The sequence below is a fragment of the Mustela nigripes genome, chromosome 7 (assembly GCF_022355385.1).
Source record: "Mustela nigripes isolate SB6536 chromosome 7, MUSNIG.SB6536, whole genome shotgun sequence".
NCBI lineage: Eukaryota > Metazoa > Chordata > Mammalia > Carnivora > Mustelidae > Mustela > Mustela nigripes.
The window spans coordinates 139,265,097-139,327,395 of NC_081563.1; the positions used below are offsets into that span (position 1 = coordinate 139,265,097).

The 62,299-nt window shown below is 64.6% G+C and overlaps 1 protein-coding gene and 1 long non-coding RNA gene across 3 annotated transcripts; both read right to left on the reverse strand.

Annotated features, from left to right (window-relative positions):
- Positions 1–4,796: 4,796 nt before the first annotated feature.
- Positions 4,797–15,743, reverse strand: GATA5 (GATA binding protein 5). Its single transcript, XM_059407362.1, has 7 exons — positions 15,490–15,743; positions 14,750–15,314; positions 13,371–13,546; positions 7,342–7,467; positions 6,854–6,941; positions 6,432–6,556; positions 4,797–6,100 (listed from the first exon to the last, which is right to left on the reverse strand). Exons 2-7 carry the CDS (start codon positions 15,291–15,293, stop codon positions 5,945–5,947), a joined length of 1,215 nt encoding a protein of 404 aa, XP_059263345.1. The 5' UTR covers positions 15,294–15,314; positions 15,490–15,743; the 3' UTR covers positions 4,797–5,944.
- Positions 15,744–37,064: 21,321 nt separating this feature from the next.
- LOC132022836 (uncharacterized) lies at positions 37,065–41,225 on the reverse strand. 2 transcript variants are annotated; one of them, XR_009405754.1, is made up of 4 exons: positions 40,585–41,225; positions 39,921–40,146; positions 37,724–37,796; positions 37,065–37,323 (listed from the first exon to the last, which is right to left on the reverse strand). It is a non-coding gene; the product is annotated as an uncharacterized LOC132022836 (long non-coding RNA). The 2 variants fall into 2 exon arrangements; XR_009405753.1 differs by having other exon boundaries at positions 37,065–37,796.
- Between the last annotated feature and the right edge of the window lie 21,074 nt (positions 41,226–62,299).

A 62,299-nucleotide genomic window follows, 5' to 3' on the forward strand; every position in this document is an offset into this window, starting at 1 on the left:
GCGGGCCCAGCTGTCGGAACTGGCCCTGGCCACGTGTGATTTCCCGCCCCGTGCGTGGAGTGTGCCCACCCGAGGACCCACGGACCCGGACTGGGGTTCCTGGAACCCCGTCCCCGCATGCACAGGGACGTCGTGAGGGCGGGCTGATGCTGGCGTCGACGCGGCCCTCGCTCGCCCTCAGTGCTGCTTTTCCCACTCCCTTCCCCGGGTCCACACGGATGCCCCTGGGAGCTTCTGGGGCTCTTGCCTCACCCAGGACCTCTCACCTCCCGTCTGCCTTCCTGGGGACCCCACCCCCTCTATCCCCGTCTTTGGCTGTCCTCAGCAGGACTGAGAGCTGCAGGGTGACCGAGGACAGACAGAGGCCCCCACCCCCACCCCCGCCATCCCCATGGTGGGTGGTCCTGGGAGGGGTTGGGCAGCCTGTCCCTCCCAAGCAGGCAGGGGCACCCAGTCCCTTCGCACATTGATTCTGCCATCACCAAGTGCTGTCCAGGCACAGGGCTCATCAGTTTGCTGCCTCCTTTCTGGTCATAACAGCCTAGGACAAGGCTTGGGACCCAGAGTTTAGAGTGAGCCGTAATGCGTCAGTGCCCTCAGGAGCTCGATCTCAAAGGCTCCGTCTACAGCATCTCCGTCACCTCCTGGCCCACCCCGCTTCTCGAGCACATGGGGTGTCTCCCTCGTGCAAGTGCAGCCCCGGCAGTGAGGACGGCTCTGCTTAGAGAGACCTCCTGGCACGGCCTGAGGAAGACTTCCTGGAGGAGGCAGCACAGAGTGTTTTGACCCCCATGTGCATGTCACCAGTTATGCCCACAGAGCACTGGGGTCTGAGGGAAGAGCACGTGCAAAGGCCCAGAGGCATGGTGGGTTTGGATGCTGGCAGGTGTTCCCTGTCCCTAAGAGTGGACATGAGTGTGGGGAAGGGAAGCCCTGAGGTCATGGGGCGGTCAGGGTTTTGGTCAGCTGGGCCGTTGCTGGGCTGCTACCTGGGCTGAGTGTTTGGAAACAAAGAAGAAACAGGCCCAGATTTGCATCATGGAAAATCTGAGCTTTGGGCCAAGCGGAGGGGTGGAGGATGGGCAGCTGGATGGGAGGGGCCGATGGCCAGGAGGACCTGGCTGGAGATTCTCCAGAGACCATGGGGTCGCAGGTCTTGTGGGGTGCGACTCCCAGACGCGGAGGCCCGGGGTAGCCCTGTGCAGGCGCTGAGCTCCTCTGTGGCCTGCTGGCTCCGGGGCAGTGGAGGAAAGCCTCTCGCCAGGAAGGGAAAAGCCCAGATTCCTCAGTGTGTCCTGCCCCAGAGTCCAGTGTGGAGGCCTGCTCTGGCCTCCTGTCCCCCCCCCCCCCACCCGGTTCCCTCCCCCAGGCCCCAGCGCGGCCAGACGCCGTCCACCAGCGGTGCCGAGAGCCCTTTATCAGATAATAAATAAGGCGGCTGGAGCCGTCCGTGTCAACATCTTGGCGGGCGTCGCAGGGCATGGGTGGGGGCTGCCTGCCATGGCCTCCGAGTGGTCGTCAGCCCGGCCACCCCCACCCCGGCTCCAGCACGACTGTGGGGCTCAGCCAGCCCCCTCCCCTTTGGGGCCAGTTCAGTGTCTGCCAAATGCACACAGGAGGAAAGATGGGGACCCCTGGCGCCATGTGGCCGGGGGGGGCACCTGGTCTCTGGGCCTCCGTTAGCCAAATGGGGGTTCACTTGGGGGCTAGGACCCTGAGGCCTGGTCGTCCTCTGTCTGAGCGCCTGACTGCATGCCCTGGAGGACGGCTGCCTAGGCCGCCACAAGCCGTCCTCGGTCTGCAGCAGAGGAAGGCAGCAAGAAGCTATAAAGCCATCGCCCCTTCCCCGGAGACGGCGGCCGGCTGTGTCTGGTGGCAGGATGGTCTGTGTTTGATGCTGGTGACAGCAGCAACTGTTCTCTTCTAAGAAATGTCCTTATTTGGTCAAATACAAAGTTGGTACCCTGTGTTGCTTACCCCAAAGGACCATTTTCCCTTCTCGAGAAGCATGTTCCACTTTTCAGACGAGCGCCCTAGAGAATTTGCACCCGTTGGTCAGTGAGCTGTCTCTGGTGGTAGCCCAGGCCCCCCCTGAGCCCCCAGAAGCCCTCGGGTCCCGCCCAGCTGCACACGGGGCCCCGGGCTCTGCTGCTGGGGTGACGCTGGGGCAGGTGACTGGAGGCTCCGGGTGAGGCAGCACCAGGGCCTGAGGGTACAAACATGCACCCTGGGGCGGGCACTGAATGCAGGGTGCTGCTGTCACCGAGCTGGCCGTGTCCCTGACGATCTGGGGGTGGGGTCCCCACGAGGCCCTGCCAGCTGTTGCTGGGGGCTTCGGCCCGAGGCTCTGTTCCTGCAGGGGAGTGTTAGGGCTCTGAGCGGGTGTGGGGAGGGAAACCAGCTGAAGGGACCCGGGGTGTCTCCCTTTCTTCTACACCCTGGATCTCAGCGTCTCAACCCTCTCTCCTCGGGGGTCCTCTCCTTGCCTCGAGGCACTCGGGAAGAACCCCACGGGGGCTCAGGGGACACCTTCTGTGGCCGGGACCGTGGCAAGATCAAGGGTCCCTGCTCCGCCTGGGCAGGTGCAGTCAGCCAGCACACGAGGGCCCCCGTTGGGTTCCTGTCCCTGCCAGAGTGGCCGCGCTGCCCACGCCGCCAGCCTCCCCCGCTCGTCCGGTTGTTTATGGCCCGCGGGCGGGGCTGGGGTAGGCTGGCGGGAGGAAGAGTCGCAGGAAGGGGGCGCCGGCAGCTATATTAAGGCTCTGGGTCCTGACAGCTTCCGGTGCTGAAGGGGCACTGGGGAAAAGGCTTAGATTAGCAGCAACACCCATGCCCAGAGGTGGGGCGCCCGGCCCACCTCATCCTGGGCACGACACATTTAAAAAATGACAAAAACAGGGAGGAAGTCACTGCTTCCTTCCCTCTTTGTCAACCCTCCCCTCCCTGTCCAGGACCCCTCTTCACAGGCTGGGCGCCTGGGGGCTGGGGCACCCAGCTGCTCCTGTGGAGACCCTACCTGTCCTACAGTGGACACCTCCAGGAAGCCTCCTTGGGTTGGGTAGTGGAGAACGCTGCTTCGGTACACCAGGGACTGCCAGGCCTGGACCCGTTGTGTGCCTGTGTGGATGCCAGACCTGGCCATAGGCACATGGCATCCTCCTCGACCTACAGATGAGGAAACCGAGGCTCCGCCAGAAGCACTGGGTCCTGAGTGGTGGCTCTGCGAAGGTGCTGTGTTGTCCCTTCTGCGCCGAGGCCCGGATGTGCTGCCACGTGGTCCTCGAGGTACTCGATGGCCTCCCCCCATCTCCTGCCTCTCATCTCCTTCACTCTGGGGCCCGTCACCCTCTCCTGGAGCCTGAGGAAGGGCCGGGCCTGGCGGGGCCGGAGGACAGTTGCGTCCCTCCCCACAGCTGCTTGGGGCCGGGTGGGCAGAGGAGGGCACTGCCAACTGGTTCTCTCAAATCCGGCTCTCGTACTCGGGGACCCAGTAACCTGGCAGGGTGGGAAGGGGCTCCGCAGACAGGTGGGAAGAGGGGCTGCCCTGCCCCTTGGGGTGGCTGCTTACCCCTCTGCCTCATCTGCTCCCTTCTGAGTGATCTCCCGGGAATGGCAGCCCAGGGCGTGTGGGCACAGAGACGAGATGGTAGCAAGCTCCCCACAGCCTGTGACAGAGGTGTGATGTCCAGGCTGAGCCCTGTCCCCCCAGCACGCCCACCCACAGGCAAAACCCTGCAGGTACAACTCTGTTCCCACCTCTCCTGCCCAGTCTGCTTTCTTTTTCTTTTTTTTTTTTTTTTAAAGATTTTATTTATTTATTTTACAGAGAGAGATCACAAGTAGGCAGAGAGGCAGGCAGAGAGAGAGGGAGGAGGAAGCAGGCTCCTGCTGAGCAGAGAGCCCGATGCGGGACTCGATCCCAGGACCCTGAGATCATGACCTGAGCCGAAGGCAGCGGCTTAACCCACTGAGCCACCCAGGCGCCCCCCAGTCTGCTTTCTGAAAGTGCTGGCTGTGACCCGTTAGACAGACTGCACCCCGGGGGTCTTCCTCCGCAGCCTGGCCTTGGCCACTCGGTTCCCAGTGTGGCTCTGCAGGCACCCTAGGTGCTGGCCACCATGCAGGCTCCCGGACCCCAAGAGTCTGCATTAAACGGGCCCATTGGTTCACCCAGATCTGGGCAGCCCCTGCTGAAGCCCTACATGTAGCAGGGTGGGGGTCCTGACTCACAGATGGGGCCAAGGCCCCGATGTTAGTGACTTTCTGTGGACATCCAGAAGTGAGAGGTGCCAGCGCCTGGCCTGCCTGGGGGCCCAACTCATGCCTCGTGTTCTCCGGGCTCACCCCGACACTGCCTGACTGCCCGATGACCCACCGTGAGGAGCCAGAGAGCTACATGGGGACACGGGCTCCCAGTGCCCCAAACCACATCTTGGTCCCTGTCCCCTCACCACCGGCCAGTGCAGCAGTACGAGGCAGGGCAGCGCCCCGAATGCCCGTACACCTGACCCGGGAGCGTGGACCTCTCCAAGTGTGGGCGCCCGCTGACCCCGGGTTCCTCTCCCATGCTGGCCGGTGGCCTCGAAGGCCCTGTGCCTAAGGGACTCCTGACCCACTCGGAGTGGCTAGTGAGGTCCAGCACACGTGGAGACGGCCCGACTGAGTGCCAGACGGGGGGCCGACCTGGCCTGCAGGGCCGAGGCTGGAAAGCCTCATAAGCATTTGGGAAAAGGCAATGAATGTAAAATCAATGTCTTTATTTTACATTTTTTCTCATGGCTTCATTTGTCTTTGATAAAAAAAAAAAAAAAAAAAAAAAAGACAAGATCACATGTGAATTGTGCAGCTCGAACTCCAGGTGCCTGCTCAGGACAGACAGACGGACGGACCCATTCTGGAAGCTGGCACTCGCAGCTTCTCCAGCCTGCACATGCTGCAGCCGCCGAGCGGAAGCGAGGATGCGGCCCCTTGGCCTGGCGAGCCCCACTCCCACCCCTCCCTATCGCCTCCCTGGCTCCCGTGGGCAGAGCGGTCTCCCGCCAGCACGGCCTGCTGATTTGTCACCCCGCTCCGGGAGGGGAGGGCTTCCGTAAGTAAATTGGTGTTATTAACAATTCCACTGGGGCAACAAATGAAGCTGGACTGACCCCAGGTGAGCCAGGATATGTGGTCACCCGGCCACCGGCCCTGACAGAGCCTGTGAGGTCAGCACGGGGACCCAGGTCCTGTACTCTGCCTGTCAGAAATGGTCACAACACACAGATTCAGTCAGCATGAGGACCCCTACTGCCCCCTTTGGGAAAACCATCCAAATAAATACACAAGTAGATGATGACTACAGCGTGAGTGGCTTTGCCCTTGGGGTGGCATCCTGGTACAGTGCACGACCTACACATCTGTCCCTGGCAGTCCTTCACTCATAGGAGGGGAAGTTCTCCGTGCCGTAGTTCTGTCCATCAGGCGAGAGAAAGGGACAGATCCCGAGGCTCCAGGAGGCGTCATGTCCAGCCGCTCCCGGCATTCACACTGTGGGCCTGACCTCGGCATTTCATCTGTGATTCTGGTTTCATAGTAGGAGATTGGGGTTTTTCCCAACTTCTGTAATGTGTAAACATGGTGATGGCAAATGTTGACAAGAGAACTCAAGTTGTCAATGGGCGTCCCGGGTCAGCCTTGGCTGGAGTGGCCGGGCCTGACCTGCCACAGCATTTAGGAGAGTCCCCGGCTGTCTGTGGTGTGGGCGCAGGTCCTTCTCTTCAGCCTTCTTCCTGCTCTGGGGCCTGACTGCCGTCTGTACAGAGGCCTCCCCCTCACCGTGGCGAGGGTTGCCCAGAGCCTCAAGGTCCCACTGGCTTGTCTCTTCTGGTGGGTGGACCTAGTGAGCTCTCTCCACTGTGCTGGACCCCAACGGGCAGTGAGATGGGTCTGTTGGGTGCCCGGGGACCTAGGCCAAGGCCAGCGCACACCAGGCCTCCTGGCGCAGGGCCCCACCGAGGCCAGCCTGGGGGCCCAGGGCTGTGGACGGGAAGGCAAAGTCCTCCGGCTCAAATTTGAACTCCAAGTGGCTGGGGGCCAGGGGGTCGTCTGCCTGGCTGGAGGCCTGGAGGGAGAGCAGGGGATTATGGGAGTGCAGGGACAGGAATGGCCAGCTGGCGTCGCTTGGGAAAGGAGCCCTCACGACCCGGCTATTTGCCTTAAGGGGCCTCCGCAGGGTTAGCGTCTGGGCCTCCTTGCGATGGGCGGGATGACGTGTGCGGCTCGAAGCCTGGCGTCTGCTGCTGGTACCAGGGACCACCTGCGTGCCCAGCCCTGCGCTCCTGGGAGAGGCCCTGAGGGCAGAGCTGGGGTCTGACCTGGTCAGGGAGTCGGGGTTCCTTGAGGAGTAGCTGGGAGCCAGCTCTGGACACCCCACTCCACCCCACCTGCCTTACCTGGGAGGCGACGCTGGACCCAGGACATGAAGGGGACGCCAGGCTGGGTTTGGGTTTCAAAGCAGCTGCTGGGTTTTCAGGGTCCGGGACGGAAGGCGGCGAGGCTGTGCTGTTTGCTGGGCATCCTGGAAGGTGGGGCGTTTACAGAAGCTGCCAGACCGAGCTGCACAGGCCAGTTAACGAGAGGGCCTGGCTGTGGCACCCTCAGCCTGCCTCCTGCCCCAGCTGGGTGGGCCCACACCACTGTCCCCAGGCCAGATGCCACCAGGGTAGAGTCGGCGCATCTGCACTTCGGAAGGACAGTGCTTGAGCCCAACACGTAACTGTCTAACGGGGGAGTCCGAGACGCTTGCAGGGACTCCACGGGGCTAGGCGGGGGGCTGGGCTCCCTCCCGCGTCCCCCCAGGCCCTGCCCCACGCACCCAAAGAGCTCTTGGTCTTCACAACGCCCTTGGGTTTCCGCTTCCGCGTCTGGATACTTTCCTTCTTCATCGCCAGGGGCCGTGGCACCTGGCAGGGGCGGGCAGGGGCCGCGGCTAGTCCTGTCCCTGCCCATCCCCAGGCCCCTCGCACGGCCACAGGCCCTCGTGTCGGCCTGCGGAGCCACTCAGGGAGCCGAGCAGGTCCTAGAGCCCCATCTGGGGCGCAGCTGGCCCTGGTGTGGCCCCTTCCTCCAGGCAGGGGGGGCAGGAGCCGGTCCAGGCCCGAACCCCCCAGAGCTGTAGGGGTGCACATACCACCCCAGGGGGCCTATCCCCCCACCCCCGTCCCAGGCTGAGCCGGGGATTGGGGGGGCAGGCGGGAACGGCAGAGGTGCGGGCAGTGGGTGGTGGCCACGTGGGAGGCATGCCCCGCCCCTCCCTGCCTCCCGCCCGGCGGCAGCAGCCGTGCCCCCCATGCGCCCGCTCACCCCGTGAAGCTTCATGTAGAGGCCGCAGGCGTTGCACACTGGCTCCCCGTCCGCGTTGCGCCGCCACAGCGTCGTCGTGGTCGTGCGGCAGTTGGTGCAGCAGAGGCCCGCGCGGCGGGATGAGGACTGCGGACGGTGGGAGGCCCGTGTGAGCGGGGGCGCTGGGCTCTACCAGCGGCACTCGGGACGGACCCGCAGCCAGTCCGGGACCACGTGGGGCCGGGCAAGGAGGCTTCGGGCACCAGGGTCGTCAGGTCGGCCCCCCAGGGGCCTGCATTCCTTGGAGCTTTGACTCCCTGCACCTCGAACTGTGGGACGGGTCACTTCACCACTCTGGGCCTCAGTTTCCCCCCCAGTAAAAAGGGATGAGAACAGACCCAGCCGTCCTGGGGTCAGGACCCATGAAGGACCCAACACAAAAAGGCAATTGCTTTCTGGTGCTCTTTTTCACGGCCAACGCAGCTTCACCCCAGGCTGCTGGGATGGAGCAGAACCCCCAACCCTGGGCCACAGGGTCCCCCCTGGAGCTCAGGCCCCAGGCTAAGCAGGCAGGGCAACCGCCTTCCAAGACGGATCTAGCACGCGTGCTCAGCGCAAGCTCTCTCCAGCGTCGGCAAGCTGAAGGCATCAGGCTGGGCCCCCACACCTCCCTCGTGCCCGTCCCCATCCAGAACTTTCCTGAGGCCCTGACATTCCAAAGGCCGCCCTCCTTCCCACGTATCCCTGTAGCACTGACCCCCAATTCCGTGGGTCTCACTGGGCCAGAGACCCCAAACCTCTCTGCACTTGGGGGCCTGGCAAGGCCCAGACGCCACCAGCTCCAGGGACTCTAAGAGAGTGGCTCATTCGGGGCTTTGAGTCTGGACCAGGCTTGGGACGGGGCTCTGCCAAGCTGGCCGGCTGGGGTGGGCCTGACACAGGGGCCTCCCACCTGCTCAGGATTCCGTGAGGGGCCAGAGCCCAGTCTGCCTGTGTCGGACGGGTGGGTTCACCTGCACTCTGGGACCTCCAGGCTGGGGTGCCGGCCACCTCCCCCCGCCCCGGCGGCGCCTCAGACCTCGGACTCAAGCCTGTACCCCTGTACCCCTCAGCACAGCCTGCTGGCGGCTCCAACCTGCCCAGACGCCAGGCTCCATCTTCGGGGAGCACCACTGTCTTGTCCTCAGCCCCCGTCCCGGCCCTCTGGTGTCTGAAGCTGCCCAACCGTCCCCCGACTTGCACCGAGGTCCCCGTCCAGGTCCTTGTCCCCCTCACCCGGACCACAGCGGTGGGACACGGGGTCTCTGACTGGTCTTCCCCACGGCACCGGGGTCAGACTGGGCCACATCTGACCCGATGTTTCAGTGGCACCGGGGGCACCAGCACAGAAGCCCATGAGGACCTTTTATCCAAATCGTCCCCATGATATATTTCCTCTTCTTGGGGTTCTCCAGGACGGAGCTGGGGGTCAATCGAAGGTAAGGGGGCCAAATGCAGCCACAGAAGGAACGTGCCCTGGGTTAGGGGTGGCGGACAGGGGCCAGGCTCAGCCTCCCCGTCTTCCCACAGTCTCTAAGAGCCTTCCTTCTGTAGCGGCGGAGTGCGGCCGGCCCCGCCAACCAGCTCCTGCCCACCCCCTTCCCCAGGCTGCGGTCCGCAGGTCGAGGGCACAGGCCTGCCCCCGGGAATGGCCAGGAGGGAGAGCAGGAGCCCGTCTCCAGGCCCCCGCCCAGCCATTACCAAGAAAACCCAAGACGTGAAAATGCCTCCCCTCCCCTCCCCTCCCAGCTGTGGGCAGGCGCCGTGGGCTCCGGAGAACTCGCCGCCGTTTAGCAGAAGGCTCGGCCTCCAGGTTCCAGCCAGGCTTCTGCCCCAGGCTCTGGGACAGTAGGGCCGAAAGGGAAGGAAGGGCCGAGGCCTTGGCGACTCGAGAGGAGCACTGGGCCAAGCCCGTGGCCCTGACGGGGAAAGCTCCCTGAGGTCTCGCCTCCCAGGGATCCCGGCCGTCTCCCCGGGAGCACCTAGGGCTGCGACTCACGCAGGCGCCGGCGTGGACAAGGCCGGCGCCTGGCTCAGGCCCCAGCGGGACCGGAAGGGAAATGGTCGCTGCGGCCTCCGCCAGACAGCGCACGTGCTCACAGGCAGGAGGGGGCTCCCGACCCGGAGTCGACCAGGGTCCCCAGCCTGACCTTGCCTAGAAAGCAGCTGCTTTCACTGGACGTGATCTGGGTGTTCTCTCCCTGCCCTGGCCCTCTCTCCCATCTGTCCCCAGGTGCCAGGAACCACGCACACAGCCAGTCCCCCGGCCCTCATGAGGCGGGTCCCTGCCGCCCACAGGCGGTCCTCCTTCCTCCAGTGGGAGAAGGCCCTGGCACCTGCCCCAGGCCCCGGCTGCCCGGCTCCATGTGGACTTCGGACAGCGGCAAGTCCAAGTCTGCCCCCATGCAGTATTTGGGACCTACTTCCGCTAAAATCCTAGTTGCGGCTTGTCTGAGACCCCCATACCCGAGCGTCGGGTATTTGAACCCGGCGGGTCCCCGCTTCTGCTGCGCCTCTGCTGTCCCCATCCCGCTGGGACCCTCAGGCCCTCTCACCAGGCCTGGCTCCCTGCCAGCCCGCCGTCCGGAGAAACCGCACCCCGCCAGCCCCTCGTCACCAAGTCCTTCCTACACACACACGCTGGCCGAGCTTTGAACACCGGGGCTACTTTCCAGGGGCGCTCGCGCGCACACACACTCGGGCTCGTGCGCCCCTCCCACAAACGTCCCACGTGTCTCAGAAGAAGGAGAGCCACAGGCGCCCCGAGACACAGGTGTGCAGGCGGCGGGTGTGCAGGCGGCGGCCTCAGCGGCTCGCGACGTCACTCTGCACCCTGGAGTGCGAGGGAGACGGCGGGAGCCCGGGTGAGGAGGGAATTATTTCCTAGTGAGCATAAATTAGAAGACAAGGGGAACAGATTTCAGAGTGTTTGCTCCTTTCTCTATCCTCTCCCGTCATCGGGTCGCGCGGTCCGCAAGGGACACAGAGGCGGGAGGCGCCGGGTGGACAGAAGCTCCTCCTCCCTAGAGCCCACGTCCCCACACGTCCCCGCCGCCGTCCCTCCTGTGTCCGCCCGTCCTCGCGCGCTGCCCGGACAAGCAGCCGGGCCTGGCCGCTCTCGGGGCCCCCTTGCTGCCAGAGAAGAACTGGGGGCGCTGGGCAGTGTGGAGCCAGGGGCGCGGCCTGCCGAGGGCAAGGAGCAGGGGGCTGGCTGTGCGGTTTGCAGGGGTGAGGGGAGCCTGAAGCGGGGTGGGGGTGGGGGTAGTGAGCACCTCGGCTCACAGAAAACAGCCCAATGTGGAGCGGGTCCTCCCACGCTCTTGGAAAAGAGCGCGTGGTGGACGCTTTACCTGGTAACGCGTGTCCCCTGCTGTTCAAGGGCGAACCGAGCCAGGGGCGAGAGCTGGGAGGCGGGCCACGCAGGAAGGAAAACCCAGGGTCCCCGTCAAGGCCTGGGTTCGCTGGGCGGAGGCTGCCGGGCCTCATGCGGCACGGGCCACTTCCCGGAGCTGGCGTCAGCCGTCCCCTGGCCTTGGCTGCAGGGCTCTGGCGTGCGGGGGGAGGGGTGCCAGGGGCCCTAGAGCACTTGGCCACGCAAGCGGGCACGCAGCGGTCTGCAGAGCCACCTCAACTACCCACGCGTCCACACCGACCGAAGCCTCGGCTCAAGGGTTTCCGCCTGCACTGAGGATACATGTGGGACCCAAAGTGCAGCAGGGATATGAGCTCCTGCTGGGAGGGGGACGCTCGCTTGCTGCTGACGGCCTTCTAGAACGGTTCTGGTCATTGAAAAGGAGGTGGGGACAAATGTCTCCCCGGGCATCAGTTCTGGCCACACGTGAGGGAGAGCGAGGCACTGGTGGGGGCAAGTCTGGGGCCACTGGCCAGTCCCCCGTGGAAGGGAGCCCCGTGGGCCGGGCTCTGGTCCCAGGACTCTCTGAGAACCTCCGAGTTTCCGCGTGAGCCTGGCCCTGCTGGGACCGGCCGCGGGGAAGCGGCGGGGCAGCCCTCCCTGCCTGCCAGGCAGGAACCCAGAAACAAACCAGAGGAAACCTGTTCGGGCAGCTCGAGGACAGACAGGAGTAGGATGGCTCCGTGAACACCCCCATGGCCCCCAGTCCCACTTGGCAAACACTTCCCAGGTATGTTCTGCACTTAGATCTGCCTGGACAGGGATACAGGGCCACCGGACTGTCCACTCTCCGAGGCCTGAGGTCTTGGGGAGATCGGCAGCACGAAGGGGCTCTTCCCCAGGAAGCATCTTAAAGCTACAACTCCTGGGAGCGGCCCAGGAGTTGCCTTTCCAATAAAGTCGGGCTCCTGAGGACCATGCAGACCCGGGGGGTCGGGGGGGCCAGCCCCCTCATTCCCACTGGTCCATGTCCCCAGACTAGCAGGCAGAGTCCTCACCAGGCCAGAGGCCGTGTCCTCAGCCGGTCCCCTGAACAGGCCAAGGCCCAAACGCCCTGCCTCATTTGATCTTTACGGCACGGGGACAGTGTGTGTGTGTGTGTGTGTGTCTGGAAGGGGCTGGGCCGGGAGACCCAGGACAGGGCCAAGCAGGCTCCTGGGGAGCGGACTGTGCATGGGAGCAGGAGGCAGGCAGTCCTGGCTGGAACCCGGGGCCCTCCAAGGGTCTCTGAGCCCCGAGGGTCATCACTCGGCAATTACAAAGGTAACTACCTCAAGGCCTAAGTGGCTATCTCACCCCCAGGCCAGGACCTTCCGCAGGGAGTGTGCCCTGTGAGGGGTAGGGGGCAAAGGCAGGTAGGCCCCACACCTTTTCCTGTTTACCAGTGTGTCCCCCTGGGAGACAGTGGAAGGAGCCGGGAGCGGCCGGGCTGGGGCTGCAGTCCCCCAGGACACTGCTGCTCTCAGCCTCAGTTTCCTTCTCAGCGAGGGCGACATCAGATGCCAAGCTGCTGGGTCGGGTCACGGGGCATGACCCCGGGGGCAGGGATAAAAGTGGGGGGGCGACATGCATTCTGAGTGACCCCAAAAGGCACAGTGCAGTGGAGGGTAGTTGGGGGAGCCCCAAATGCCAGGCTAGATCAGGACGGACTCAGGCTGTTTGGTTTCCCCCAAACAGCCTGAGTCAGTCCTGCTTCCCACCTGCCTGGTCAGGGGCCTGGAAGCGTGGAGGGCTCCCGTGGCCCAGGAGTTGCCTTTCCAATAAAGTCGGGCTCCTGAGGACCATGCAGACCCGGGGGGTCGGGGGGACCAGCCCCCTCATTCCCATTGGTCCCAGGCACCAGAACTGGCCAGAACCAGCCGACTTGCCCTGAAAGGGTTCATGGGTTCATACCAGCATGAGACCAGAAGGGGAGGAACCCCCAGAAACAGCCCTGCCCAGACCTCAGACCCCGGAGCAGCTCTCAACAGCTTGCAAACAAAGCAGGCCCTTGCTCTTAACAGAGTACGTGAACATCCGAGTTTGCCTGTGGGGCGGTGTGTGATACAGTGACTTTAAACCCTTACACAGCTTCCGGGGACTCTGCCCTGCTGGGGGCAAAAGTCAAGCTCCCAGTCCCCCACTCTGCACCCCGCCACACGCCAGAAGAAAACAAAAGTGAAAACAAGTTCTGCGCCTTGAACAACCCTAACCCGGTCTCAGCCCCAACCACCTGGTACAGGGTAGAAAGTGCTCCCCCAGAGGTAGGGCCCCAAAACGCCCCCTGCACAGGATTTCAGTTGCCTCCAGCAAAGCAGCACCTTCCCCACCAGCCTCCAGCCCCGTGCCTGGGCCCAGTCACCTAGTGCCCGTGCCACTGTGGGAGCCCCAGGGCAGAGCCCCGCAGGCCAGCTGGGACCCAGCTTGTGCCCCTCTGTCCCTGTCAGTGGACCCTCAGGGCAGGTCCTGCCGTGGGTCCTGGGCCTCCAGGCTCCCTAGCGCAGCCCCAGGGCCACCCGCCCACGCCCATGGGAAGCCAGGCTGCCCCCCCCCTTCCTGCACTTCCCAGCCCCACACCGGGTGTGGATTGCGGGACGCTCGGGCCTGGCTGCGCACTCACCAGGCGCTTCTGTGGGCGCACCAGCGGCCGGTTGACGCCATTCATCTTGTGGTAGAGGCCACAGGCATTGCACAAGTAGTGGCCGGTGCCATCGCGACGCCACAGCGGTGTGGACAGGGCCCCGCAGTTGACGCACTCGCGACCCTCGCCGGGGAGCTCTTCCAAGAAGTCCGACACTGCGGGGACGGGCAGCTCGTGGGCCGTGGCTCCGGCCGGGGCTCTGGCCTCCCGCGAGCCCGCGGGTCCACAGCTGCGTATCTTTGTCTGAGGTGCACCTCGAGTTTATTGTATTTCAAAATTGATTGTATCTGATTTTACCTCTTAACTTTACATACAATACAGTTTGTGCCAGATTAAAAAGAACTGCTGGGTTTGCCTTCCGAAGGGCAGGGCGGGGGTAGGGATGGGGGTGGGGGGTGGGGGGGGAAGGTTAATAAGTCAAACCTCAGGGTGCACAGCAGGGGGGGCCCCCACCGGAGCCGGGGAGTGATTTCCACCCCCAGAGGAGGCAGGAGCGGCCTTGTTCTCAGCAACATTCACAAGGGGCTGTGGTGGTGACGCGGACGGCAAGGGGACATCCCACGGGGGCTGGGGGCCCTTCACTGTCAGCTTCATGGTGGGGGCAACCCTGTCACCACCAGGGGCCCACGCGGGGGAAGGGGGACCGCAGGGGTACTGGGCCAGGCACTCTGTGGGGGTGGGGTGGGGATCAGTCATTGTGGGGACACCCTGGGCTCGGGGGAGGGGACCCTGCGTTCTGCGTGGGGAAGCCAGCGACGGCCAAAGGCCCACAAAGGAGAGCGGGCCAGTGAAGCCGCCTCCAGCCGCGAGGCAGGACCTGGTCCCTCGGGCAGCAAATGTGAGTCAGCGGGGCCCTCCGCGTTTGGCCGCAGGGGTGAGACAGGGTTCATAGGGTCGGAGACTCGAGGTGGGGCAAATCTCCGCTTTCCAGGCCCCGAATCCGAATCCGATTATCCAAATTTATACCCCAGGGGAGCAACTGAAACCCGGTCTCAAATTAGAATATGTAAGTAAGCACTCTAGAGCAGAGGTGGATGCGGCAGCTTACTTACAGAAGCCAGTCGTTTGAGTTTTATAAAAACCACTTCCAAAACTTTTCCTAAGAGCACCTAGGAGGTAAGCTCTAAATCCGCACGATCCAGAATGGGGAGCTCAGGTGAATGAAAGGTAGAAACACTTCGTTAGGAAGGTGTCAGAGCTCAGGACCCGGGTTTTTCAGCTCAAGGAGCGCTAGAGTGTGGCGGAGATCACCGTCTGCCTGGGTGTACGTGTCCCCGCAGTTCTGGGCCCCGCAGGGAAGGGTTCGGAGGGTGCGCACTCGCACCCCTGTGGGGCCAGTACCCCAGTCTCACACTCACCGAAGGAGGCTCTGCGGCTGGGGAGGCCAGCAGGGGGGCTCTGGAGGCCGTGCAGGACGCTGCCTTCGAAGGGTCCAGGGGTCCAGGACGGGGCCACCTCGGTGCTCACGTAGGCCGGGTAGGCAGTCGGGTAGGAGGCGCTCACTGGCCGCCTGAGCGGGGCGGGGTACTGCTCGCGGGCCAGCAGCGCGCCCTGGTAGGCGCCGCCGTCCCGGGTCGTTGCGCCGCCACCGCCGCTGGGCCCCGGGGGGCTGTGCGGGAAGGGGAAGGCGGTGGCTCCGGGCGGCTGAGCGGCCGGTGGGTGCGGGCTGCGGGAGCCAAAGGCTGAGGAGTCTGCGGCCGCCGCCTGCGCCCAGCCGGGGTGCCCGGCCAGCCCCGGGGCCTGCGGGCCCGGCTCACACGCCGGCAGGTAGGGCAGCATGGAGGGGACGCGCGCGGGCGGCACGAACACCGGGGAGCCGGCACCTGGCGCGTGCAGAAAGGCCCCGGAGTCGGCATAGGCGGCCTGGCCGGGGCTCGGGGCCAGCGCCAGGCTCTGGTACATCTTCCCCGCCGTGGCCTTGACCTGCAGGGAAGAGGGACGGGCGTCGAGTTCGCGGCCACTGTGCACCCCGGCCGGCGTCCGAGCTCGTGGCGCGCCGCCCCCTCCCCAGCCCGCCGCGGGGTCAGAACGGCGGAGCGCGGGTGGCCCCGAGCGGCCGGCGGGACAGCCCTGGCGCAGCCGCCCCCGCCGAGCTCACCTCCTCCACGGCCGGGCCTCGGAGCTTCCCGGGGTGGGCGCGGCGGGGGCCGAGAGGGAGCGGCGGCGCGTCCGCGGGGCCTGGGCGCGGGGGCCCCGCCGCGCTGGGAGCAGGCGCCGGGTGGGACCGGGGCTCTCCCGCGGAGGGCGCGGCGGACTCTGCGGGGCCGGCGACGAGCGGGCTGAGGACTGGGAACCCCGGGCCGCGCAGCTCCGCGGGGAATCCCGGGCGCCCCGCCGCGCCTCCGCGCCGCCCCGCCCGCCCCGGCGCCCCTCCCCTCCCTCCCCTCCCCTCCCGCGGGGTCAGCGCTGGGGCTGCGGCCGCGGCGCCACGTGACCCGAGCAGGCCCGGCTCGCGGGGCTCGGCGGGAAAGGGGTCGGGACTCGGGGCGCGGGGCGTCGGGCACCCAGCAGCCGGCTCCGGCTCCAGCGGGCGGGGGAGCCAGCCGGTGCTCCGTCGGGCCCCGGGCTAGCTGGGACGCGGAAACGTCCCTAAATTTGTTCGGGGGACTCGGGGTTACGCACGCCTCCCTCCTCGCCCGCGGGGCTCCCACCGAGGCTGGCCCGGTGTCGTGTCGGGTTCCCGCGGACGAGCCCGAGAGCGGTCCGCCGCGCTGCGGCACATGCGGTGGTGGCGCTCCGTCGTTGCGCCGCTGGATCCGGGGCCCAGCGCCAGGATCCGGCTCCCACGGGGACGCCCAGCTCGGTGTCCCTGGGCTCCACCCGGGTGCACGAGGGCCACCCCATGCGCGAAGTGCAGCGGGGTTCCCACGGTTCCTCCGTTTCTGACCAAGCAGGGCAACTTCCGGCGCGATCCCAGAGTGGGGGTGGGCGTGGGGGGTCGGGGGTCCGGGGCTCGGGGTTGGCAGGCGCGACCTGGATCCCTGGCTGCAGTCCCTTTGCCCCAGGCCCCAGCCGCGCTCCTCGCCTCTGCCTCTAGGTGGGACCTTTCGCTGGGCCCTGGCGGTGGCGAGCAGTGGGGCCGCAGGAAGACCTCCTCCAGGAGCCAGAAATGTGGGATGGGTGGGGGGACCCCCAAGGTTATGGAGGTGCCCCCTGGCATTCCTTGGGTGAACCCCGTGGTGGTAGCCCTGGGGCAGAGGGGACCTCTCTGGGGCCTCCACAGGCCCCCAGCCCTCTGAGGGGACAGCTACAGCGGATGTGGGGTGGCGCTGTCTGGGCAGGGCTTGGCTGGGTTGCTGGGGCTGTGAATGTTCTAAGGAATGGGCCCTTAGCCCCTCCCTGGTGGGTGAGACCCCAGGGGCTGTGGGCCTGGGGAGGGTGCGGGGGTCCCTGCGCCCCTCTTCTGCACTCTCCCAGCTGACAGCAGCCAGGAGTTTGGGGTGCGTGTGGAGGCATCCAGGGCGAACATGGCTGGGCTGCCCAGGAAGGACCGTTTTGGAAGCATGGCTGGAAGGCCCCCCGCGCCCACCCGGGTTGGAGACCCCACAGAAGTTTCCAGGGCAGGCCCTGGACTCGCCACAAGCCTTGCTGGGGTGCCAGGGGGAAGGGGAGCAGGCAACCTTCGATACTGCCCCCCACCACTGTTCCCAGCCCCTCCTCCACGCCCTCCTGCCTGGCCGCAGGACCCCCCATCCACCTGCCCTGCCGGGAGGGACTCCTGTGACGCCTGCTCTCCCCACGAAGGCTTCCGGGGTCTGAACCGAGGGGCCCCTCCTAACCCCACCCCTCTCCCTCTCTAGACTTCAAAGTGGACCCCCCAAGAAGTGTCCCCGTACTACTCCGGGTGCTAGAGACTGTGTACCAGGGGACCTTTGCAGCACTAGAGGACTCCTCCTGCCCTCAGAGCGGTTACTGAGATAGTGGGCCTGAAACAGAAGCTGCCCTCCCATCGCCACTGGGGTGAAGAGAGGCGAGGAGGGAGGCCTCACCCCATCCGCTGGATGGGGGGGGGGCGTGGGGGCGGGGCTTGTATAAATAGACTGCAGTTGGTCCTGAGTCCTGACGGTGAGTTCCAGCATCAACAGGGGAATCAGCTTTGTCCTCTGAGGTCTCCTCTTCATCCTCCCATTAGTCTTGGGATGTAGATGATGTTATTATCGCTCCCAAGTCCCAGAGAGGTTAGCTCACGTGCCCAGGTCACACAGCTAATAATTAAACCAGGTAATTAAAGCAAACGAAGCTTGCAAAATTTTGTACAGGAGGTGATCTCTGGTGGTTTTTTCTGTATTCCCAAATCTCCCCAATGGACGTGTATTAGTTTTACAATTAAAAGGCTGAGACTTTTCTCCCAGCAGAATATGGGGTGGGGGGAGGGCAGGAGCGGCCTCTGGACCCTGGTCTCCAAGGAGGACGTTTGCTCCGTGAGGCCTTGGCGCTGGCTGGACACCACACAGGGCAGTAAGCGTCTGGGGCTGAGCTGCGGGGTGCGCGGGACCACAGCCCCTCCACCCCCTCAGCTGGCGTGTGTGCTCACCTCCCAGAGCCGTGGAAGCAGGGGCTGCGCCCCCCACCCCACAAGGCTGCAAACCTTGCTAACCACCACCGCCCTGTGGGGGACGCAGGGTGGGAGGGGGCACTGGTTGTCTGTGGCAGCATCTGGACGTCTTCACGGAGCTCTTCTACTCGAGCCAAGCCTCGCTCCTTCTCCACCCCACCCCTGCCTTGCCCAGCCTCCCCCACCCCCACCCCCACAAATGACTTTCTGATACTAAGGGACCCCACCACCCTTCTGTGTAGCTGTCCCTCTTCCTGAGGGAGCCAGGTGCCCCAGTCTGCCAGGCCCTCGGTCCCCCTGCTCGTCTGTCCGGCCAGGAGCCGGCCTCCCCGCAGCCTTTGCCGGCGCGCAGCTCCCCAGCGCGGAAGGCCTTTCCTCTGCGCTCTTCTTTACTTGCCGAACTCCTGCACATCCCTCAAGACTCAGCTTGCAAATCCCTTTCTGTCTGCAACCTTCCCCGATAGATAGTTCTTTCCCCTCCCTTGTGCCTCATCACGTTCTGTGGTTGGGGGGCTGTGTTCCTGCTTCCCCTTCCTGGCAGACAATGGGCCTCGGAGGAGGCTTTGGGACCAGCAGGTCAGAGTGTGAACGGGGTGTGAACGGGCAGCAGTTAGATCTTCAGGGCTCTGCTCTGCCATCTCAAGTCTGTGTGACCTTGGGCGAATTACTTTCCTCTCTGTGCTCTGCTGCTCCGTAATGTGGGGTGACGGGCTTTGGAAGAGGTAGCGGGGGAGGTACAGCAGCCATCTGCCCCAGGAGGGTCCTCTGTGGGCAGCAGGCAAACGCGGAGGGAAACCCGGTGAGCGGAGCAGACGCTGGGGCCCGGGGTCGCAACTGCGGCCAGCTCGTGCTCCGGGGACCCTGAGAGCCAGGCTGGGGAGGCACAAGAAGGAATGTCAGCGGCAGAGGTCAGCTGTGACTGTCCCCTCCTGGCTGCTAGTCTTCCCTCTCTGGGGATGGCCGGGGTGGCTAGGGCTAGGGGGGACCCCACACTCGTGCAATAAGAGGTTTGGCCACCAAGCCCCTGGTGACCAGGCAGAATGGAGTTCCTTTTCCAGGGCTGTGAGGAGCTGTGCTCAGGGGCTTTGGGGGTGGTGGGTAGATTGCTGGAGCTGGGATGGCGGGAGGATCCCCGGCCTCCTAGGCTCCGGGTTTCACTGGCCCAGCAGCTGCTTTCTTCCAACCCCGGAGCTCAGGAATTACTAAATCAAACACGAACACATCTATTGACAGAAGAGAAAACAGTTTTCATTGTTTGGGGGGTGGGGGTGGAGAGAGGGAGGGTTAGGGCCTCTGAACCTGCTCCCCAGAGGGACCCAGGCTTTGCCTCACCCCAAGACGGAGGGGTACCAGCCCCTATCCAGGGACCCCAGGCGGGGTTCCCACTGTGCACAGACTGACTCGTGGCCCAGGCAGCTCTCTGTCTGGCGCAGGGGAGGGGGTGCAGTGCCTGGGAAGCAGGCCTGGGGGTTCCTGTGTGCATCACCCACAGGAGTGGGGCAGAGCCTAACCTTGCCTGAACCCCAACCTCCTGGGCCTTGCCCCTCCTGCAAGTGTTGTGGGGGGGCTCGGGGTTGGGAGGGGCTCGGGGCTCGGGGCTCGGAAGTCCTCCCCAGTCACTCAGGGAGGCCCCATGCTCCCCTCTCCCCACGGTGGTGAACAGCCAGTTCAAAACCCTTTCACAGAACTCTACCTCTGAAACTAATAATACATTATATATAAACTAATATATATATAATATATACTAATAATATACTGTATGTTAATTAACTGAATTTAAATTAGAAAATAAATGCACATGTTTACTAGGAAAGAAAACCCCCAAAACCCCGAAGCCCCTCCCCTGTCGTCTAGTAGGTCTCTCTTTGCTCAGGCTCCACCCTAGCAAGGCTGGGACCCGGCCTGTCCCCGGAGCCCCATGGCTGCCGCTTGGGGGAATGACGTAGAACCACATGGAAGGTTCCGGGCTTTCCCCAACGTGGACAACTCTGAAGCACACAACTCGCCCCTGGGGCCAGGGCTGGGAGGGGTGGGGGTGGCCTGGGGCGGATTCAGCGGGGACAGGTAAGGGCACGGCCCTGTCCTCTCCTGCATGTGCTGGAGCTCCAGAGCCCAGGGGGCCTCTGGCCTGCCCGCCCCCGTGGCCTGTGTCCTCTGCGCCTTGCTGGCCTCGCCACTACTGTCCTCAGCACCCGGTGCGGCCTGGGCCTCGAACGTCCTGTATTTTAACTCCCCCAAAGCTCACGGCCCCCTGATGCGCTGCGAGTTCGCACTAGCATTTCGCAGATGGGAGACCCAAGGCCTCCATGGAAGGGCTTGCCCAAGGACCAGGGCTGGGCAGGGGTGGAGGCGGGAGTGAGCCCACCGGGCCCACTTCGGGGCTCCTCCCCTTCCAGGACCGGCTTCCAGGACCCGTCCGCTCTCCGAGGGGCGCCATCGTCTCTCCTGCCCACCAGGCCCGGGGCCCCAGAGAAGGCCTGCACTGCGGACGACCCAGGGGGCCTCGAGTCGCTGCCGGGGGAAGGGGAGTGGGAGAGGAAGACAGCTCACGGGCCTCCGCATCATTCGTGTAACCTAATCTGGCTTCAGAGCCCCTTCCTGACGCCCCTTAGCATTAAGCCCGGCAGGCCAGGTCACCAGACAGCCCGCTCAGAGAGGGGCCCTCTGGGGAGGGACTTGAGGCAAGTTTGTTTGGGGGAGAGGTAATCACCCTCCAAGGGGCTTATCTCCCTGTTTGAGGGGAGCGGGCGGTGTGACTGTGGCTTTGGCAAATGTCCTGTCACGTGAGATATTTATGACCGGCTTCCAGGCCGCAGCGCTCCCCCGAGGGGCATGTCCACGAGCCAGGGCGGGAGCCACGGGGCGGGAGCACAGGGGGCCGGGCAGGGCCCAAGGGCACACCGGAGCTGGCCATCGGGCTGGGGTCTCTGGGTCCCCTGGGCCTGAGCCCAGGGAGCACGGGCAGGGGGACGGCTGGCCGGCGCGGCAGCCCCTCACATCTCGTTGGTGTCAATGACCTCAGCGTCTGACATCACCCGTGACGCCTGGACACCAGGCTGGGCCGCGGGTAATAACATAGCCCGACTCCCAGGCCGACCACGGGGGCGGATCAGCCGCCAGCCTGACCTTGAACAAGAGCTCGTGGTTCCTGGACCTTTGGGGCTCTGTGTCCCTGACTTTGCCAGAGGAGATGAAAACGAAACCATGTGTTACCCGTAGAACTAGAGCTCGGGGCTTGACAGTGACACTTCACAGCTCCCGGCCGGAGGGGCTTCCCCACGAGGCCATTGTAAGGGTCTGTGCCCGCTCTGTGCTCCTGGGGGAAAGGTCTGCATGAGGCCCCTGGGGGAGGGGTCCCTGCGGAGCTCCTGGCCTGCGCGCGGGGCTGGGAGCCCTTGATAAACCCACAAACGCAAAGACTTTGCACACGCACGCTTACATGCACAAGCACAGTGTGTCTGCACGTGTCCATTGGGACCGGGGGCACTCCCAGAGAGAGGCCAGCTCCAAGAAGTGGGATGGCTCAGAACCGGGGTCTTCCTGCGTTGCTCCCCACATTCTCCTCCCATTTCGAAACGATGTCCGTGGGGGGTCCTGGAAAACTCCAAATGTGCTCCTTTGGCCCCCACGGAGCGGGCCGGTGGGACTTTCTTGCCATTATTTGGCACCAAACTCGTGAATGGGAGTGACAGGTGTCCCGGGACCCAACTTGCCTGCTTGCTCGCGGGTGGAGGGACGCTCTGGGAGGGGCCGGGACGGCTCCCAGGGGAAAGGAAAGGGGGCCTCACTTTCCCAGAGGCAGGCGAGAGCATTCCTGGGTGTCACGCCGGGGGCGGAGCTCTCCCCACATCCTGTCCCACCTCACCTCGACCCTGCAAGAGCGGGATATGGGTGAGATACCAGAACTTTCCTCCCTGGAGGGGACTGTGTGTATCACGGCAGCCCAGGGGCGTTGAGGGGGAGGCCTCCATGGCCAGGAAGTAGACACAACCCTAGGACCCTCCCAAGGGGACACCCAGCTCTTCCTGCCTTTGCTCTGGGAGGTGACCCACTTGGGGGCCGGGAGGGGCTGCCCCCAGACCTTCGCCCTGGTCCCCTCCTGGTCCCCATGGAGTAAAGGGTCTGGCCCACGCCCACCCCTCCCTGTCCTGCCTCCTTGTCCACGCAAAGGCTCAGGAACTTCGGCTTGCCGGATCCCGAGCTGGCGGGTGGAGAGGAAGCAACAGGCCAGCCAGGTCCAGCCCCTCCCGTCACCCCCAACCCCGGCTGCTGGACCCAGGTAGGAGGCCTTGTGGGGGTTGCTGGAGAAGCCCCAAATGGGAAGCAGAGTGGAGGTGGTGAGAGTCAGCAGACGGAAGTGCAGGCCCCCAGGTAAACTTGAGTCTGGGCTGAGCAGGAGCCCGTGTTCCGGATTCAGACGTGTCCTGCAGCGTCCAGGACACCCTTACACGGAGAATGTACTGGTGGGTTCGCTGAAGCTCATACTGGACAGGAGGGCTCACGTTTATCTGGCAACCCTGAGAAAAGCATGGCCCCCCACACAGCCGGCTGAGGGGCTCAGGCAGGGGTGGCCCCTCCAAGAATGGTGCCTGGGGTCCCTCAGACCACCTGCTCCTCAGCCTACAGGGTGGAAATGTGGGGTCCCTCCCCGCTGGTCAGGCCTTGAGAGGTGGGGGTGGCGGTGCCAAGTCGGAGTCAGGCCTGAGCCCCATAATGTAACCCTCACAAGGCCAGAGCAGCTCAGGCTCTGTGGGGGGCCAGCACTTCCCTGACGCCCCTCAGAGACCAGTCCGTGGCTGACTACAGACGGTGCCTGGGTGGGCACGTGATAGATCCCTTCGCCCAGAGCTCAGCAGGGAGGGGCACTGTTGTGCTGGGCTGTCCCGCCTCAGCCAACTGCCCCTCCTTTGGGAGAGCAGGAGGGCAGGTTGGTGGACAGCCCTCCAGGCTGACCCCAGGGTGGCCGCCTGCTCCAGCCCTGAATCTAACCCGTTCCAGGCTGCGCCTGCCTCCGAGGCACCGCCCAGGGCTCACCAACCCCATTCCTCATGTGCAAAGAATTTCCCGAGCGGCCGCCACTGCGCAGCTGGAACGTTTCTGCAGACGGATCGTTGCGAAGAAACCCAGCGTCTCCCCGTCTCCTGAAGATGCCGACGTGGGCTGGCGCCCCGGGCCCCGGAAGCCCCCTGCCCTGGCTTGACTTCCTTTGCAGAGCAGATAAGGGGCTGCTGGCACGTTGTGGGGTGGAGGACGCACCCAGCACGCGGACAGGGAGGCGCCAGAGGCGGCCGCAGACTCGGGGGCAACTCCCTCCTCTTCTCCTCCCTCTGGGGCTGCAGAAAGAAGACGCCCCTCCACCCCCCAGCCGCCCAAAGACCACCTCTACACCTGGACACCCACTTCGCCCAGCCCCTCAGAGCAGTGCTCAGAGGGATGCCTGGAGCACAGCCGCACCCACTCCTGGGCAGCCCCATCTTCCGCTCTGTGGGCTGGGGCTGGGCCCGGCCGAGAGGAGCCGCTGTGCTCTCCATGACTCCTGAGCCACGTACGTGGTAGGCCAGGCCCGGGGACACGCGGGCGACCCAGCAGGCCTGGCCCACTCCCATGAGCCCGCGGTGTGGGGCCGACACGGAGAGACGCGGAGGAAGTGTCGGGGTGAGCCACACGGTCCGGCCCGGGAGCCCTGACGGAGGCTGGGGCTTGGGGCACTGCTGCGCGCCCCGCGCACGGTTCCTTCCTCTCTGACACTGAGATCAGGGCCACAGACAGGCAGCTGGGTGGGCTTGCCTCATTGTGTTTTAAAAGTGGGAAAAAAATTATGTGAAAATCCAGATTTATTTTGTCTTGGAAAAACAAACAAAACGCAGGGCACCCTTTGTCCCAGGTGAGGGGCTCCCCCTCGAACAGGCAGGGGCACGTCTCGTTGCCACAGGCCCGCCTCTCTCTACTGTCTCGTCACTTCCTTGCACAGTCCCTTTGTGGCTGCCTCCTGGTTCAGATATTTCAGAGAGAGACCAGACCCCCCACAGGGAGGTCACTGTTTGCAGGAAGGTCATTCCACCTGGGCCTAGAAGACGCTCATCGCCAACGGACTCATCGATCCAGTGAGGCCTGCACCTCCTGAGCTGACTTCCTCCGTGAGAGCGGTAATGCCTGTTTCAAGGGGGGACGACTCGGAGCCGGGGGCGGGCCCAGAGCCAGCACCTGCCGCCTGCAAGTCCCATAGGCACCTGCGGGAGTTAGCCCGTCTCTTGGGGTGGTGGGAGCTCCTTGATAGCTTTGGCATCAAGGCAGTCCCGAAGCTGGCAGGTTTGGCGATGACCTAGAGAGCCGTCAGACACTTGTGCTGCCTCTAGCTCCTTGGTGGGGACAGACCCCAGGGTCCCCTCTAGGAGCTGTAAGAAGGTTTGGGTGAATGGGAGGCCTGGGACTCGTTTCTCAAAGCAGGGTTGTGGGGCTTCATAGGTGTTCCTTGGAAAGGGCTCGGGGTGAAGGGCGCGACGGTGAGATGACGGGAAATAGGCTTGAAAAGGTGACATTTGGGAGGACATCCCCAGACCTTTTACCTAGCGAGTGCCGTGGTGGGGAGAAGCACACGCTTTCCAGAGGCTGACAAGGGAACCCTCTTTGGGGAGCGTTCCACGGGACGGACGTTCCCTGAGCACTCGGAGCAACGCCGGACTAAGCACTGTGACACGCCCGACCCTCGGGTCGTGCATCCATCATGCGCGTGTCTCTCACAGCCTGCACCCCCTCCCCGCTGTAAGGGGTACACGCTTACAGCTTACGGAGTAAGGAGCGGCCCCACAGGAACTTTCCCGGTTGAACAGAACGTGTCTCAGAGCAGGAGGGCGGAAGGAGTGGGGTGCCAGCCCCTGGTGCCCTTTCTGGGCAGGGCAGGTCCTGTCCACGGGCTGCAGGTCCAAGGATGTACTGGGTCTCTCGAGTCTGTCCGGGGAGCAGCTTCCTTGGGTTCCTCCTGGGTCTGCACACAATGGACGTTGCTCACAATGTCCGCGCTTATGGGGGCGGTGGGTCACGCAGCGGCGGAGAGCGGCCGCGTTGGATAGCGGCCGTGTTTGCTCCATGGATTCAGGGAGGTGAGTGTTTTTCTTGGAGATAAGCTGGGCAGGTTCTTTGCTGGGACACAGAGCAGCGGGGGTGACGGGAAGGACTGGGACTCCATGGAGTGGAGGGCAGCCAAAGGCTGTTCCCCCAGCCCTGCTGTGGCATTGTCCTCTGTTGGTTTTTCTGTCGCCTGATTAACGTGGCTGCTCTGGACAGAGCCTTCCTGGGGCTTATCTGGATGTTTAATCCTCTGGCTTGGCTGGAGAACTCCCGTGCCTCGCTCCTGCCCACTTCCTGGCCCCTGTGGGAACTTGGGGATGGACGTGGAGGGGCTGGGGGTGAATTCCTCTTGTCCTTCTGTCCCTTTCCTCCTCTGGACTCAGGGCCACGATGGGAGGGCAGCCAGGAGGCCCCGGGACAGGGACCTCTCGCCTGGGGACACAGGTCCCGTCTGCGGTGGCCTTGCAGCTCCCAGGTGTCTGCACGCTCCAGCCTCACTGGGACACCCTTCTGGTCGGGGAACATCATTTGCAGGGCCCTCAGGCTCTAGACTTGGACCTGAACCTACTTTGATTCTGGGAGGAGGTCCGTCCACCTGGTTCTGCAGAAAGAGAAGCTGCAGGTTGGGGGCTGAGCCCAGAGAGGAGATGAGCCAGCCCGAGGTCGCACGTCTCCAGCCTCCTGACCCCCAGCTCCAAACTCTGCCCTCTCCATGCCTGAGGCCTTGCCAGGGGACATCCCGGGGTCAGTGCCAGCCCGGGCCTGCCTTCTTAGAGCTGAGTGTTTCAGGTCAAAGTTGCAGACCTGGAAGAAGCGAAACAGAACCTTTGGCCCCAGTGCGGCTCCACCACACCTTCCTCCTGCCCAGGCGGGGCAAGGGCACACCCTTTCACTGCCTACTGCCCAGCTGTGGCCCTGAGTTGTGTGGCCACTGACTGGGTGGCCAGAAGACTTGGGGATCATTGCAAAGTGAGCATGGGACCTCAACCCGTTGGTTTTGAGTGTACGTGTGTTGTGTCCACCTTCAAAGAGCGGCCCCCCAGAGTGCAGCCCCGCATGGCCGGCGTTCTGTTTGTCCGGGGCAAGTCAGGGCCCCCATGGGCTTTGGCTTCCTTGTCTAAGGAGTGGGGGAGATGAGCCTAAGCTCCGAGCGAGGCTGGGTTAGGAGCTCAGGCTGGCCTGAGCCATCGTCACCATCATCAAGCACGGAGAGCCGCCGGGCATCACCTGCATCCGTCCTGGAACCAGCCCTGCTGGGGGGCCTCTTGCCCCACACTCCAGCTGGAGGCCAGCACAGGGCTTGGCAAGGAAGAGCCAGGAGCCTCTGGGCAGTCAGACCCTCGGGGAAGAGCTTCTCCGCCACACGACTGTGGTCTGTTGGCCCCACAGAGGAAAGGGCGTTGGGCTGGGGCCAGCCTCTGAGAGCTGGTCTGGAGAGCTCACAGCCGAGTGTCTCTGCTGGTACGCCCTTGACTGAAGCACGGCTGTCATCTATCGGGGAGGGTCGTCCTCTTTGGAGGTCGCTCACCATCAGGAGGGACGCACGCGGGGTGGTGAGGGGGAAGGGGACGCCCGCCCGGCCCTGGTGATCACTGGGGTTTCGGGTGCCGCGGCCGGAGCGCCCTCCCATCGCAGGCAGGACGTGGCGTGCGGGCAGAAGTCTGTGGAGCGAGGTGAGCGGAAAGGGCTTTCTGGGCAGAGGCAACCGACGGAGCCGTCTACGGGTGAGCAGCGCACGCGCGTGGCTGGGGGACACCAGGCAGAAGAGCCGGCATTCCATCCGGAAGGAGGTGGGAGCCAAGGTGGGAAGAATAAGTTGTTTCTGATCATTTTTCTTCCTGGTCAAGGCGCAGCAGTCCATAGGATCGCCTTTTGACCTTTGACTTACGAAAGGAAGCCAAGTTCACATTCACAGTTGGGACAATACTGACTTTCTGGAAAAAAGCTTCCTCCCCGCGAACAGGCTCCCAGAAAGCCCCGGAATCTCGCTCCTGACGTCCCGTCCCTTTGTATGGACACTCGCGTCCTCTGTGCAGAAGGCGCCACTGTTCGGGCGGAGCGCGTCTGACCCCCACACGGTTCGTGTTTTCTTTCCCTGCCCAGTGCACGTGCCATCCCTCCTCACGAGCACATGTATTTTTAAAAAGATTTACTTACTTTTCGAGAGAGACAGTGAGAGAGTGCGAGTGCACGTGCAGGGGTGGGGGGGACGGGGGAGCAGAGGGAGAGGGACAGCCTCAAGCAGACCCCGTGCTGAGTGCAGAGCCCGATGCGGGGCTCCATCTCACGACCCTGAGCCCAAACCGAGAGTCAGAGGCTCGAGTGACTGAGCCCCCAGGGGCCCCCGACCACCAACTTGTAACAGCTGCACTGGGTTTAGTGGTGGGACGGGCGATGCCGGGTTCAGCCGGTCCCCGAAGACGGTCGCCTGGGTGTGTTTCTCTCGACCCACGACAACCGGGCTGCGAGAACCGGGCGTGTTGGTCAGTCCCGCCCCTGCCCCCCGCTTGCTGGGAACAGCTCTGAGCAGGCGTCACCAGCACGGATGCCTCCCGACCCGCTCCCCACCCGGCTCCCGACCACCTGCCTCTTCCCCTCACCACCTGAGTTTTCAGGCTGACTCCAGACCATCAGGTGGGTCAGGATGAACACGGGGAGCTGCTCCATCTTTAGCCTCCCCGACGGGGGCAGCTCCCCATCCCACCCCCAATCCTGAGATGGCCGAGTCCTGGGCGCTGCCTCTGCCGGTGCCTCGGGCAAACGCCCGGGCCCCAGGAGAAGGCGGCTCCAGAGTTTGAGCCCACGGTGCCCAGGGGGGAGGGCGTTCCCAACCGAGACCGTGCTGACCTTTGGCGGCACCCTAACTGCGCCAGGGGAGGGTGGGTGGAGGGCCCCCCTTGGCTGTTGGGATGCTCAGGAGGCGTGCCTGGCGTGACCTGTGAACACAGTGACCTTTGGCTCACCCGGCCATAAAGTCGGGCTGACAGGCTTGGCGGCCCGGCTGTGCCCAGGCCCAGCTGCACCCCACGGCTCCCTGCACCCCACAGGGCAGCCCGGGCACACTCTGCGACCACCACGCAGACCCACTATGCTTGTCTGGTACCACCGGGGAAACCGAGTCCCAGGCTGGGGAGCCGTGTAGCATGGGGACTGGCAGGGTTGCAGGGTCCCTTGGTTCTTTGGTCGTCTGCCGCCTATTTCCCAGGGCGGTGGGGGAGGAGGAAGGGACCCCAGCGTGGGGTGCCAAGCCCAGGGCCACAGACACCCGGCCTGTCAGCCGGCCCTGGAGGATGCCGTTTCTCCTCGCTTCTGCTGGGGCCTGGGGTCCCACTCCAGAGCCCCTGTGCTCCTGGGGGCTGAGGAAACAGAGGGAGGTGCACGGACGGGGAGGGGGACAAGAGACTGCTCGAACTAGCCTGCCTTCCTGCTGGGCTCAGGCTGTGCCCTGGGCCGCTCTGTGCCTCGGTTTCCCCATCTGCAAAGAAAGGTTTGTGGTAGCGCCCTCCTCCTTGGGCTGTTGGGGGTTGCGTGGGTGAGACAGTGCCATCAGCTTGTTAGTTATCCCGCGCCTGCCTGCCTCCCCAAGGGCGGAAGGACCTTTGGGACCCTGTCTCGGGCTGGGCTGGGGGGGCGTGTGAGCAGCCCGCCCCGCAGAGCCCTCCCCAGGGTCTGGCCGCCAAGCCGTGGGCTGAGGGCTGGATGCCCTCTAGGTTCCCAGGTAGGCCTGGCCTCTCAGCAGCCCTGGATGCGCCCACCGGCCCCCCTCCTGCTCTCCCCCTCCGGCTCCGCGGCAGGCAGCGCCCGCGGCAGGCAGCGCCCCCGGCTGGCCACTTCCGACTGCGCGGCCTGTTCTCTCCCTCTTCCTCTTGCCCTTCCCTTGCGTGTTGCCCCTAATCTTAACTGGGTGTCCTCAGGCTTGTCTCCTCCTTTTCTCCTTCTGTCCCTTCCCGCCATCGCCTCCTCCAGGAAGCTCTCCTGGGCTGCCCCTCTGCCCTTGGAGCTCCACCCTGGGCGCCTCTGCTCTGGCCCTGCATGGGCACCTGCAGAGGGCTTTACTGAGGTTCGGGTGGGATTTCTCTCTCAGAGTGACCTTGGCCTCAAGGCTGGTGTCCTGAGCCAGCTCCCTGGCTGGGCCAGTGCGGGCCTTCCAGACTCGAGGGCCTTCCCAGGACGGCAGGAGCCTGGAGGCTGTGGGGGTGCCCCAGCGCTCACTCTAATGACCCAGCCCTCGACTCTCTGTCATCCTTCCTCAAAGGGCTCAGTTTCTTCTCTTAAAGGCGGAGTATTTCTATTTATTCTGTCTAAAGACGGATGGGACCTCCCCTCCCCCAGGCCCTTCTTTGGGGGGTGCAAAGGGTGCCATCCCTGCCCCTGGGGTGGGCATTCCTGGGGCTCCCCGGGACCTGGGGGATCTGCCCCCGTGGGCTCACAGGAGGGCGAGGGAATAAATAAACCGACGAGGACAGAACCTCATCGTGGCAGCTGGCGGAGACCACCCAGAACAAAGTGGGACAGAGCACAGGGGTTATGGGAGACGAGCCTTTAGGAGGCCTCTCCGAGGAGGTGACCTTGGTGCTGAGAACCAGGACAAGAAGGGCTGCGACGGGAAGGCCTGGGGCATCTTTCAGGCAGCAGGAACAGCACATGCAAAGGCCCTGGGGTGGGAACGAGCTAAAGAGGAGAAAGAGCCCAAGGAGGCGAAGGGCCATGTGTGGAGACTGGGCTGGGGCTGTGCAGGGGGCAGGATGGGACCCCAGGCTCTTACAGACCCCAGGAAGGAGTTAGGAGCTCCTGGCCCCCTTCCGCTGAGTCGCCGCCCACCACAGCAGCTCCTCCCTGGCACCTCTGAAGGCTCAGCTTGGTCCTGGACCTGCAGGAGGTGGACAGATCTGAGTCCCCCTGGCCGCCCCGCAGTGCCCACCCAGCTCCATCCGCTGGAGGAGCTCAGCTCCGGCTGACTTCGAGAGGGTGCTGGAGGCGGGGGCTCCTCCGGGAGGCAGTGATCACAGGGGTGGGGAGACCCAGCAGACCCACAGCACAGTTTCCCAAGGGGAACTGACAAGATCTCGTAGCTATGGAGCAGGGAGAGAGCCTGCAGGGTGTGCAGGCCCAAGCAGTGCTGGGGTGCTCTGGCCTGGGGTCGGGGCCCAGGAGAGAGTCTGAGGCCTGGGCCTGATGTCCCCGTCCCTCAGGCCTGGTGAGGAGATTAGAGGGCCGGCCCCTTGCCAGGCTCCGTGGACCCGGAGAGCTCAGCCACCAACACCCACTTGCTTCCTGCCACCACTCGCTCGCATGGCCCGCCCCACGTGGGGTTCCCGTGCCGTTGCTGGCAGGGTCTGTGGGCGAGCACCCATGTGGGCGGGAGTCCAGACCGGGGCCCCCAGTGGGTGAGATGGGTCACCCCAGCCTGTGCTACCTGCACCCCCTCCCAGGACTCTGGTGTTAGGACCAGGCTGCCAGGCCAGGAAGGGAGTGGAGCTTCCCGTGGGGCCCTGGGGCGCGGTGCAGATGGCAGAATGCCCCCAAAGATGGCACGGGGGTGTCCCACACACAGCACCCCTCGACCTGGTTCTGAGGACGCTGGGGAGGTCCGCCACCAGCCACCAGCGCCCAAAATCAGGGCCTGGGGGCCGCAGCTGGGTGGGCGAGCCTGCCTCCCCTTCACAGACAGGAAGACCGAGGGTGCACCGGTCTCCAGTGGGAGGGCCCTGCCCTGGGGCGCTGGCCTCGGCTTCTAAACATGAATAAGGAGTCTGGGCGGGGCCGGCTCTTCTCTTCAGAGCAGGCTCAGGGAGATGCCGCTGGCGAGAAAACCAGCAGGCTAGGTACGGCCGTGGAACCTCCCGGAGCACATGATTCCAAGTGTCCAGTGATTAATGCACAGCAGCACACAGTGTCTGTGAGAAAGCTGAGCCCGCCCTGCACAGCCTGAGGGGAGGGCCGGGGGTCACTGTCCAGCTGCCGAGGGCTCAGAGGCAAGCCCAGCCCAGGGGTGGCCTGGGGGCCAGCGGGGACCAGTCAGGTCCCTGGTGGGCAGGGGCGTGGGCAGACGCTGGAGAGTGTGTCTTCAGCCCCTTGGGTGGCCAGACCGTGACTCGGGTGGGGGAGGGAACCCCCATCCTCAGGGTCTTCCGTGGATGCTGCCGTGAGTGCAGGGAGGCACGCCAGGGCCCCTTGTGCTGGTGAGGCTGTTGGCAGATGTCGCATCCTCCTCGGGTCCTCCTTGTGGGTACTGGACCTGACGGCCCCCGTCAGCCCTGACCGCTCCGTCCGGCGCAGGGTCTTTCCCACGAAGTGGGACCATTCTGTCTCCCTTGCTGCCGCCCTGGAGTGGCACAGGGACTGTGGCCCACAGTCTCCCCACCCCCAACACAGGTGCCTTCTGGAGGAGGGGTGCCCGTGCGGGGACGACTGACCACCCACCGGCAAGGCCCCGTGGGGAAACACTTGTCCCCGGGCCCAGGAAGCTCGTTTATCCCACCCACTCTTCTCTCCCAGGCGGGCGAGGCTGCTGCTGCCTCTCCTGGTGCAGGGAGGGCGGGCTGTCTGGGTCCTGTGCTGCCCCTGCTCCCCTCACCCCTGCCCCGGACCCGCTGTGGGAGGGGTTGGTGACAGTTGTCTCTACCGCCCAGCCCTTGTGCCGTGAGCATGACTAGGGTCAGCCTGTATGACGTCTGTGCCCAGAACCCGGCTGGGGCCCACAGAGCCCCCGGCACATCGGGAGCCATCCTTCCTTCGGAGCAGCAGGCAGGTCCCTTGGCACACGGGGCTCTGGGCACTCAGCATGGCCACAGCATCCCCAGGCTGGAGGTCGGGAAGTCACCGGGGCTGCGAGTGCTCTTTCCATCTCCCTCAACTTCAAAGCCGAGGAGACGCCAGCCCTAATCCCACAGACCCCTCCTGTGTCCCCGTCTTGGGGCGGCCCCAAGTCTGCCCAGGCTGCGGGTGTCCATCCAGAGGTTTTAGCGGGCGGGCTGGCTGCGGGCACCCCCTGGTGGCGTCTTTGGGAGTCACGGGCCAGCCCGAGGCTCCGGTCGGGGTGATGGGACTCTGGGCAAACTCGAGGCAGGACTCCTGACCCAGCTGGGCCGGAGACCTGGGGCCTGCAAAGGGGCAGTTTGTTTTACGAGTGTGCTCAGAAGCCGGCTGGGGCCCAGGAGTCTTACTGCTGGACGCTAGATTAAATCCAGGCAAAGCCACAGCGTGCCTGGACACCAGCGTGCACTTACCTCATGTGGAGGAGGAGGGGCAGGATGCGGCCATAGCCGAGGTGGCAGGGCAGGAGTGGGCTGTCCCCCTCCTGCCTCGCCCTCCTTCTGGCTCTCCCACTGCCGTCTTCTGCTGGCTTGGGCCCTGGGTCTCACCCCAGGGTGAGAGCAAGAGCACTGAGGGTTCACCGTAGGGCCCCCTCGCCCCGCACGTGGTTCCCCAAGGCCACTGCGGGCTCCCCGCCACCCCCAAGGTGGCCCCCATGTCAGGCCCCTGAGGAGCCGGCGGCCTGAGTGGCCTCCCGCCCCCTGTGTGTGGGGGTAGCAAGGGGGAGCATCCTACAGGATTCCATGCTGGGGGCTGGGCCTGCCAGACCGTGCAAGCTAGTAGCGTGGTCTCTGAAACAGTTTTGTGTACAGTTAGGGGCTCAGCAGAGCAGAGGAGGGACCCCAGTAGGGGCCTGAGCGAGTGCGACAGTGGACAGCGTGCCACTGAGTGCGGACGCGCTGAGCCAGCCTCCTCCGGGCGTCACAGCTGGAAGCGTCCTCTGTGTCACTGCCGGAGCCCGGGGTCGGCCTGGCGTCTCTGAGGTGAGGTCTGCCACCCCTACCCCGCCCTGGCACCGGCTGACCCCCCTCCCTGGAGGCCGGGGAGACCGCAAGGGCCAGCCCCCACATCTGTGTGGTTATCAAGTGTTTGAAATGACGGCAGACGTGGGGTGGCACAGAAGGTCCCAGGTCCCTGTCACGCAGCCCCCCTGGGGTTAGAGCCTCCAGAGCTGGGTCACCGCCAGGGACTGCATGGACACGCCGTGGTCACGTCTTGTCACACGTGTGGCTTTGTGGAGCCACACCCCTAGGTCACTGGGCCGGGTCCCCTGTCCTCCCCGAGTGGCTCTCCTCGGCACAGCAGCCCCTGTCGGATGGTGGGGGCTTCACCCACTGTCCTGGGCCACTGAGTGGACCCCCGAGACTGAGCTCCAGGGGAAAGCAAAGGGAGAATGTGGGGTGTTGGCCTCAGTCCAACCCAAGGATGACTAACGGCCATAACCAGCGAGAGGGGGCGGTGGCCTCACGCTCGAACCCAGGATGTGGGTGGGGAGAGGGAACGTTGGGGAGCAGCTCACCTCCCCGTCGTTGTCTGGAAGCCCAAGTCGGCTTTGAGGCACTTTCATCCTTGTTTAAGGCACCAAGATGGCCATTACAGGTTGTCCGTGACTGTGGGCTCGGGCTGGCCCCGGGGACGCCGCAGGGGGATAAGGGAGCGGGGCGAGGACCCCTGAGAGGCTGAGCGCTTCTCAGCCATGCGGCCTTCCCTCCCCCAGCGCAGGACTTGCGGGGCACAAGACCAGGTCGAACTTTTCCTTCCATCTGTGCAGAAAGTTCCGGGCCGGGGTCTCTGTCCCCCACGCACCCCCTGCTGTGTGGTCCAGGCCCGGGCCGGGCGGGGGTGGGGCATCTCAGAACACTTTCCCACCCCTCCTCTGGGGGCAGGTGACCGTGGCATCTGTCCGCCGACACCTGGTGTCGCAATGCTGGGGTAGGCTGAGCACTGGGCTGGCAGGAGTAGGGTCCTGGCCAGACCCAGCCCCGGCCGTGGCCTGGGGAGGAGGAACAGAGCAGGGGAGGGGCCGGCTCTGACCGTCGGTCCTTGTCCTCAGCGGCCGCTGCAGTGCACCGTGCAGCCCCGCCGTGCGGGTCCCCTGCCCCACCACGGGGGACAACCTCAACTCTGCGGCCTCCTGGGACGGGGCGGTCTCCGTGGCCCCTGCCTCCCTTCCCTCCCCTCCATCCTCCTGACCCCCTCCTCTCCCGATGTCCAGGAGGGCTCTGCAGGCTGCCCCCAGCCCAGGCCGGCCACCTGGGTCACTGCTCTGGCGGCAGCCTCTGCAGGGGTGCGGACCTGGGTGAGGGGAGCAGCAAGGCCACTGGGGCTGCTGGGATGGAGGGGGTCCTGGACAGACAGAGCCGGCTGGGGCGGGTTCCCCCCCAGTCCTGTGTCTTCTCAAAGTGGGGTCGGGGACCTCCTGGGAATGCTGACACAGGGCAGCGACGTCCCTGCTGCCAGAGTCAAGGGGCTGGGAAGGAATCTGCTCCCTCGAGTTCTGGCGCACGGATGCGGCTCGGTGTGAGACCCACCTTGACCCCGGCCGTGACTCGTCCGCCCCATCTTCCCACTGCGGGGCCCCGAGAATCAGGGAGACCCACCCGCAGGCCAGAGTGACCCCGTCCCTTGGAGACACGGGCAGAGAGGACAGCTCTCCGCGTCGGCCATGACTCCAGGGTCCCGGGCTAGACTCCAGGGTCCCGGGCTAGACACCCCGGTCCCGGGCTAGACACGGAAGGGAGAGGAGGTGGAGAGACTCGGTGCCCCCACCCAGGAAGACACGTCCGGACTGTCCTGGGAGTATTCTGGGAGCCAGGGGGCAGCTCCGCAATGTCTGTGCCCATGGGGGGAGGCAAGGCCCAGCCCGGCCCCCCAGAGCTGCTCACACACGTGTGGCCCCGAGCACAGCCCCCTGCAGAGACCCAGACAGGTGGGCTTGGCCGGCAGGGGCCCCTGATGTTGTGTGCTGGTGGCACAGAGCAGGGAAGGCGGCTGCCTCAGGACCTTCTGGAGGACGGCTTTGTGACCTGCCGTCACCGAGATAACCCAGCGAGGCAGGGACACTGCTGTCGAAGGGAGGCTGGGGTCTCTCAGCGTCAAGGTCTGCCCTGGGGGAGGGCGGCAGGAGCAGAACAGGGGGCTCAGTGTCCTTGGTGGTGCTGGGCCCCAGGCCACCCGACGGCTCCGCCCTGGGGCCACGGGCCAGACAGCCAGCTTCGGGGAGGGGTCCCTGACCGTCGGGTTACACAGATTTCGTTTTTGGTCGCCCTGTATTGGTGGCAGGGGATGCTGGTCTGTGTCTTGCAGCCGTGTTGACACATTTCCTTTAAAATATAGATTTATTTAAGGGTGTGGAAGGGGTTGGCGGCTGCCTCGGGAGGGGGGTGGCGGACGTCTCTGCCTCTCCCAGGTGTGTGCTGTAGGCCGGCAGCCTGGCCAAAGGCAGACAGAGGGGAAAGGAAACACACGGCGTGGACAGTGAGAAGTGCGCTCGTCCGAGTGGACATCGTTAGAGAAACGGTTCAGCAAGCAGGTGCAGGCGGCTCGGCCGTCTGGGCCTCAGAGGTGGAGGACACCCTCAGGGACACGGGGACAGCCAGTGAGGACGGTCCTGCCCGCTGGACGCCAGCCACCTCCGGCATCGAGGCCGCACGCGAGGTGTGGAAAGCACCCCCAACCCCCAGACACATTCTTTGGGAAATAGAGTAATTCTGTAGTCCCATAGTAACATGATGTAAGGGTGTTCTGGGGGAAAGTACGGCTTTATTCCTGCAAACGGGGACTGGGCGGCAGGAGCTGGGAGGCAGGTCAAGTTCAGAGTCCAGTCCCAGCGCGCCCCCGGCCCCCCAGTCCATCACCCAGACCCACCACGGCTCCCAGGCCGCACGGGGTGGTGGGAGCGTCCTCGTGGGCTGGCGAGTGCTGCCGGACGTGGCCACCAGGGGGCGCCCGAGGCTTCGCCAGGCGCAGGTGTGCGCGTGCGCGCGCCCGCGCGTGGGTCGGTGTGCGCGCGCCCGCGCGAGCCTCCGTGCGGGAACGCGCGCGCGCAGGGCCGTGGGTGGGAGCCGCGACTCCCGCGCAAACCGGGGAGCCCCGCGGCGGTTCCGGGTCCGCTGCGGGGAACCAGGATCCCCCGCCCGCGTCTGGGTGGGCGTGGCCTGGGCGTGGCCTGGGGCGTGGCCTGGAGCCGCCCGCGGACCCCGACCCCAGCCGCAGTCGTGCCTCCCGGTGGCGCGGGATTTTGCGGGCTGCCCGGCGCGGGCGGATGCGGTGCCCTGGCTGCCCGTCCCAGCTTCCGGCAGCCCGAAGGGCCCCGTAGCCTTGCCGGGGGCCCCTCCTCACCGGACGCGGGAGAACCGCAGGCCCCGCACCGTCCTGGGGAGGGTGGGGAGCACATTCCTGTTGAAGGCCTTTGCACCTGCTGTCCCCTCCGTCTGGAATGCCCCACCCCCACGCCTACTTCTCCTCCTCCACTTCAGAGGTCAGAGGTCAGGGACCTCCCAAGGTCTGGATAGGGCTGTGACCTCAGAGCGCCGTGGGGGCGGTATGGCCTCATCAGCAGGCCCCTGGGGGCCCTCGGCCTCTGACCGCTGATAACAAAGGTGTCGGAAAGGAGACACAGAGGAGGAGTCACCAGGCAGCCTGATGGGCTGAGAGTCCTCTCAGGGGAGGTGGGCAACTCTGCAGGAAGGGGCTGTGGCCACCTCACTCTCTCCTGGGGGAACAGCCTGTGTCCACCTTTGCAGCCCCACAGGAGGCTCCTGGATGCCAGGCAGGGACTGGCAGTGCCAACATGGGCGGGGCTGCGAGCAGCCTCCGACTCCCTGAGTTTCTGAGAACGAGGTTCCTCGTTCCCCACCAGGTTTGTGTCACAAGGTGGACGGATGCTTCCCTGTCCCCACCCCCTGCCCCCGAGGCTCACTGCCGGCCTTGTGCGAGGAGGAGGAGACCCCTGCTCTCCTCTGAGTCAGTTGCCAGCTCACTCCTATCCTTCAAGAGGACTGGTCTCCTGCCCACCCATGGCCCAAAAGTGTTCTCTGTCCTAGGGCTGAAGATGGGCTCTTCCTTCAGGTTGGTCTTATGGCTCTGTGCTGGGGGGACCCCAAAGTGGTCCAGTCCAGGTCCCTGTGTATCAAGTGCTGTGCAGGCTGGAGAGAAGGGGTCTGCCCTGTCCCCTCCAGGCCTCTTTCTGATGTGTGGCTGGTCATACCCCAATACCACCTCTGTCCCCTGCATCCACCCGAGGGAGCCGTCAGGTCTAGGGACGGTATGACAGGCAAAGTCAGGGGGGCGTGGGCCCCTGGCAGACTAGGCTTCCTGCTACTCACCTGGGGAGCAGAAAGGGGGGCGTGTGGCTCCCTGGTACACTTTGGGCAGAAGTGGGGGTCCTGGTTCCCTCGTCAGACATGTGTCAGTCCCCACTGAGTAGCAGTGTGGTCATGACACCCTCTGTCTTCAGGCCTGACTTCAGATCCTGCTTCCTGAGTGTGAGGCCTGAAACAGTTGCTTCATTTGACTTCTGTAAAATTGAGGCACATTTGTGTCCCCCAAAACGTGTGGTTGTGAAGCTTCAGTACATGACTGAGTAAAACTTAGAATCCACCAGAGATGGAAGTCACAGGACAGTGTGGCTGTGCCATGCTGCGTCCACCACCGCCACCACCACCGCCACCACCGTGGTCATCGCCGCCGTCACCACCACCATCACCACCACCATCGCCGTCACCATTACGGTCACCAACACTGACATCATCACCAGCACCACCACCGTCACACCATCACCATCACTGCCGTCGCCACCACCACCACCGTCATAACCGTCACCACCATCGTCACCGTTACTGTCGCCAGCACTGACGTCACCGCCATCACCGCCATCACCGCCATCGCTAACCTCATCTGGGTATTCCTCCGCGGGGGAAGTGCCTTGGCCTTCTTGCCCTGCCCTGGATCTGGCCCTTGGTCTTCTTAGTGGTAAAAGGTCAGAAATAAGAGCCCGGGTGTTGACTCCATCAAGAATGGCGTCCCCTTTTTCACCGTTCGATTTCTGCTCCTGCCTGAAGCCTCCCCACCTGCCCCACCGGAACAAATCTCCTGATCCCTCCCTCCTTCGAAGCGGCACGCTCAGCTAGCGCTGCCTGCCTGCTGGACGGACCGCAGCTGTGTGGCCCAGGGCTCCCGTCTTCCCTTCCAGGCGGTGGCTGCCGTCCCCTGGTCCTCGGTGCCTGCTGGGGCTCTGCCCTCCGCTGCGCCCTCCACCCTCGGCCTCCTCAGGGCGTGTTGGTGCTAGACGTGGTCTCGGAGGGATGCCGTGGGCCCTCTGCTCTGGCCAGCCGCGCTGTGGGTGCGTGTTAGCTGAGCGCCTGCTGGCTGCGTGAGGTCGCCGGCTGCGGCTCATGCTCTTGGGCACCCGGGCATGTCGGCAGAGGCAGTGCCTGGGGCGTGGGGGGCACTCACGCTCTCCAGCCTCCGGAGCGCGCTCGTGGGTGGGGTGTCGCAGACCTACTCGGAGTGACTCAGAGGGCAGCGCTGGGCCACCCCCGGGGGCAGAGGGACAGTGAAGCCTGCACTGCCACAGTCCAGTAACGGCTGACTCCCAGGCTGACTCCCAGCCTGAGCCCCCCATGCCTCCCCAAGGTGCGTGGGACTCCCTCAGAGTGCTGGGCCAGTGCGTGTCCCCCACTACTTCTTGAGGGGCTTCTAGGCTGCCGAGCACGTTGGCCGCAACTCCAGACACGGCCCCCTGACACCCTGATTCCCAGGCCAAGCCCGCATCAGTGTCCACGGCTCCCTGCGGACAGGGCGCCACTGCTGTCCTCAGCAAACTCTTTGAGCACAGGGGAGCTCCAGCCACGGGCTACCTCTGCAATGTGCGTCCCCATCCACTGGCCCTTCCACAGGCCCTTGGGATATTAGATTTGCCTATAAGCAGGGGCTGGGCTGCCCATGCTCAGTGGAAGCTGGGTTTTCAGGGGACAGTCTGGCCAGTGGTCATCATGTCCCTCCACACGCCCCAAGCAGGCATGGAGATGAGATCTGGAAGCATCCCAGGGGCGGATGCAGGGCAAGAGTTGCCACTGGCTATGGTGAGGCCCTGCCTGTTCCCCTCCCTGAGCTGGTCTGGTGGGGCAGGACCCCCAGTGCCTCCTCCAATTTGCCCAGTTTTGTGTGGGTTTGGTCTCAGGTGAGACTTTCTGGGGACACTATCTCAGAGACTCCCTGAATGGCATCTACGGGGGCCCAGGGTGGCCCAAGCACGTGGACTCCCAGCTGCCTAGAGCCACGTGGGGTTTGGTGTCAAGTCCGCTGGCCAGCGTCCTCCGCCTGCCCGTCCGAGGACAGGCCTGCTGCTGCTGGGACCAGAGTAACGGGGGCCAAGCCTGCGCTTGAGTCCTGTCCCTGGGGTCCCTGGGGCCTGTTGGCCCCTGCTCTGTGCCCCCGAGGAGACCTGTGGGCCAGCTGGGCGTGGGGGAGACAATTGCCTGGAATCCGCGGTCCAAGGAGCCGCCGGCAGAGGCCCAGGCTGGATGGAGACTAGGAGACGGGATCCCACTGCTCACAGGACAGGAGGAATAAATCAGGAGAAATTACACGGCACATCTTCTGTTTCTCCCCCTACATCATGTTTTTCGTCAAAGAAATGCAGTCTACGTGAAAACTTATGAGAGGGCAGTGGGGCACATCCTTGCTTCTGAGGGCGCGGGACAGGGCTTCTAGAATGTGCAGGTCCCGCGTTCCCTGGGACGTGAGCTGGTGCCAAGCGTGCTGTGGAGGGGTGCCCCCGGCCCTCCGCTCTTACCCTGGCTGTGTCGACAGCCTGCCCTCTCTAGGGCAGACCGTAGCCAGGGGACTGCCCAGGGGCCTAACTGCGGGGGAGAGGCCGTGTGGCTCGGGAAGGAGAGCCTGGGAACGGCGCCACTGAGAGGCGGCTGACCCGCATCCGTGACCGGCCCCCGAGCTTTCCGGAGAGGCCAGAAATCCAGGTCCTCAGGCTCAACCTCCTAATTTTTTAAATTGGCAACTAATTAAAATAATTGTAGAACACTGTGTCCATTAAGCAGAGCAAGTGCAGAGGGGAGTCAGCATCTTACCCTGGTGCTTCCTGCCGGCGTTTGTGGCGGCCAATGAACCAGCCGGGTATGTGGTTACAGAAAGAGCCCGGAGTTGGTTCGGGCTCCTGGGTCCTTCCTCACGCCCTGTCTGTCTGTCGCAGGACCCCAGCCAGGACCCCACGTGACGCCCAGCATCCTGCTCTCCTTAGGATCCTGCGGCTGGGACGGTGCCTCCGCCTGTCGACTCTGGCGTCTTCCCCGAGCCCTGGGGAAGATGGGGGCGCTGAGCCCGTGGGGCGCGGGCCCCGGTTGCCCCTCCTTTGCTGCTCGTAGTCAGCTCTGTTTGTGCCTCTGCACGTGTTTCTGTGAACGTGCCCAAAGAAGGCTCCCGGGCCATGCGTCCCACTGCCCTGCCCTGGGGGTGAGGTCGAGGGTGCGCTCTGGGGCTGGGGTCGGGGCAGGTGGCTGTGTTGGCTCTGGCCGGGACAGCATGCCCTTCAAGGCCATCTGATCTCTTAGGATTGGCGGAGCCCCGGTGGTAGGAGAGAGACGGCGTGGGGAGCACCGAGCTGGAGGGATGGGCGCTCCCTGGAGAAGCCAGGAGATGAGCTGGGCAGCAGGGTGCGTCCCCATGTGGAATGAAGGCCAAGGGTGCTGTCTAACTGGGGAGGGGGGCCTCTGTCCTCTGTGCTCAGACACCTACTTGGCTGCGAGCTGGACATCCGTCCGGGGATGAACAGTCTGCCAGGCTGAGGTGGCGAGTGCCAGGTCTCCGTGGCCTTCCGTGGTCTCCCGTGGCCCCCTCTGGACATCACCCATCCATCCTTCTCTCTAGCGCTGACCTCAGAGGCAGCCTGAGTCCTTCTGCTCACGGCCGGCCAGCAAGCCTCAGGGGAAGTCACCACGCACGCGTCCCCTGAGCGATATCTGGGGACAGCGAGGTGTGTCCTGGGCTGGGGGGGCCTCCCTACTCCTGGCCTTGCAGGGAGGCCGTGAGGGGGCCTGGGAAGGAGGTGGGGGCTGGGCCGAGAGCAGAGCCGGCTGCAGGGTGGGTCGAGCTGTAGGCTCTCCTGGCCCCGTGGAGCTTGGACCTCTGAGCCCAGGGACTCTGCACCTGTAAATCAGCCCGGCCGGGGGCCCTTGTGTCCCAGCTGGTGCCTTGGGGGCCTCTGGCTCTCTCCTCCTCCCTCACCCCCAGCCTCCACCGGATCTGCCGGGAGATCCCTCAGTTTCTGCTCCGAGGAGGCCCCTGGGATTTCTGTCCCCGCTGCTGTTTCCATTTTCTCTTTCTGGAAGGGCGCCCGGGCTCGTCTCTGACTCACTGGGCTGTGCACTAATCTGAGGGCCTTGGGCAGGTGGTGGGGGCTGGGGGAGCCGGGGTCCGGGGGCTTCCCACCAGCCGCACGTTTCTCTGCAAACCTCTGAGCAGATTTCCTGCCTTCGCAGGGTCCCCCCGTGGTCACGGCCGGATCCCTGCCCTCTCCCCTTCCCCCGCTGAGCCCCACCCAGAGGCGACCGTGGACCATTTCCCCAGTCCCCCCAGAGCACCTGTGGGGCGCAGTCCACTTCTCCCAAGGTCTGGGGCTATGAGCACAGGATGACCTCAGGACGGCCAGGTCGTTGGTGACAAGGACACTGGACAAGTGACTTGTCTCTAGACCCACATGGACTAGATCCTGGTCCCTCCTCTCTGGGCATCTTGGCACTCAGCTCCTGCTACTGCCCACTCCCCGTCCCGGCTCAGCCCAGCAGAGCCCCACACCAGAACATTCCATCTCCCCTCGAAAGTGGTGCTCTTGTGAGCACACCTGGTGGTCTGTCCCTTGCCCCAGACCACAGGGTAGGAGGTGTGTGACACACGTCTGTACACCTGGCCCAGGACTGCTGTCTGAGGAGGGGCAGGGGCAGACTTGCCTGCTCTCCAGGAGGATGGCGACCACGGGCTCAGCCCCCCGTGCGCGAGGGGGATGCCAGGTCCCTCAGAGCTCAGAGGTGAGGGGCCAGGTGGCTTCACAAGGTCCCCTGCCCTCCGCTCCCCTCATCCTCCCGCTGGCTGGCCGGAGGGTCCAGCCCCAGCCCACCCATTCCCGGGCGCCGTGTGGACAGTGGGAAGGGAGGGGCGAGTGCGGCAGGAGCCGTGACGCTCTCAGGGCTCCTGGCGGGCGTGTGGGGGTAGCAGTGTCTGCCCCTCCGCACAACCAGGCCAGCTGGCCTCCCTGGGGCTGTCTGGGCCCCTCCACAAGCAGTGAGGACATGGTGTGTGTGGGGGGGCTACCGGGACACCTGCTCTGCCCGCCTGGCCTGAGCGAAGAACCCGGTAGTGAGCCTGTAGTTGGTAGCTTCTGGGGAGAGACCAGGGAGCCGGGGCCAGCCTTTGGGAGACTGGACCGCGTGGACACCAGGCCCCACCTGCGGGAGCCGGATGGGCTCTGCAGGCCTGCGGTCCCTGCATTCAGCCAGCCCAGAAACATGGCCAGGGACCAGCGGCACAGACTGTCCTGTCTTGCAGAGCGACCAGCCACAGATAAGCCTGTGTGGTCCCGGGACTGGGCTGGCGAGCCTGCAGCAGACCAAAGGCCGGCTGTGCACTCCGCCAGCACCAGACACGGAGCCTGACCACCTCACCCTGGGGTGGGGGTTCCTGGGGTGAGGCTCTCAGCTTCTTCCTCTGCCCAGTCCAACCAGCCCAGTGTTGGGGGCTAGAGTGGGTCTGGGAAGCCAGATGGAGCTGGGGCTGGGGGCACGAGTGCGGCCCACGGTGTGGGGGACAGTTGCCTCCTCTAGCTCCCCTCCCAGACGTTGGCTCCTGCCCCAGCAGCTTGTTCTGGAGACTGGGGGACACTAGCAGTCATTTACACGTCAGTGGGGCTTGGCCAGCCTGCCCTGTCATTCCGGGGGCCCTGCAGTGGCCCCCGTTCACCGCATGCCTATTGGGTACCGGCCTTAGGCGACATGCTGGATGCTGCCTGGCTCCCTGAGGCGGGAGGGGTGCCAGCTGCCCCCGTCTCAAAGATGAGAAGACTGAGGCTCAGAGAAGTGAACTTGCCTGGAGTCTTCCCTCAAGGATGCTGGGGCCACGACCTGACCTGGGAGGGTCTGCCTCCACCTCGGACCGCCGTCGGGGTGATGGCCGCCGTTGAGTGGGAGAGCTGGCGGCTACCTAGGGATGACACGAAAGGTTTGTTTCCTGGATTTCATGGCCTTGTTGGGGTCTCTGCAAACGGCCTCCGGGTCTCCAGGCTGGCGCAGGCCTGACTCAGCTTCCTGTGCAGGCCCTGGCCGGGGAGAGGACGGGCTGTCCTGGCGTCACACCCCAGCCAGGGCCTTCTCACAGGGAGGTGTGGAGGTCCTCCCTTTCCCGCCACCGTGCTCAGACACCGGTGGGAGGTGGGGGGTGGGAGGTGGGGGGACCCCTTCTGCCCCAGGCCGGGAGCCTCCAACCAACCCCTCCCCCGCATCCCTGCATCTGTCCGTTCCTGGACTTTAAATAGCCGTGGCCAGGGCTGGTGCCCGCTCCCCACTCCTCCGCTGGGGCTGGTGCCCTGCTCCCCCCTCGTCCGCCGTGGCCTGCCCACAGGGCACACACGTGTGCCCCCCCACACAGCCGGCCTTTCCCACTGCCCACGGGCAGGCTGCCCGGCCCTGCCGCACAGCAAGAGGACCGGAGGACATTCTGGCGGCTGGATGGCCCGGGTACCTGGGTTGCAGGCCACACTGGCCCGGAACTGGTTGTGACCTTGAGGAGGATGGAAGGGCGGGGCGCAGGGCCACAGCTCCCGCAGCAGAGGGCGGCCGCTCCCCTGCCCCTCCCGGGCTCCGGTCATCCTTCCCTTGAGGACTTCGCTGTGCTTTTCGTGCCCCTTCCGTGCAGGGGCGGCGGGGGCGTGGCTGCAAGCCCGGCCTGGGACGTGGCCTGGGGTGGCTCCTGGCCCAGGTCTGAGCGGTGCGAGTGACGGCGCGCGGCGGGCGGGAACCTTCTCCCTGGTTCTCGCTGGTTCTCCCTGAGCGGGCAGAGCGGCTGAGCCCTGCTCTCTGGCGGTGGCTTCTCGGCGCTCAGGCTTGGGGCTATTTTTAACCTGCGTGTGGTAAGTGCATTTGTTCAGGAAAACCACTGTCCTGGTCAGTCCCACAGCTGCCGGTGTGGACAGCGCACTCACGCGCCGGCCGGCCGCCGAGGGCCAGAACGGGAACCGTCAGCTGACCAGCCCAGGATAAATCCGGCTCCTCGCACGACCGCCTCCCGCCGGCCCTATCTCGTTACCGACGCCAGCCCCCACCTTAATATAACTCCCAAACCACGCCTGGCAGCCGGGGAGGGAGCGGGCCGAGGCCGTGACCTGGTCGCCGGCCCCCGGGGCTGCGGGAGGGGGTGCCAAGCCAGACCCAGGCTCGTTGTTGGGGCCCGGCTCCCCCCAGGCCGTCGGAGCTCCCAGGTGATGTGGCGGAGAAGGCACAAGCTTCCAGCAGGCCTGGGGCAGGGAGGGACTTGAGGTGAAGGGTCCCCGTCAGAGGGTCAGCCCCGCGGCACTGGGCACGGGCTCCCCTGAGGTCCTCCCAGGACACCTTGCTTAGAATAATGAGACCCTGGGCGGAGGGAGTGGGGAGCCGGGGGTGGGGGCTCCCTGGGGCGACGGCCCTGCACCCCCACCTCCCTGGGCAGGGAGTCAGGTCCTCAGCCCTCCCAGCCGGGTCCCCGGACTGTCCTCTCTGAGCCTTCCCAGGACACTGGGTCTTGCGGGCAAACTGCTTCTGCCTGCGGCTGTGGCCCGCACTGACCTGGCACGGTAGCCCCTTCGCCGTGGTCCCTGTCGGGCCAGGAGGGATTTGGAGGCTCAGCCCCCTTGGCCAGGCAGGCAGACGCGCTCCGACCTCCTGCGCAGAGACTCGTTGCGCTCGTGCAGCAGACCTCGAAGTAACCCGGGGCCGGGGCTGGCTGCAGGCGCAGACGGGAGCTGTCCCTGTGGTGTGGGCAGAGGGACACACACCCCACAGGCTCCGGGGGGGCCTGGGCACGGCGGGGTGCAGGGCAGGGGGCCCAAGGGCCCCTGCTGGTGAACGGGAGGCTCACGGCTCGCATACAGCCTTTGGCACTGCCGGACTGAGAAAACACATGTACGTACTGGTTTTAAAGAACGAACCGCTGATGAGGACAAGGAAGGCGTTAGTGACACGGCTGCCGCCAGAGCCAGCCCCTCCCAGCCTCTGCGGCAGCCCCGCTGTCCCCAGGCTCCTCCTGTCTGGACAGTCCGGCTCACCTGCCCAGGGGGCTGTGGGCCGCCTGGCATGGTGCCTCTCTCCAGGAACAGGGGTGGGCACTGCCACCACCCCTGCCCGGGGTCCTGCCTGCCTGGGGAAGGGCGGACGCAGACAGGCACCCTGACGCGGGGAGCCCAGCTGGCAAGCCTCAGAGGCAGAGCGTGCCCTAGGATGACCTAGTGGCTCAGCGCCCTGTCCTCCGAGAGGCTCAGCCGTGCCCAGTCAACCCCTGCAGAAAGGGCGACGCGGACGGCCTGCTGACCTTCACCCTGCGCTGTCGGCCGCTGTCCTGGGACAGTGTCCCCGGGGGGGGCGTTGGCTCAGAGGCCCCCCTCCTCGCCTCCCGGTCACAGCTCCCAGCTGGGATTCCCAGAGACTGCATCAGTCGGGGAGGGGGTTCAGTCTGAGCTGGAAGGGAGAAAGAGAATCCACGGGGCCATCAAGAGCACGCTCTCTCCGCGGGCCCGAGAGGCAGCCCTGGGGGGCGGGCAGGGCTGAGACGCTCAGAACCCATCGCCAGGTGAGTGGACACAAGCAGGTGCCACCCAGCGGCTGATGTGCCGCCCCGGGGGGGGCCCTGGGGCTCCCAGCGCCTCCCCAGGAGAGAAGGCACAGTTCGCAGTGACTTAGTGGACAGGAAACCCCACAAAGACGGGCTTCCTCGTGCTGCGGGCACAGCCGTTTGCGCCAGAGCGGCTCTGTCAGTGTTGCGCACGGCATCAGCTTCTTAGCAGGCACGAGCTGACGGTGGTGGAAACTGCCACAAACGGACAAGCCCTTCAGCCTCCACGTGGAGAGCAGATCTCACTGCTGCAGAAGGAAACACGTTTCCCAGGGGCCCCAGCCTGCAGTTGGGCCCCCTGTAGACCCTCAGGCCAGGTCGCCAGCAGCTTCCCAGCATGGGCTGGTGAACACCCTGAAACTGCCCGGCACTGGGCGAGGTCAGGTTCGGACACCGGCACGTGGAGAGGCTGTGTCCCCAGCACAGGTGTGCAGGCCGGTGTGGACGGCGGGAGTGAGCGGGCTGCGGGGGCAGCAGGGAGTGGACGGGCCTGCGGACTGGGAGTGTTGCCCACGGGGACTTGGCCTCTGGATTCCCAGGCGGCAGCTCCTGTCGGGATGGAGGGCCTGGAGCCCGGAGCCACTGACCCTTGCAGGCCGGAGCAGGTGCGTCTGCGACTGGCTTGGGCCACAGGCTTCTGGTGTGGGAGCCTGTGGGACTGGAAGCTAGCAGACCGCCCTGCGAGGCCTAGCGGGGTCAGACCTGGAACTCCGTCTGCTGAGGGACTGACTGGGCCGTGGGTGAAGTGGGAGTCTGGGTGGAGCAGACAAGGACGGAGGGGACAGGTGATGGGCGCGGCCACAGCAGGGCTCGTGCGGGGCGTCAGGAAGCCAGTCCTCTCTGCTTGCCTGCACCCACCGTTAGCTCGGAGAGCCCCGGCTGGGCCTGGCAGCTGCGGGGCAATGCGGGGGCTGGGGTACTGGGTGGTGAGAGGGCGTGACTGTGTGCGCTGGGGCTATGGGGTAGGGGTTCCAGAAGGAGAGAGTGGGACAGGCCCCTTTCTCCCGCCTTGCTGAGTGGTCTGCATGGGCCAGAGCCCTCAGAGCACCATCAGAGCCTGCGAGCCACAGGAACGCCCGGGCGCCCCCCTGACTCTTACGAGCCAGCCCCCCGCCTCTCCCCTACTATGGGCTCCCTGCCCCCCCCCGATCTGCTCCTCTCCCCCATCCCCTTCCCAAGAGCCAAGGGAGTCCTTCTCACCAGCCTTTGGACTAACACTCAGGCCTGGGCACCTTCCTATGCGCCCCAGCCACCTCCATGGGCAGCCGTGCCTGTCCTGTGGCCCCTGGTGCGGGGCCAGCCCCCCTCAGGCTTCCATGGCCCCTGTCTGCCCCAGCTTCCCATGGCCATCCCCCACGGCCTAGCAGAGCGGGAACAGAACAGAGGCCTTTGCCAAATAAAAGGGGCCCTGTAGGTGTCCCAAGCGGCCCTCCCCCCTTCCCTGGGCCCCCGAGGGAGGTCTTCTCAGAGCTGTGAGACGTGAGTGTCCTGTGGGGCTTCCTGTAGCAGGGCGCATGAGAGCCCCGGGGCGGCTGTTTGTTGACCCAGCTGTTGGGGCTAGAGGACAAGCTAGGAGCAGGACATGGCGATCTGGGACCTGCAGGCCCAAGGAGCGGACGTCTGTCCCTTCCAGCTGGGACCCCGGCAGCTGCGCGCAGTCCTCCAGGAACACCAGGCCGTCCCGCACCCCACCCACTCACCCACTCCACCCCTGGGGAAGCAGGGAGACCGGAGGAGGGGCAGGAGGGCCGACCCCCGGGGTCGGATGCGCAGCCCTGGCTGGGAACGAGTGCCGGGGCACTCCCTTGAGGCCGGCAGCCTGATCCCAGAGCTGCATGGGCGCGTCAGGTGCCCACTGCAGGACCTGCCACCCTCCAGGACCAAGGTGGCCCTCTGGTTCTGTCCGGGGGCCGCCAGGCTGAGGGCCTCTGGAGCGCCCCTGGTGGCTGGAGTGGGCATTACAACGCATCCCCAGGAGGTCCTTGTTGGGCCCCCCCCCCCCCCCCCCCACCGCGCGCACCTGGTACCGGTTGACCACTGGGGTGGGACGTCTACCGCTGAGCGAGAGCTCTTCCTGCGCTTTGGACGACAGTGCTCGACCAGGCCGGGACCCTCTCCCATCTGAGACTTGTCTGTTCGCTCCGTCGGGCCGAGCAGACGTCTTACACTTCGGTGGGTCCGGTTCGGCGGTGTGGTCTTTCACGGACCTGGGTTTGGTGCCGCGTAATGAGTCACGGCCAAGACCAGTGCCTCCGTGGGGAGATGGTCTTTCTTTAAGAAACGGAAGGGCTGACGGCGCACAGCCTTCTTGCTCCCGGTTACGAAGACGTGCTTTGTGTCTAAGCCGCGGTCGCCGCAGGCCGTGGCACTGAACCGGGCAGCCAATGTGCAGTAAAAATGCATTTTCCGTCTGGCAACTTCCAACAAGAATTGTGCTGGGACATGAGAGCGAAAGCTCCTTCCTCGATAGAACACTCTTCGCCTAACGTGGCTCGTGGCGCTGCAGGACAAGTAGGGCTGGGGCGGCCCCCGCGGAGTCCGGGGGGCCCGGAGGTTTGTTAAGACCCAGTCTGACGACGCCAGCCCCGGCGGGTGCGGGAAGGGGTGGGGGAACAAGTGGGGGTCCGGGCTTCCCCGGAGCGCCCGAGGGGCTGCTGGTGCTGGACAGACGGTTCCGGGACAGAACGTGCGCCCCCCGACTGCTGTGCTAGAGCCTAACCCCCGTGTGACGCTGTCCGGAGGTGGGGCCTTGGGAGGTGACTAGGCTGTGAGCGTGGGGCCCCACGGATGGTTAGTGCCCCAATCAAGGCCACTCCAGAGAGTGGCTCCCCTGCCTCTTCACCAGGTGAGGACGCAGGAGGAAACACCCGTGTACAGCCCAGGACCCAACCATGTCCACACCATGGCCCCACTGGCCACCCAGCATCCCTCCTTCCGGGGGCTGGATGGAGGTCCTCTCGGTGACCGCTCAGGCAGGGGGACGGTGCTTGCCTCTTAGTGGCATCAAAACCAACGGCTGCTCCACAGGGCGCACCAGTGTCCTGCTGCCAGAATGAGTCATCGCGGTGACTGACATGGTGGCTGAAGACAACAGACTTGTCACCATGCAGTTCGGAGACCTGAAGTCCAACGCGGGTCTCCCTGGGCTGAAATCAAGGTGTGGACAGGGTGGCTCCTTCTGGAAGCTCCGGGGGAGATGTGTTTCCTCATCTTTTCCGGCTTCTGGAGGCGCCCAAGCTCCTGGTGGCGCCTGAGCTCCTGGTCCCTCCTTGGTCTTCAGAGCCAGCAGCTCCTACCAGCATCTCTGAGCTCCTTGTCACCTCTCCTCCTCTGACCATTTGAAGGACATTTGTGGTCCTGTATTGGGATCACTGGACCATCCAGGATAACGCCCCATCTCAGGGTTCTTAACTGAACCGCATCTGCAAAGATCCTTTGCCACATGAGGGGCTTATAGTCCCAGGTTGTGAGGATCAGGACGTGGGCATCTCTGGGACTGTGGTTCTGCCCCCGACGTGGGGACATGGAGGCCTGTGACACACAGGTGGTTCCACTAGGAGGTGGGCATCTCCCCAGTGGAGCCCTAGCCCCTCCTTGCTGGGACTCCAGACCCTCACACTGATTTCACAATCTTGCCAATGTCCATGGCCACTCCCAGGAGGATCCCATGTGGCAGCTTCGTCCTGCCCACAGGTCTAATAAGATCCCCTGCTTGAGCCAAATGTGATCTCGGGGCTGATCGTGGACCCAAAGGAAGTGTGGCGGCGTGAACCAGACTAGGAGGGGCCTGCCGGAGGCCGAGGAGGGGGCTGCCAGGGCCCGGTCCGTCCATCTGTGTGTGGGCCTCCCTCCCCTGCCCTGCACTGTCGGGGAGAAGGTGTTGGTGGGGAGGGCCGAGGAGCAGCTGCCCAAGGCCCGGATCCCACTCCTGTCCACCGTGGGTGGGGCCCTTAGGCCTATATCTCCTGCCCTCTCCCTGCCCAGAGTTTCTGGTGCCTGGCATTGGCCAACCTTCCTCAACTTGGGACATGTCCTGAGCAATCCTATGTCCAGGGCTGCGCTCACCCCTGCGTGGGCCTGAGCGCCAAGCATAGCTGGGCTGGCAGAAGCCCCCCAGGCCTGCCGAGTGCTCCCGGGGCCGGGGGGGGGGGCCCGGTCCTTCTGACGGCACATCGCAGCACGGTTACGGGCAGACACACTTCTCTTTCCAGCCTCCCTCCTGTGAACTTGAAGAACGGAGAGATCGTGGTTTTATTCGTGGAGCAGAATGTGCTAGAGTGCGGGGTTCCCCGTGCAATGCCCCCACGCACGGCCGCCACGGGCAACACCCCTGCCAGAGAGCGCTTTTGCAACCACAAAAGCGTGAACCCCCCCAAATCCAGGTTTGCCTCAGGTTGCCTGGGGCGTTGCGTTCTTGGGCTCTAGACGGACAGGGAGTGAAGGCCGCCGCTGCGGTGTCACACAGCCTCGTGGCCGCCCTGAACCCCTCCGGGCCTCCCGCAGGCCGGGCCGACTCTGGTCTCTGTGCCGTCTCCACATGGTGTCCGGTGGCCCCACGCGGCGTGAGCCGCTACACCTGCCACCATCCCTCGCTTACGCGCTGAGGGTCCCTCCCTGTCTCCGAGTCCTGAGAGCGCATGTCTTTCTGGTCTGGAGGGTCTTCTGTGGTCTGCGGGACAGCAGTGTGTTTATCTGTCCCCCGCAGGACGACAAGTCGCCCAGTTACGTGCCGGCGTGCATGTCTTTGTGGGGCCCTTGCTTAGGCGCGTGGTGCTCTCAGTCCCGGGGCTCTGGGGTGACTCGTGTCCCCGAAACTCTGGATGTTGAGCTCCTAACCCCCAGGACCTCAGACCTTGTTTAGAACTAGGGTTGCTGCGGATGGGAATTCGTTACGGTGAGGTCGTTAGGGCAGACCCCAAACGTGGCTGGTGTCCTTCCACGAAGAGGACATTGGGATGCAGACATGCACACAGGGAGGGGCCCCAGTGGAGACAGTGTGTGGGAGCTCCTGCCGGCCAGAGAGGCCCGCAACCTGCTGAAGCTGGAAAGGCCTGGGACCCGCCCTTCAGGAGCCAGCCCCAAGGACAACGTCGCTTTGGACTTCCGGCCTCTGGACCTGGAGGACAGCCCGCTGTGCTGAGGAAGCCCCACGTCTGTGGGGCCGGTTCCGGCAGCCCCACACATGGGGCGCACTGGTGCGCACGATCCGTCTCTTCCGGTCCCGCAGCCCACGAGGTCGCCGCGCTGTCGTCCAGGTGCCATGGAGGACTCAGGCACAGGCGGCCCCAGCCCATGGCTTCTCTGCTCACGCCAGTCACTGCTGGCTCCCGGCACCCACACTTCAGCCCCTGGGGACCTGGAGAAGTTGCACTCATGGAGCAGGAGGCTGACATTAGCCTCAGACAGTCACCCATCAGTGAGTCAGGAGCCCCCCGAGCAGACCCTGTGTCTCCTGCTGGTTTCAAGTGAAGGTGCTTGGACACATTTGCCCCGCAGCCCCCCAGCCCTGCAGCCCCGCAGCCTCGCAGCCCGCAGCCTGCAGCCCCGCAGCCCTGCAGCAGCCCAGTGCGGTCTGCGGCTGACGAGGCACCAGCAGTCATTTCTGCAGGAGAAGCGGCTTCGGCTCCCTCTTTCTTTCCACTGCTGTGCGGCCAGTTCCCTGAAACCCCATTCGTCAAAGCTGCAGGCTGAGGAGGGACCACGGCAAACAGAGGCCACGGCCAGCCCTGAAATGACCTTGGCCGCGGGAAATGCCCTTTGTGATGTCACAGTTAATTACTGCTGGGAGAAAGGCCAGTGCCCAGTGAGTGAGCCGTGCAGGCAGACCTGCTCCCTGGCGCTGGGCACAGGGGCGGGGGTGGCAAGCACTGCATGGGGGGGCTTCAATCCTGACGCCTTTGTGGGGCTGCTCAGGGGCTTAAAGTTCCTGCTCCAGGTGGCCCTGGTGAGGAGGGAAGTGCGGGGGCAGGGTCAGTCACTGCTCCGGGGGGACACAGGCCCAGAAATGCAGCAAAACTGCCTCCCGTGCGCACACCCCTTCCCTGCACAGCGAGGCCCTGCTATGCATCGTAGTGGGCTCTGCTCCCAGACACCCACTGTCTCCTCCCAAAACCCCTGGGGTTGGGGGACCCCGTACCCTTAGAACAAAGTCAGACTCTTTCACCCGGCCCGGCCCCCACATGGCCCCCGCCCGGTCCTTGGCTCTCTCAGGGCTCCCTGCCTGTTTGCGGGTCTCCGCAGCCCTGGGCTGTGCCCAAGCCAGGCCCCTCACCCCCCCAGGCACGCAGGGCCCTTGGATGCGTTCTGCTGTGCCATAGACGCAAACCCCAATCCACTAGGAGCTCAGGCTTTGCGGGACTCTCGGGCCACGACCCTGTACACAGGGTGCCCACCACAGCGCTGTGGCCCCGCCACGGAGCCAGCCCAGGGAGGTGGGGGTCATTGGCAGCGCAGCATTAGCGGCCCGTGTGAGCTCCGTCAGACCGGGCGTGCAGAGCCCTGGGCACCCTTCACCCAGCAAAGGCCGCCAGCCCACAGCTCCTCCGGCCATACCTGCTTCAGCCCCATTGGGCTGCGTGCCATTGACTGGTGTTATTTTGACAGATGAGGAAACTGAGGCACAGAGTGCCTACGTGGCCCAGGGACCCCCAGCAAGGAAAGGGCAGAGCCAGGGGCAGACGCCGGGGTTCCGAGCTGGCAACACGTCCTCCTGTGGGCTGCCCTGACCTCGGGCCCCCGGGCCTGGGCTTCTGGGAAGAAAGACCTAACCCCCTCCTGACTCACGGCTGCCCACCCGGCCAGGCCTGGGGCTGGGGATGGATCGAAGTCCTTGCACTGTCCCCCATCCCCACGGCCTGGGAGGTGACCGGAGATGAGCTGCGAAACGAGGAAAAACCCTGGTTCCTGGCAGCAGAAACAACTTCAGCTTTCGCCTCTTGGCCAGAATCAATGCCGGGTCTGCAGGCAGCCCATCCCAGGCTCGGCGGTGCTCCGGAACCGGCTGGAGGGCCCAGCTGGGGGCTCGGGATGGGGGGCTTGTCTGCGGGGTGTTGGCAAGGGGACACGTGGAGCCCGGGAAGCCCCGGTGGGGGGCTCCTGGCCCTCGTAGAAGCCGGGGGCCGCCCCGGTCTGCACCCCTCCCCGTGCTCTTCCCCGTGCCACGGTTTCCGGGCCTAAAACCAGCACCAGGCCACGAGCTTCTGACATGCGGCTTATCGCTGGGTGCAAGTGCGGCCCACGGCAGGGGCCCGATGGCTGCTGGCTGTGCCCTGGCGGGAGCCTTCCTTCCCGCCTGCCTGCGTTCGGCCCCCCTCTGCCCCGAGTCCACCTTCCCCAGAGCCGTGCTGGGCCGCTGGCCTGTCCCCTTGGCTCTGCTCAGTGGACTTGGCCTCAACCTCTTGCTCTTTCTGTTCCGGAGACACCGTAAGCGGCCAAAGGGCACTGAGGGGGCCCAGGCTGGCCCCTGTGGCTGGGCTGAGCCCCTCAGCGACCCTGCAGGGTGGGGACAGGGCTTCGAGTGGCCGCCTCTGGGAAGGGGGCCACCCCGACAGAGGTAGACATGGACGGGGCACCAGCTGAGGTTTGGAGAGAACAGGTAGGGGTTCTGGACTCTCCCAGGAGGTGGAGGGGGCTCTGGAAATTATCCCAGGGGTCCCGTGGCTCGCCCACTTCTGCCCAGACAGGGGGCTGGAAGGTTGGGATGAACACTTTCTGGATCGGAACGTGGGAACGTCTCTCTGGCCTGTGTGGGAGAGGCTGGGGCAGCCTGCTGTGAGCGCTGGGGGGCGAGGCCCCCACCACAGGAGAGAGGACCCCCCAGGACACCAGCATGCTCCCCGACACACGGGACGGACGCTGCAGAGACAGAATGAGGCGAACGCCTTCTGCCCGGCCAGAGTGGGGCCTTGCGACCGTGGGCCACGGCCATCTTCTGGGTCCCTCCACTCGGGGTCTCATCCCCAGCGGCTGTGGGGACGGACGCTTTCCACCACCAGCCTCAGCTCCCTGTTCCCTCACTCTCCTGGGAGCAGCGGGGGCCTGGTGGCCGCCGCGGTCACGGCCGCGTGCCAGGCTCCAAGACCAGCAACGGCCCTCTCTGTTATTAGCGATGCCATTCGGCGCTCAAGTTTGGGGCAAGGATCGTTTTGAAGCCGCTGTTCACTTTGTGACCGAGCCCGGTCTCGGGAGACGGGTATATTTTCAAGGGGCATTTCTGACACATTTATTGGTGGAGCTCATTAAAAAGCCCGACCTGGTCTTGGCGGGAGCGTCATTGCCGTATTTAATCACACCTCCAGAAATCACAGCCTGTGAGGGAATCGCTGGAGAAGGGGCGGCTTCTGGTGGGTGGGGGAGGGGAGAACCCCAGGACCCCCCGGGGAGTGGCCCGGGCCGGGGAGTGGCGAACCCCCCTCCACGCCCTCCAGGCTGTCGCTCTGATTGAGGACTCAGTGGGGCTCCAGCCCCGGCCCTGAGGGTTTTGTGGGGTCAGGCCCCAGGGCAGGGGTCTGGGGCAGAAGGTGTGGAGGAGGGAAAAGCCCCCAGTCTCGAGGAACTGGAGTCTGAGGCACCCCCACCCCCTCGTGGGCCGTGTGAACGTGCAGTGCTGGGCGGGGGTTGTCCTGGGTGCATCGGAGCCCAGCCCTGGGGGGTCCGGCGCACGGCTGCAGTGAGGGGGGTGGGAGCGCCTGGGGGGATGGGCCCCTGGAGGCTTGGACCGTGAGCCGCTGCCTTCCCGGCGCCCGATGGCATCCAAGCTGCACACCTTTCCGAGGGCTGTCCTAGTGCAGGCTGGACCTTCACAGCTAGGTCACTGCCCCCAGACACAGGAAGGGCACGTGGGAACTCTGCTCTGCTTCCAGAGGTCGGGCACAAGTGGCGGGCACCTGCCCCCATTGGCCCAAAGGGGCAAGGGACTCCAACAGCCCCTCCCCACCCCCGGAGCCCCTCCCAACATCCGACTCAACTTGGCTCCTTGGAAAAGGCTATTCTTGGGTACGCGCAACAGCTGTTGCGCGCGGGGCTCTGCGCTGATGTCAGCCTCCCAAAGTGTCCGGGTCTGGTGCTGAGGCCGCCTCCAGCCCTGCTGGACAGATGCCCCCCGAGCTTGCTGAGCGCTGGGTTGTCCTGGCCTGGCTCTGTGGGGAGGGCTCCAAGCAGCAGCTGGCAGTCTGTGTCCTGATGCTCGGGCCTCACCGGGAACTAGGGCAGGCCTGAGACCGTGGGGATGGATATCGCCTCCTCCAGGAAGCCTTCCTTACTTCCATCTCATCCTGTTACCATGTCATTGCTGGTTCAAAGCTGGGCTCTCCAGGGGAGCCCTGGGCTGTGTCTGAGCTGGTGTTTGGGTTCAATTCTACGCCAGGCCATGTGCTAGGTCCCTTCTCCAAGGGCTGGCATGGTGACCACCCGAGCCCTGAGAGGCTGTGTGCCTTGTCCCAGAACCCAAGAGAGCAGGCGCCCAGTGCAAGCTCAGCAAATGTCTCCTGAATGAGTGAATGGATGTGCACCCCACCTCTGTCTGTATGACAGGAGAACAGAGGACCCCTCCAAAGGGGGGTGCTGCTGCTGGGAACCCCTTGTTCCCGGGGAGGGGCCAGGGTCCAAGGGGCACAGCTCACAGTCTGGGGCCATTGTCATGTCCACAGCTTTGGTTCTGAGGGGCCAGAACCCTTCCCAGAGCTGTGCCTGTTCACCCCCCACATTGTCCCCAGTCCCTTTCCCTGTCTCTTGAGCCCAGGCCTTACCCCCAGCCCCTGTCCCCGTGCCCCAGCCCCTGCCAAGAAAGGAGCCCTTGGGCCTGGGGGCTGCTGGCACAGCTGATAGTTACTGAAAGCTCCGGGAAGGAACCGAAACGGAGGCCAGCATGGAGGTGGAGGGGTCATGATGGACAGAAGGAAATTTCTATTTTTTGGCGTTCAGCGGCCTCCGCAGTGACATAATCAGGAGGTTTTTACTGACCGGGCAATAAAACAGCTCACGGCGGCAGACGCACATCCTTCAGCAGAGCTGGCCGCGGGCCCCACGGCCTTGGCGAAGGTCACTCCTGGGGCTCAGAGAGGCTGCCTCAGGGCTGCTGGCCCCCAGAGACTCAGCCCCAAACACGGGCCGGCCCGGGGGGTGGGGGGCTGCAGTCAGTCCCGGACACAGTTGATGCAGACCCGCAGCTTGATGCGGGGGAGCCCCTGGCCCCTCCCACACGCCCCGCTCCTGGGAGCTGGCCCTGACCACCCCTCCAGCTCTGCCAGGGGTGCCCCTCGGGCGGTGGCTGGAGCACCCGCTGGCAATCTCACCTTCTCAAATCCAGCAGAGGTTAGCTTAGCGGGGGAAAGGGTGTCGTGAGGGCAAGGGTTTTTGTTGAGTGGAGAGATGGTGGGTCAGCGTGGACTGCACAGGCTTCAGGGAAGGGGGCACTGGAGTCGGACCGGGGTCCTCATGCCTGCCCTTGAGCAGAGACACCAGTAGCGGGGACCCCCGGCTCTGCTGTGCGGGGACAGGACCTCACTGCTGACCAGAGCAGGCAGCCAGAAGCAGGACGTGCCTCACCCAATCTCAATCCTGAAAAAGCCAGGATCACGTGACTCATGGGGTTCCTGTGCTCAGGGGTCAGGGGCGCTGCAGCCATCGCAGTGGGGCCCGAGCTCAGAATCCTCTTCCACCTGCAGGGAGCTGACAGCCCCAGGAAGAGCACGGGGCAGGGGAGGGGAACTGATGCCCAGGTTGCGTACCGGTTTTCCATGATGTGTCATGAACTCAGACACACTCAGCACCTGGGAAGCCCACTCACGTGGCACCTGAGGTTCTGTGGCTCAGAAGTCCGCACAGTGTGGCTGGTTCCTCTGCTCGGGGTCCCTGGGCTGGAATCAAGTGTAGCTGGGGCTCGGTTCCTTTTGAGGCTCGTTCTGGTTCTCGGCAGGACTCAGTTCCTTGTGGTTGTAGGACTGAGGTCCCAACTGTCTGACTGTGGGCCGGGGCCACCTGAACATCCTTGCTGTGTGGCCCTAAAAGGTAGGCCCCAACCTGGTTATTGGCCTCCTTCTTTGAGACCAGCTGGATAGAGTCTTTCTGATACTTTCCCTTTTAAAGACCTCACCTGATTAGGCCAGGCCCACCCAGCAGATTATGCCTATTGATTAACTTGCCATTGATTGATTGGTGCCCTGATCTCTGGAGTCATTTTCCAGTACCTTTCCCAGCCCTGCTTTGCTCCAGGAGAGGGGACGATAGGGTGTGTCCTAGAGATGATAGGATAGAGGTTTTTACTTCCTGCAAGTTTGGTGAAAAGGAAGTAGAGGACTCGGAGCCCTGCGCTCCCCAGGAGGGAAGGCTGTCCAGGGAAATGCCCAAGACCCTGCGCTAGTGGAGATGGAAGGTCCCCAGAGGCCACCCTAGGGGGCTTCTCGGGCTTTGCTGCCCTCTGACCCCAGAAGAGGTCCCCTGGGATGCTGGATTCTTAGCCCAAGTTAGTGGAAGAGCTTTCTGGCGGGAACCTTCCTGGAGGTTCCTTTCAGGCGGGAACCAGCCTGGAGCTGGCGGGCCCCCTGGATCCGGGGGTATGCAGTGTCTCAGGCCTGCTTTGCCTCTTAAAGATACTTGAGGACTCAGGTTCAATAATTTATCAGGTCACATCATAAATTCAAGGAATATCTCCAAGGTTTTGAGAACCCGAATTTGACTTCCTCCGGAGTTTTACGATCAGGCAAAGCCATCCATCAGGACTGAGCAGAGATCCATTTGTTAAATGGGACAGCTCCCTTCAGGGCAGGCTACTCTCAGCGCCCGCAAACCCGCTCTCAGGAAAATCTGGGCCGTCAAGAAGGCAAACGTCCTCCAGGGATCCCGGCGTGTGGCCCCCCAGGACTGGGGCTTCTGTTGCTGGCTGCTTAGAAACTTGGGGCAGAGGAAAGTGAGGGGGGCCCCAAGGGGAAGGGAGAGCAGGATTCCACAGACAGAAGCCCGGGCCGGATGAGGCTTGCCACGGCGTGATCATCTTGTCCACGTCTAAGCCTGACCATGGGAGGTATGAGGGGTTGCCCTAGGCCTCCTGCCCCTAGAAGCATGGAGGGTTAGATCATGAAGAAACAGCAGGGTCCTCCCCTCCCAAGAAGGCCTGCCCATGGGGCTAGGATGTACCTGCTGTCCTCCCCAAAATTAACGAGAAGCAGACGTGGGAGCTGGGCCTAGAGGGAGTAGGAGTGGGACAGCTTCTCAGTAGGCAAGCCAAGGCCCACACACCGCCACCCTCACCACCAGCATCGTGACCACCATCACCACTACCACCACCATCACCATCACCACCACCATCACCCCCATCACCGTCACTGTCACCATCACGGTCATTGTCACCATCACTGGAGCTCCGTCACCCTCGCTGTCACCATCAACACCATCATCACCACCACCTTCCTCATCACTGTCATCGTCCCCATCGTCATGTTGCTGTATGGCCACTGTTTTCACCTCTTTGAGGAGGGGAAGATGCTTCTGGGGCAGCAGAAGCATCCAGCTACCAGCACAGAAGTCCAGAGCAGATGACCTCCAGTGAGTCCCAGATGCAGTCCTGGTACTTCCTTCCGGCACTGACAGCCAGGGCGCCTGCTTATGCTCACTGGGGCGGGTGGATCCCCACAAGATTGGTGCCGTCACAACCTGGCAAAGCCCGTGGGGCTCGGGCCCCACAAAGGGTGTGGGAGCGAGGCTGCGGGCAGGTCAGGCTGCAAAGCAGACTCCGAGTAGGGGCAGGAACTGCGCGTGGCGTCCCCATGGGCGGCTGGCACACCTTCCCCTGGCTGTGGGGGCCTGGCCACCCTCTCGGAGGACACAGGCCCCTCCGCACGGCATTTCCCCACCATGCTGTGACATTTATAAATGTTACATGCAGGGAACCAGAAAACCCATCCCAAATTAAACAAAACCCCAGTGAGCACCTGCGTGGGCCCCGCGAGGAGCCGTCCTGGCGGCGACGCTTTCATCCGCCCCACAATGGGATTCCGAGCGGCAGCCTGTGCCTTGGCAGCTGTCCAGTTCCTTACTCCAAATGGGTTTGGCACTTTTTTTTTTTTAAGAGCACCTTTATAACAATCTCGGAATGAATATTTATAGGGCCAGAACGAGGAAACCGGCTAATTGTGGCTGAGATGCTGTTGGATCAACACCCCTTGGCTCCCAAAGGACAGCATGCGCCAGAGAGAAAGCTGCGCCCTTTATCCCGGGGGTCCGAGCCATGGAAGAGGCTGGGGGAGACGCCCCCCCGTGCGGCTGGCAGCCTGCTGTGGCTGGTCAACGGCTACCAGGGGCTCTGGGGACGCTCTCAGGAAAGGCCCATTGTGTCCTCTCCCGCAGCCTGCCCTGGGGGGCCGAGTGGCCTGCCTGCACAGGGCAATGGCCCAGAGTCAGGGCTCTGCACCCAGGGGCGCCCATCAGGGGCAGCTTGAGCTGTGTAGCACGGGGGGCCTGGGGTCCACTGTGGAAAGGGGCCATCCTCGGAGGCTCCCTTCCACCCCCTTCCACTGAGCCCCAGCGAGACCGGCAGGCACCACCCCTGCATTTGCCAGAGTGGGGCGGGAAGGGACGGGTGGGCAGGGGGATCCAGGCTTCAGACAGGAGGAGGCCGCTTTGCAAAACGCACGTTCCACACGATGTCCCCGGAACCCGTGCGCGGGACAGTGAGGCTGCCCCTTTCCAGTGATATTGGGGCTTAATGGGTCTGAGGCTAAGCGGTCTTCGACATTTCCACCTTCGGGTGTGGGGTCCTGTCCACTGTCTGCGTCTTGAGGACGGCAAAGCCAGTCCTCCTCTTGCGCAGAGCAGGGAGCCCTGCGTGGCTCAGAAGAGGAAGGAGGAAGGACGCATGGCGAGAAGGGCCGGACCAGGGGCTTCCTGCTGATTCTTCTCTGTGTCCCCTCAGAGCTGGGCTGTCTTTCCCGGCGCCCGGCAGAGCGCAGCCAGCCCATGGGGCTCCCCCGGAGCTGGGGCACTGGCGGAGTCCCCTGCTGCTGTCGTGGTTGGGTGGCTGCACACCCAGTCATTTCTAGGCTTCTTCCTGCCCGGGGGGCCCTCCACCAGAGCCCTCTCACACGTGGCTGGCCCCCACTTACCTCAGCCCCCTGGCCACCAAGGCCACATCCATCCTATACTATCTGTCCCCAAACTCCTGGGAGAGTGGCCAGGCTGCCGCCAGGTCCCCCACGCTCTCAGGGGCATCCGAAGAGTGACTGGGATCCCGAGTAATGACCATGATGGTGTGGGGCCCACAGCAGGGTCTACGGAACGGTGGGGGGCCCATCACTGGGGGGCAGGCTGTCCCCCAGCTCTGTTGGGTGACACGGCCTGTGGGCAGAGGTGTGACCCTCCAGGCTAAAGCTTCCTCTGATGGCTGCACCCTTGCAGAGCTGGGAGAACTTTCTGCTGTGGGTACATTTTCGCATTTAAATGCTGCCAGACATGGCCCTCCACTCCCCAACCCACCCCCGTGCCCAGGGGTTTGTGGTCAGGGCTTCATGCTCCCTGGAAATGGGACTCTGTCTCTCGGGCCAGAAGACACTTCTGTAGGGTGGTCTGGGCGCGTCTGCGGGGAGCAGGTGCGCGGACACCCTGGCTCCCGCGAGTCTCCTTGGCGTCCGGCGTCCGGCGTCCGAGGGGAGGGCAGGCAAGTCCCCCACAGCGGGGAGACTTCAGGACGTGGCTCAGCCCGGTCACTGCAGCACGCGTGCAGGGGCCGAGAATGGGAGGAGGAGGACGTCGGGGCTCGGACCTCGCAGGAGGACGTCGGGGCGTGGACCTCACAGGGTCTCAGGCTCAGAGCCCGGGGAGGGGACCAGCCTGGGCCCCCAGCACGCCTCCCGCCCTGCAGCTCCCTGTCGGCAGGGGCTCCTCCCGGGGCAGGTCTGAGGCCGCCTGCACACACCGTCCAGGGAGGCCCCCAGGGAGCCCCGGGGGCCCCGCAGCCGACCCCGTCGCTGTCACCGTTCTGCAAACAGGTTGCTCCGCTGACATCACAGCAGTGAAATACGACTTTCTCTACAGGCTGCCAGGGCGGTTTTCCCGTTTTCCCGCTGCCATTACGGCAACTGCGCACGTTTGTTTTGCCATGTGTGCACGTGTGGGTGTGCACGCGTGTGTGCGCTGAGGCCCGGCCCAGCCCAGGGACCCCACGGCCTGACACAGGCCTGGCTGGCGTGGACGGGTCCGTCCACGGGAAGCTGCTGGAAGCGGGACGGGCTGTCCTCCGGGCGCCTCCCCTTGCCCCAGGGCTGGCTGAGCCCTTCCCAGGCTGCCCACAGCCTCCCCAACCCGGTGGTCTTCCAGACCTGTGGGCGCAGGCCCTGGTGTCCCGGAGCGCCGCGTGGGCATCTCGGGGTGGGGGCGGCGCCCCACGACTGCCTCCAGCTTGCTCGTCCTCCGTGCTGGTTCCATCCCCGCCCAGGCCCGGGAGCGCCCCCCGGACAGAAGGGTGCAGGGCCATGGGCTTCCCGCGGCCGTGAGGACACACAGCCGCATGCCGCGTGGTTGAAACAACACTCGTTCGTTCTTGCCCAGGAGGAGCGTTGGGGTCATGTCAGCGGCTGGTGCTCGGGAACCCAGGGGGAGCAGGAGCTCAGCGTTCACGGCCCTGGGGCCATGCCCAGGGTGTGGGGTCAGCGGGGAGACGGGGTGTGACGCATCCTCGGCCCCACGTACCTTTGCTGTGTTTTTATTGAGGGCAACTCACCTGACAGGACCCAGTCCCTGTCAAGGGAATAACTCAGTGGTATTTAGCACGTCCGGCATTGTGAGGTGACTACCTCTCTCATTCCAGAACATTCTAACCCCCCCGCCCCCAAGGAGGCCGGCCTCCGTGAGGGGTCCAGTCTGCATCCCCTCCAGTGGCCTGGGGAAGCCCTCTCTGTGCGATGCACGGTCTGTTCTGGATGCCTCGTGGGCAAGGTGTCGCAGCGCCCGGGGCCTTGGGCCGGCTTCTTGTGTCTTCTTGCTGCTTCCACGCTGCAGGCCACACCACAGGTCCGTTTCCCCTCTGTGGTCGGGTTTCTCTGTCCGCAGACGGGTGTTTGCACAGTCCCCTCGCTCAGCCCCAGTCCTCAGGGGCGCGTGAGTGTGACAGGCCTTGTCTGGTTTCTCGGCGCTCCTGCCTGGCATAGGTTCGGGGTTTGCCGGTGTCGCTGCGAGAGGAGCTACAGACCCTTTTCCACGGCCGCGGAGTCCCAGGTTCACACCCCAGCTTCCGATTTCACAACATCTTCCCCAACACTTGTTATTTTCCGGTTTGGGGCTTTTGTGTTTTTAACAGCCGTCCCGGCCGGCAGGGGTGAGATGGCTTCTCACCGTGATTGTGGCCTGCCCCTCCCTGACGACGGCTCCTCGGGTCGTTGGGGTGATGTCCAGTCCCCTGCCCATGGTTGTGGCACCGGAGCTGGGGTGGTCTGGACGAGTGTCAACAGTGGTCTGAAGGTACAACCAAATTTTAAAATAAAACCCAAGGGGCGCCTGGGTGGCTCAGTGGGTTAAGCTGCTGCCTTTGGCTCAGGTCATGATCTCAGGGTCCTGGGATCGAGTCCCGCGTCGGGCTCTCTGCTCAGCGGGGAGCCTGCTTCCCTCTCTCTCT

Coding starts and splice junctions, on each gene's coding strand:
- GATA5 (XM_059407362.1), bottom strand. CDS start 15,293: ATGTACCAGAGCCTGGCGCTGGCCCCGAGCCCCGGCCAGGCCGCCTAT. Junction 13,547..14,749: donor CAGCCGCAGAGCCTCCTTCG/GTGAGTGTGAGA, acceptor CCGTCCCCGCAG/TGTCGGACTTCTTGGAAGAG. Junction 6,942..7,341: donor TCTACATGAAGCTTCACGGG/GTGAGCGGGCGC, acceptor CGCCCCTGCCAG/GTGCCACGGCCCCTGGCGAT.